General features: G+C 39.1%; 7 protein-coding genes across 9 annotated transcripts in view; 3 read left to right on the top strand and 4 right to left on the bottom strand.

Moving 5' to 3' along the window:
- Positions 1–7,120: 7,120 nt before the first annotated feature.
- On the top strand, positions 7,121–15,162 carry LOC103701370 (amino acid permease 3). Of its 2 annotated transcripts, XM_088720414.2 has the most exons (8): positions 7,121–7,194; positions 11,973–12,287; positions 12,434–13,180; positions 13,263–13,496; positions 13,605–13,698; positions 13,797–14,011; positions 14,128–14,267; positions 14,376–15,162. In XM_088720414.2, the coding sequence occupies exons 3-8, from the start codon at positions 13,042–13,044 to the stop codon at positions 15,030–15,032; spliced, it is 1,479 nt and encodes a 492-aa protein (XP_088576540.2). In that variant the 5' UTR covers positions 7,121–7,194; positions 11,973–12,287; positions 12,434–13,041; the 3' UTR covers positions 15,033–15,162. The 2 variants fall into 2 exon arrangements, with proteins under 2 accessions (XP_088576540.2, XP_008781630.4); XM_008783408.6 differs by lacking the exon at positions 7,121–7,194 and having other exon boundaries at positions 12,119–13,180.
- A 7,903-nt stretch (positions 15,163–23,065) lies between these two features.
- LOC103701418 (uncharacterized) lies at positions 23,066–23,751 on the bottom strand. Its single transcript, XM_088720836.2, has 2 exons — positions 23,368–23,751; positions 23,066–23,334 (listed from the first exon to the last, which is right to left on the bottom strand). Exons 1-2 carry the CDS (start codon positions 23,749–23,751, stop codon positions 23,215–23,217), a joined length of 504 nt encoding a protein of 167 aa, XP_088576962.1. The 3' UTR covers positions 23,066–23,214.
- A 1,129-nt stretch (positions 23,752–24,880) lies between these two features.
- LOC103701419 (WEB family protein) lies at positions 24,881–26,019 on the bottom strand. The gene has a single exon (XM_008783454.6). The coding sequence runs from the start codon at positions 25,832–25,834 to the stop codon at positions 25,094–25,096; it is 741 nt and encodes a 246-aa protein (XP_008781676.3). The 5' UTR covers positions 25,835–26,019; the 3' UTR covers positions 24,881–25,093.
- Positions 26,020–27,504: 1,485 nt separating this feature from the next.
- Positions 27,505–32,911, top strand: LOC103701371 (dihydrolipoyllysine-residue acetyltransferase component 5 of pyruvate dehydrogenase complex, chloroplastic-like). Its single transcript, XM_008783409.6, has 6 exons — positions 27,505–28,742; positions 28,835–29,026; positions 29,138–29,225; positions 32,079–32,149; positions 32,274–32,357; positions 32,466–32,911. Exons 1-6 carry the CDS (start codon positions 27,822–27,824, stop codon positions 32,568–32,570), a joined length of 1,461 nt encoding a protein of 486 aa, XP_008781631.4. The 5' UTR covers positions 27,505–27,821; the 3' UTR covers positions 32,571–32,911.
- Positions 32,912–33,892: 981 nt separating this feature from the next.
- On the bottom strand, positions 33,893–38,037 carry LOC103701420 (leucine-rich repeat transmembrane protein kinase family protein). The gene is made up of 2 exons (XM_008783455.6): positions 35,184–38,037; positions 33,893–34,555 (listed from the first exon to the last, which is right to left on the bottom strand). Exons 1-2 carry the CDS (start codon positions 37,705–37,707, stop codon positions 34,248–34,250), a joined length of 2,832 nt encoding a protein of 943 aa, XP_008781677.6. The 5' UTR covers positions 37,708–38,037; the 3' UTR covers positions 33,893–34,247.
- A 5,567-nt stretch (positions 38,038–43,604) lies between these two features.
- On the bottom strand, positions 43,605–54,569 carry LOC103707494 (putative magnesium transporter NIPA4). 2 transcript variants are annotated; one of them, XM_008792003.5, is made up of 9 exons: positions 53,985–54,569; positions 51,701–51,757; positions 50,919–51,009; positions 50,674–50,834; positions 50,371–50,498; positions 50,130–50,267; positions 47,736–47,828; positions 44,109–44,214; positions 43,605–44,026 (listed from the first exon to the last, which is right to left on the bottom strand). In XM_008792003.5, the coding sequence occupies exons 1-9, from the start codon at positions 54,157–54,159 to the stop codon at positions 43,917–43,919; spliced, it is 1,059 nt and encodes a 352-aa protein (XP_008790225.3). In that variant the 5' UTR covers positions 54,160–54,569; the 3' UTR covers positions 43,605–43,916. The 2 variants fall into 2 exon arrangements, with proteins under 2 accessions (XP_008790225.3, XP_008790226.3); XM_008792004.6 differs by having other exon boundaries at positions 43,605–44,023; positions 53,985–54,552.
- Positions 54,570–60,143: 5,574 nt separating this feature from the next.
- The window catches only part of LOC103707493 (uncharacterized), a 1,379-nt gene continuing 320 nt past the window's right edge, over positions 60,144–61,202 (top strand). The window contains exon 1 of the mRNA XM_008792002.6: positions 60,144–61,202. This exon is cut by the window's right edge and continues 320 nt beyond it. Within this exon, the coding sequence (XP_008790224.3) occupies positions 60,201–60,725 (525 nt within the window). The 5' untranslated portion in view covers positions 60,144–60,200 and the 3' untranslated portion in view covers positions 60,726–61,202.

Below are 61,202 nucleotides of genomic sequence, written 5' to 3'. Positions count from 1 at the left end.
TTTGATTGCTTCTCAGTTCTTTTCACCGATACATTCTTCTACCACACGTAGGGTTGGAGGCACCCCACGTGGCAGGCCAACCGCAAACACGTGCCGGACTAACGGCAAATAAAATATGCTGTCAGCTCCCGGAGTTGGGTCATGGACGGTACCCAAAAGACGAAAAGCGCCGGGAAAGGTTGGGAGAGGGGAGGAAAGAAAAATGTGTCCGCGGGAGGACGGCAATGATTTCAGTGGCGGGGCCGGCGTTGACTGCGGCCACCGGCGAAGTACCGACGCCCAATCCCTTCTCATAAAGTAACAGAGGGGTCCCCCTTTTGCCTCACTTTCGACGGTTCGCCGCCCAAGAGGACCTTCTGACGACTGATAAACATGACACGAAATCCTCCGAGTGGTTGTGGATGCTATAGATTCTTTTTAGGCTGGATTCTCCTCCTTTCCCACTCCTTTTGGCTGTCGCCATCCTTCCAAAAAAATTCATCTTTAGTCCAACATTATCAGCCTACCCACTTGTGTTTTGACTATTCAAAACTAGCCGTATCTTGGTAGATTATCCAAGATAAACTCTTTGGATGACGCTTCTTTCACACCCTTACATCTATCTTTAGTTTTGCTGTAGCCTATGCTTTTTGCTAGGACATGAATTTGTCTTACTTGCCGATTTTTCTCTTGCAAATTTGTCCTATCTGCTTCAGTTGGCATCAAGTTGCTTCCAAACCAACGTAAGATATTTATGTTAACAAAACTATATATGAGAGGTATGTATACATGTGCCTATGTATATATATAAATTTTTTAACAAAAAGTGGGATTTTTTTAGGGATTGTGCGGATATTGAGAATCTGCTTAGGTAATTTAGCAAGATTGAGCTGTTGAGCTGAATTTTCTGCTGAATTCATATATTGGAAATCACTTGTTTTTCTCTTCAATTTCAACAAATAGGTGGGCTCATAGTCAATATATATGGATTTATCCAATGCACTGATCTCTTGGGAGTCACCATTGAATATACCATGGTGGTCCAACAATGATGAGAGTGGAAAGGGAGAAAGAGTCTTTTATTTTCTTTTTCTCTGCAGAGATTGGAAACGATTTTCTGTTTTTATTTTCAAATAATATCCACGGTTTGAACATTAGATCTTTTCTAAGGGCAAGCCCACAACCACAAGAGAAAGATGCCGATAACAGAGCAAGAAGTTGTCGGTAGAACCACTCTTTTTTTTTTTTGAGTGCTTTGGCCACGGAGAATAGGGCAATCTGAAGGTTCCCACTGCTTCCATGTGCAAGGCTGCAGAGCCTTGCAGTATATACATGTATATACAAACTTATGTATGTGTATGTATATACATGTATGTATATATATAAGGACACAAATACATACCCTTGTGTGCACCATTAGCCACTTATCTTTTTTGAAATGAAGCAATAATATGGTCTAATATCAACAAGAATGTAAATCTAATAGCTGAAATAGTGAAAGGAAGCCCTCACTTCTGAGTTTCCTCAAGGTTAATTTCGATGGATTCGTCTTGGGTGGAGGTACGAGAAAAGGTGCGGATTTTGTTATTCGAGATCCGGACGCCCGAGTTATGGTCACTAAGGGCTGTCAGTTATTCGACACCTCGGTTCTCAGTGCGGAGCTGAGAGTTGCGTAGGCAGGCTTTCGTTACGCCCGATGCGTCTTACGAGTCAACTCTATTATTCTGGAGGGGGACTCGGCCACAGTCATCAGTTGGATCCAAAGGGCCCAAGGGGTGACGGCAGTGACCGTCCGCTGCTCCGTGACATTTGGGTTATGTTGAGGGAGGGGGGGCTTTTCAGGACAAACATATTTTCCGAGAAGCTAATGGGGCTGTGGATTGGATGGTTGTTTATGTGGCCAGTCACTTCGAGAGTGCCCTGTGGGTTGGAGATAAGGAAGTGCTCCGAGCACTTCGTGGTATTTTATTTTCTAACTTTATTGGGTGCATTCGAGTACTCTATCTGCTCTAGCAAAAAAAAAAAAAAAAAACCCCTAAAAACCCTATATCCTCTCCTGCTGAGGGAGTAATTCATCTCACACATGCATTTGTACATGTGTGCGTATTGCGCCACGGAACAACTTCGATGGGTAAATTACCAAAATATTCTTAAATGTTAGCTTGTTTTAGCAGTCAGTGGCCTGCAATAAACATTTTATAGGAATTTAATTACTTTCCATAAGCACTCGGTGCCATGCTGCTATCACTTCATTAATTCTAATATATTTATTGTTCTAATGCTTGTACATGGCAATATAGAGGTTTTGCCCTGATCATGGACTTTGTTTAATGGATTCTATTTTCACATGGAATTATATAAGAGATATCAAAGGTATTTGGGTCTTTGTTTAGGTAATGTGACGTATATCCTTTGAAATTGTACTGGTTATTTTAAAGGATCTTATTTGGTTTTTTGGCTCACAGATTTACTGTCGTTGGTCATGTTACTTTCTGAAACAAAGTGCAAAGCCTGCAATTATCAATATATTTTTTCTTCCTTTCTTTCTTTTCATGTTCTTATTCTCATTCTGTGTGAGCCACTTCAGAAGGTTCCCCATTCAAAGGACTTTTTGAAGAATGTCCTCCCCAAGGGCCCCCACCCCTCAATGCCAACCTCTACTCTGAGAAAACTCCTCCCATAAACTAATGTTCACAAACTATTAAATCGAAGTGTTTTCTGCTTGCTGACGCCTCTGTTAGGAAGGGTTTTTTGCAGCTTTCTTAGACCTCCCCTGGTTAATGTAGACCATAAGTTTGATTATCTTGTGAACGTCTTAATTATTATCTTCATGTCTTGGATAAGCTTGTGAGAAGACAAGTTGCACTCATGTATTGCGTGCAAATCATGCTAGTCCTTAATTAATAGTTCCTACATTGGTCGAAGATCGATGTTTGATCTTGCTATATATTTAATGCATAATGTGCTTTAGTAGATAGATTGTAACTTGATCCATGGTCTCCACATAGATAAGGCATCAAGGCACGCAATTGACAAAGATTGCTGTTTTAATGTAGGAAAATCACGTAGGATAACAGTAGCTAGTAGCAAGTTGTGGGTGGATCATTTGATCCATTTTAGCATTCACTTATTGAGAACCCTGCGATGGTCATCGATGAACATTGCCTTAATGGAAGGGAGAAAACATCACTGAGATGATGAACTGTGTGCTTTGTAACTGGGTAAGCTTAGCTTCAAGCCCTTTGTGAATTTGTATGTTGTTTGTTAAAAAAAAAAAAAATGTCATGCACTTCATGCAGTCTCTTCTGCCTTGCTTTTTCATGCTTTTCTTTTGTTTTTTTTTTGTTGAAAAGGTTGCTAAAGCCACAACATTTTTCATTAAAGAGGAATCAAATAAGCAAGGCAGAATGGATTAAAAAGGAGGACTTATAAACGTCAGTATATGTATTAAAATGTGTCAAAGAGATAAGTTTTTCTATAGCGCAGGGACCTCAAAACAAGAACAATAATGCATTCCATGTAGTTTTTCAAACATACATTATAATAGTGATAAAGGAATAGAACAGAACAAAAGCTATGACTACCGCATTGCTCTGTCTCAACGAGTCCAACATTTATATCATATTATTGACCCGCCTTATAAGGATTGATGGATTTGGTACCTACTGAATCATTTATAACCATACCAAGGTTTCACGCAATGGCTAATACCTTTGTCCACATGGAAGAGGTTTTGAATTTGACGAAGTGCCCCGAGATTTCAATTTATAGGTTATCTAATACCATGCTACGTTTTTTTTATGAACAAATTGTAGGCTATGTTGTTTCTTGGGACAAATGCAGCATAATGCATGACCAGAGACAGAGAGAGAGACAGAGAGCGAGAGGTTTCCGTTCACAGGCTTCGAAGTTCCAAGGCCATCATAAAACCATTAGGTCCCTTCTGTTAAAAAACTAATGGAAAAACTACTAGGCCTTGGAAACAATCTAGTCACATCTTGCACTCAATTATTTGAGGACAACTTCCACATCATTGAGTACCTCTCTGAGTTAGGCCTCGGATGGTGCTAGACTTTGACCTGTTATTTTAAAATCTAATTCCAATCAGAAGATTATGCCTTTCTCCAGATCCTACCAACCTTCTCACCACCACAGCTACCAGCAAAATGTGCAAGAAATAAGAAAATGTACCTCTCCAATATTAGAACTTCTTCATGTAATTATACAGATAATACAAAATGTTTCAGAGTTAGATAAAAAAATTACAACAATCTATACTTCATTTCATGTAAACTTTACGTGCCGTGCCGAGCATTAATTTTTATTAAACACAGATGAACTCTGTGCCACCTCGCAATTACTGGACTAATTCTAGCTGCAATCAACTAACGTCGGATCGATCCTTTTGCTTAGAAGTGCTGGCTTAACTCTGATAAATTTTGGACCTGATCATAAATTACTGGTGAAAATTATAAATATATATCACTAAGGATCCCCCTATAAGAAAAGAAGGAAAATGATAATTTTTCTTCTCTATCGTTTTGATATGTGGAGAGCGGTGTAAAGAAGACAAACCACCTCGTTGGCCAGCCGGTTAATGCACCGTTTCCAAGCAAGTTGCTAGACGCCTCCAGTATTGGCAACATCACCATTGCCAAACTGTTACACCAAAAAATCCAAAAACATTGCATGCAGATGATCTCTAATCTATATGGGCGTTTCATCCACCAACTTTGATCTCCTTGATGGCCAACTAGATGCAACCAAGTGGAAACAAACCAAGTTAACGTCTTATGTCATCTTGCACCCGAGGCCAGACTTGCAAAGAAAAATTTTATTTCCTCCTCCTCCTAAGAAAACCCTACGTCACGACCTGAAGGCCGTCACATTATCCGTGTCGCGGCGAGCAGCGCACCGCACGCGGACGATGTGACTTGGTTTGTCTTCTTAGCGGCACTTTTTTTTGACGCGGGACACTGCCTCCATTGTTGACTTCAACTACGACCGGAGTTTTGTCTACAGTACTTGTGGGGCCAAGGGTCGCCGTGTGGGTCCGCTAGCAGGTCAATCAGATACTGGACCACTCCTGTTGGGGTCAAACATCAAATCTATGAGGCGGATTTCACCGTGATGTCAGCTAAATTTCCCATGGAACTTGGCTTCCTCCGTGAGCCAGCCATGGTTGAAATTTTACACACGGAAAGGTTGATCGATATGAGAGCCATGAAAGTGGCGCTGGTGAAAACCTCAGTCGGTATCTTTCTACTACTTCCGTTTTGGTTGGGAACATCAGAGTTGAAAGATTGAGATACGTGACGGAGAAGCATGTTCTTCTTCGCAGGAAGCACAGTAAAAAGAAAAAGATAAATAAGGCTTTGAAAGTAGTTTGCATGCAGCTAAACTATTAAATTTTAGCCTTATAAATAGTATACTGTGAGTATAGTTTTAACAAAATGATAACCATAATTTGCCTATTCAAGCTTTTATTAGATTTTTGTAAATAATATAATTGCATTTATTGCAAACATTAGTAGTCGTTATAAAAAATAATAACAATAAAATAACATTGTCACTTGGCTTTGCTATCATAAAACACAATATTTATTTTAGACCGTTGTGAAAATTTGCATATGAATTTATTATATGAGGACCGTGAAAATGTTGATCAATAAGTTTTATTTAAATTTGCTGAGCCATATATAATGATATTGGTCTTTGAAAATGTAATTAGTCAAAGGATAATTCTTGACGGACCACTTCATGGAGACACTGTAATACCTCGAAACCTTTCCCGTTTCAAGAACGCACATTATTCTTATGTAATCAAAAAAACATGTTTCAATGCACGGGACTTCTGCTACGAAAAATTTTAAATAAATATTAACCTCTCGTATTTCAGAAATATAACAATGTTGTCATAATGGATCATTATATCAAATCCCACCTCTAACATTATATTATATAATACTAAAATATATTATATTATTATATAATAGTACAATATTGAGTAATATTATTCTAGAATGTTTGAAGGGTGTTAAACCAAGTTAAACCAGTTTTCAACTCGCACCATGGGACCTCAAGGATAAGTTATCCCGAGTGTAAGTGTAATAATGAGGTTTGACAGGCATTGTCGCGTCTAAATTTTTGTCCTCCTGAAGGTGTTTGACATTTGTCCAGGCACAAACAGGGATAAACGCCATTTGTAGTGGCTCCAAACAGGACAAATTCTAATACTAATCCCTCTCGAATTATCCTGCAGCTCAAACAAGTCCTGTGAGACCCACTAACCATGACTTCCTCCTCACGACTCCATGATCATGGCCGTCACCTCAGTAAGAAAAGGTTTTACAATTCAGGAGCAATGGGAGGTGGTGGTGGTGGACCTGGTGGTGGAAATTTCCCCTGCTCTTCATGCAAGGGTGGAGAAGAAATGCTTAACATTGAGCGTTCTCTACTCTTCCACGCGTCGACCATGCCACTGATTAACATCTATCCTCAAAACCACCATTGTTGGCCAAAAAAAAAGTTGTTCAAACCTCAAAAAAAAACATTTCTTAGAGTGATTGGGTTGCTTTGGTTGGCTTTCCCGAGTCTTTTGGGCAGAAAAGAGAGGAGAACCTCCAGTCCATTTGTTTGTGCAGATGCTTATGGTAATGATTTGTATCTAGTGATGGAAGCTAGGAAAGAAGTTCTGATGCCATTCCCTTCTTCTTTTAGAACGTTTGCTTTTACTTATTTCCCACTTACTTTTATCCTCCTTTATTTAAGCATCCATTAAATGACTAATAGCCAATAAGTAATGCTGAAATTTGTTGAGAACCTTTATATTAAAATGTTGTTTTCACCTTGACCACCCAATTCTAATCATGAATTCTCTTTGCTTTTCTTTGTTAAACTGGTAAATTATGTTAGCTTCTGACACAAGTTGTTAAACCTGAGGGCAAAAATTAAAGATATAATTTATTGAATTGCATTTTTAATGTAATGATACCTTTGTTGTTGGCAAGGAAACTGAAAATGAAATTGAATTGTTAATGGAGAAAGCACCTAAATATAATTTAAGGCAAGTGTCAAAAGTTGCACCCCCTCCAAAACAATTATAAGAACTGTAGACCTGGTTTCAGTTAAACTCTGAGAAGCTCCTAGATCCATAGAGGTCAAGATGGCATGTCCCAAGCTAGAATGGAGTCAATGAAATTCACATCAAATCAGGTAGGCCATTTATATTCCAAATGGTGAGCCACAGTAATCGTTACTATGTCATTATATTTTTTGAAAGCTATGTAACCGTTCTACTGGGAAAAAAAAAAAGAAGCTGTGTAATACTGAGGACCACGAAGTGGAACTGACAACTTTTTTTGGTTAACTTTGTCTTCAAGTGAACAAAATAATTCAAAAGAATAATATGTGCATAAGTCATTCAAGCTGGATTACATAATTTTTCTGGTCAAATTTGAAGTTTTAAATATTTCATGTATTTATAGTTATGGGTTATTAGGTTTTCAGAATGGAAGTGAGTCCAAAGTAATTCAAGCAGCTTGAAAAATTTATCAATGGTCATTTAATTTAATCATGTTTATCTTTTTCGGTTGCAAATTTTATCAGGTTTATTGACTTTTGAGGTTTTTTCTTGAGCACTAAACCTCCTAAGATGTTTAAATTTGTTCCTTTTCTAACAAAAAAAAAAAATCTGCATCTCTGAGTACACTTGTTGTTTATTCACCCTTGCTAACATATGCTTTAAACCCATCAACAATATGAACTAACCAAGTTGACCGCTGATACAAGCAGCCCAACTGATGTGGTCTAAATTTGACCTGTCTATTATAAGCTAACTTGTGGCTTAGTAGAAGGCCAATTTTAGTACGACTCTTTTGCCCATGTTGATTCAGATAAGAAAAATCAAAAGGTAATTTTTTACTCGGACTCAAACTCTAAAGAATTCAACTCCGATAGTGCAAGGATAATTCATCTATAAAAAGAGATACAGTTATTTTACACCATGCCCTCTTGTATTTTCTATTGTTTTCAATATACTGTCAGACTTAAACATCAGAGAGCTCGGTCGGAGCCAAATTCCGATGAGCTTTTCTTTTCTTTTTGTATATAGTGCAGCATCTTTCCATGACAAATCGACATTTCGTCTTCCACCGCAGCAGATCGATTAGCGCCATCCTCATCTCTAGATTATCAGACCTAGTTTTGGGCATCAAGACCGGGCACAGTTCACATGCTTATGTGTTGAGATGAAGAAAATCCCTAAAATAGTATTCCATACAAAACCTGATTGATATATAATAACCAGGCTAAGAAAATAATGAGCGATTTTAAATATTGTTCATAGTGGATGAAAAGATTTTGATTTCATATGTATTTTGAAATTGTTTAAGTTGAAGATGAAATGCACTCACATTGTAACCTTCCATTCTAGTAGAGTAAATAACGAAGGTCAAAGGATAATAATAACAGAATCTTTACTATTAGAATGCAGACTCTTGAGTCTTGATTTCACTTTCATTCAACTGCTACTCTTTATTTTAACAAATGCATATATTCTTGTGCAAGTCATGCTTTATCTTAATTTGATTTCATTTTTAAGGGCTTGCTCTTCAGAAAGTCCAGGATTCAAATTCTAGGTATCACTCATTTTTTTTTAAAAAAAAAAAAAATCTCACATTATATTTCTTGTGAGCAGATTGGAAAAATACATGATTAATCGTACATTCATCAATTAACATAATAATAAAAAAACTTTAAATAAATGGGATCGCTATTGTTTATCTTCAGCATACATGCTTAACTCTAGCTTAAAACACTATTATCTTTGTTTACCACATAATATATTTAAATATTATAAAATGTTACTATTGCTACTACTATCATGGGCATATAATTATATTACCATTGCAAAATTATTTGGCAACTTATCCTCCAAAAAAGAGGTAATTAACATTGACTGACAAATATGATATAACATTAACACATAAGGAAAAAGGATGGACCATGTCTTTCATTTCTATTCAAATACAAATTTAAATTAACATAGTAGGACAATATTTAAAATAGCTCTTTTCAACAAAATCAAGAAAACTCCTACGTCCTAACATATGGCGACCATATTTGATGGGGTTGGATCTCTAAAAACATGTAAATTAAATATCTTTCTAATATACTTCTTTCATCTATGTAATAATATTTTTATTAAAGATTTTACAACCAAGTATCTATATGATATAATATAAAAGTTGGTCTTTTCAGCATGGGCTACATATAACATTGTTAAGTGTCCATACTAAGGGCAGTTATTAATATTCTCTTAGAAAGTGCTACATGTCACTGTATTAAAAAATTAATCAAAACCTCCAACCTCTTCATCTTTCTCTGTTTTTATAATATTATAAATGATGATAAATCCCATGATTTTATATAAGATAGATAAATACTATATTTATATATTATAAATGATCATAAATCCTATTTGACTGGTTTTATATAAGACTAATAAGTGATTATAAACTGTTAAATTTATGAGATCCCAAACCTTGAATCCCATTTAAATTACGTAACTTCACATATGAACATCCCAAATCTCAATGTTCTGCTTCATTGGTCATGAGAACTTGACAACCAGAGACCTCTCTTAAGTTTTTTTTTTTTTTTTTTGGTGAAAACGACCTCTCTTAAGTTTTCATGATTAGAAAAGCTACCAATTATAAATCCTAAAGTTTTCTATTATAAATCCTTGTTTGGATGGGTTTTTTAATTTCTAATGTCAAGAGTAAGAAATATAAAACTTACCAATTAGTTAGGGTATAGAGAAAGAGTTTTAGCACAATCAGAAATTTATATTAATGCAACACATATATGTTCGAGATGCATCTTTACTAGATTGTATTTAAGTGTGACAAGTGTACATTCCAAGGCTTTTTTTTGTTCAACAAAAACTTCTTAAGGAAAGGCCATCTATCAATCTTCTCTTAGAAAAGTGCCATATATTATTATATTACAAAACTAATAAGAAGATCCAATTTCTTCATCTTCTTCAATATTTTATCTGCATCTACTATGTGCCTCTTCCTCTTCTTTAACTTTTCCTTAACTTTCATCTTCCATGCTACATTATATAGTTATTTATTACGAGTAATAAACAGGCCCTCATCCTACCTTAAATGAAGTTGACTAGGAATTTCGTCTCAAAGATGCCAGCTCTGCAAGAGTTTGTTTATATGTTAAAATGCACAATAAATGCCACTCTTCATCTTCTTCAATTTGTTATTTTTATCTTTTGTGCACCTTTTCGTCTTGTTTAGCTTTTCCTTTTTCATCTTCTATGCCACATAAAATATATAGCTATTTATTATGAGTAATAAACAGACCCTCATCACACCTTAAATGAATTTGATTAGGAATTTCATCTCTAAGATGCCAGCTTTGCATGCAAGAGTTTGTTTATATGCTAAATTGCATAATAAATGCCCCTGCAAATTTAGAGTTTTTCATACAAACATCTTCGCAATACATCCAATAGCATAGGATTATAAATAAATACAAGTAAATAAGAATCTAATCTGAATATTTATAGCAGCCATGTAACATTAATTAATCAATTGATGAAATATTCACCCTTATAAATATCTCTATATTAAAAGAAAATGTGGCTCTGGAAGCACAAAACTTGGTTTTCCAATGCATTATTCAAAACCATATCGTAAGCTAATATGGCTATAGCATTGATAGCTAACAGGTCCAAAACATGTTTATAATCACCCAGCACACACATTAAAACATTTGGTGTACTTATATAATATGTTCAAGACAAACATTATGTAAGACAAACAACATAAAAGAAGGAAACAATAAGAGAGAGAGAGAGAGAGAAGCAGCCAGCAAACTAAACAAAGTGAGTGTTAATGATTTGCTAGCTTCAAGAGACAAAGCATGACACGAATAACATTTTTTAAATTTCTCATACAGTGGTTTCTTAACCAAGAAGATAATGTTTGAAATTCTGAGAGAAGAAAAAGTTTTCTTCACATTTATAACCAGTGGAAACAAAGAGTATGTAAAACTATACAACATTTCTCATAATATCATTCTCCCTGCATACGCTAAAAAACATAGTGCACAAAACGATTTTCAGCAATATTCCAAAGGTAAGAATATTGTACAATATTTCAAAATCTAGTCCTATATATATGTATTATAATTATTCTATTAAACTACAATGAAATATACTAACAAACTTCAATTTTCTGCGGATCCATCATGAAAATTATCATCAATTATATATGATTCTTCACTTTGCTTCTTTAGAAGGTAACAAGTACATTTTGCTCACTTAACTTCATTCTCCTAATAATGTCTTGATGCTAATTTCATTTTTCCTATTTTTTCAGGTCTATAATTGTGCCACATCCATACTGAAAAGTTTATATTTGATACTATATTATGCATGTCCTTGACCATACAAGCATTGGTTAATAACACATGCAACATTTAATAAATCACAGAAATACTTTTACACTACTTATAATTTATAGTAAAAATTATTATTTTATAATCTCATATAATGCAACTTAATCAAAACTTACAAACATTTATAATTCCTGTCTGTGTGTATATATATATATACACACACACATACCTAATCCTGCGCAAGGCATGAATCTATAGCAGAGTTTTGTATAAAAATTTATTTTATTTTCAATTTTCAGAAAAATTGGTAATCTGACAAAGTTTGTTTATAACTTTATCTATGGCCCTATCCTCAAAAGCATGCCTACATTTACCTGGCAAGATGCATGTATATGCTCATAACAGAATATCAATTATTATATAAGTTACAGATGTTGTTACAAAGCTAGAGGCATTAGTTCAGTAACTTGGATATGAATGATTTTTAGGAAGACATGGCATTCATGCACTTTTTCTTCGTTGTCTAACAATAGTTGACCGAAGTACTAAACAGTCGAAAACGGTGTTTAATGCAGTTGCACCACTTCACTCAGAAGAGTAGATGGAACCTTATTCCCCTTCGACAAGAATGGACCAAAAGCCGCACACGTTCTGCAGCCGCTACGATTCCCCGACGTCATCTCGTCCTCTGTATAAACCAAGCGACCACCCCAGCTTCCGTGAGGAGAGAAGAGAGACTCCTGAGTCCTGTCACTGCCTCTTCTTCCCCGTACCAGAACTCCTCTCCCCACATTCTCCTTGCTCTTCTCCTCCCCTTCTTCTCCAATTCCTCTGCTTCGAAACAGATCAGCAGCAGCAGCAGGTAGCCTCAATAGAGGAGAATGCAAAAGGTAAGCAAGGAAAGTAGATATTTTCGGAACTTTCCCAGTTTCCTCCTCCTCCCTTTTGGTTTCTACCTTTCAGTTTGGTGATTTCATGCTTCCCTCATTGGCTTGGAAACGTATAAGTTTGATACGAAGAGATCCTGATTTGACAGAGAGCAAGCCAGAGCCCATGTTGGTGTAGCTATCACTGACTGCTCTGAGGCTCTTAGAGAGAGAGAGGACACTGGAGAAAGAGATGAGGTTTGAATTATAAAAAGGAAAACCATAGTGGAAGATTGGGCCATCCCTCTCGTTGACCCATATCTAGCGAGACAATGGGTACCGTGTCTGTCACCTTGTAGCTTTTAATAAATTCTTTTGGCTTCCCCTCGTCTTTATATAGCCTACGACCCCAAGTCCTCTTCCGCCCATTCCATTCCCCATCTTCTCTGTTTCCGCTCTCCGTTTCCTAGTTTAGTGGGTAGTTTTGTTGGGTCGATAGGCGTTTGGGCTGGATTTTATATTATAAACTGTGACCATCCCAATCCCAAGCTATCTCCTTTTCTGGGATTGTGGGAGCCTTGGGTACCGCGTTAAGTGGCCAAGAGTGCTGCCTAGCGAGGAGCAGAGGCTACGCTGTGACCTGGTGTCTTCAATTTTTTCCGTCTTTCTTTCACCCCGTCTCTGGCTCCGCTCTGCTCGTATTTTGAGTTTAAACAGTAGAGGGTCTCGCTTGTTCTCTCTAGCTTACCTGTGCGTCTCTTTGTGGCTGGGGAATAAGATGGGCGAGAACGGTGCAGAGAAGCACAACCAGCAAGCAAGTTTCCCTGCGATGGAGGTCTCCATAGAACTGGGCCACCACCAGCAGCCCCAGGGGGGCTCCAAGTTCTATGACGACGACCAGCGGCTCAAGAGGACTGGTAAAAATCCGAACTTTGGTCTTCAGTTACGCTCCGAATCAAGAATTCTTCATGTTTCTGAATGAAAGGTGGAACTTTTCAGGGACTTTGTGGACGGCGAGCGCGCATATTATCACGGCAGTCATCGGCTCCGGCGTGCTGTCGCTGGCCTGGGCTATCGCGCAGCTCGGATGGGTCGCCGGCCCTGCTGTCATGCTCCTCTTCTCCTTTGTTATCTACTACACCTCTTCTCTTCTCGCCGATTGCTATCGCTTCGGCGATCCCATCACCGGCAAGCGCAACTACACCTACATGGACGCCGTTCATGCCTACCTTGGTTTGTTCCCATCCCTTCCCTAACAAATGACATCATCAGGATGAATTATTTTTTTATTCTAATATTCACTTTTTGTGCTTTCTTCTCAATTTTTTTTTCAACAAGCAGGGGGCTTTAAGGTCAAGTTTTGTGGGGTTATCCAATATGCCAATCTCTTTGGAGTCGCCATTGGCTACACCATCGCCGCTTCCATTAGCATGATGTGAGTAGAGTGAAAACAATCTTTCTTGCTCTATCTCTGCTCTATAAAAAGTTGGAACCTCTGATTTTCTAAATGGATATGTCGATTCTGGGGAACAGGGCAATCCGGAGGTCCAACTGCTTCCATGAGAAAGGCGACAAGAGTCCCTGCCATATATCCAGCAATCCTTACATGATTATATTCGGTGTGTCCGAGATCATCTTCTCCCAGATTCCTGACTTCGATCAGATATGGTGGCTTTCCATTGTCGCTGCCGTCATGTCCTTCACCTACTCTTCCATTGGCCTTGTTCTCGGCATCGTCCAGACCATTGGTAAATCCTGCCGGGCCATCTAACAAAATACTTCAAATTATCGCATAAATTTTTGTCCATTTCCCGCATCCTGATCTCTCTGTTCTCCTCTGCTCTTTTTTTTCCTTTCCAAACAGAGAATGGAGGTTTCAAAGGCAGTCTCAGCGGGATCAGCATCGGCACCGTCACCGAAACACAGAAGATCTGGCGTAGCCTCCAAGCCTTGGGAGACATTGCCTTCGCCTACTCCTTCTCCATCATCCTCATTGAAATCCAGGTAAGCAACTCAAAAGCAATCGAACTGTAACTTTTACCATGCTTTGCATATACTCTGTTTCACTGATCATATTACTAAAGCAATGGTTTTTGTTTGGTTTTCCTTCAGGACACAATAAAGGCGCCGCCGCCGTCGGAGGCGAAGGTGATGAAGAAGGCCACGATGCTAAGCCTGGCGGTGACGACGTTCTTCTATATGGTCTGTGGCTGCATGGGCTACGCTGCATTCGGCGACGATGCCCCCGGCAACCTCCTCACTGGCTTTGGCTTCTACAACCCCTTCTGGCTCCTCGACATCGCGAACGCCGCCATCGTCATCCACCTCGTCGGTGCCTACCAGGTCTTCTGCCAGCCCCTCTTCGCCTTCGTCGAGAAATGGGCACGTCAAACCTGGCCCAAGTCCACCTTCATCACCAAGGAGACGAGAATTCCCCTCAGCTCCACCAGGTCCTACAATCTCAACCTCTTCCGCCTCGTGTGGCGCTCCGCCTTCGTCGTCCTCACCACCATCATCTCCATGCTCCTCCCCTTCTTCAACGATGTCGTCGGCCTCCTTGGCGCGCTCGGCTTCTGGCCCCTCACCGTCTACTTCCCCATAGAGATGTACATAGCCCAGAAGAAGGTCCCCAAGTGGAGTACCAGGTGGGTAAGCCTCCAGATGCTAAGCATCGCCTGCCTCATCGTTTCCATCTCCGCCGCCGCCGGCTCCATCGCCGGAGTTGTCACCGACCTCAAAGTCTACCGGCCATTCAAGACCAGCTATTGAGCTCAAGGCTGCCGCCTTTTGCTCTTGTTGCTGTTATGTACTGCTATTTCAGTTTCTTTCGCTGTTGTTGTTTGTAATGCTTATCAAAAGTTTAAGGGAATTAATGAATGGATGTTGATTCCCGACCAAATCTTCTTTGGCGTGAGGGTTGAATCTGCGAAAAACGTGGTTAGATTTCGTGCAGAAATTGACGATGGATGGAGTTTACAAGGGGTGGTGGCTCCCATCCTGGCCGCGAGATCGACGGAAGAGACAAGGAGATAGAGGAGTTTGGGGAGAAGGAAGACCATAGAAAAACAAGATACCCTCAACCTTGGTCGCCGGAGATGGGATCGCCGTCCCCCGTAGAGGAGACCGATTGTGGTTGGACATAGCAACTCCAGATCGAAACTCCCTTCCTTCGCATCTGGAGCTGACGCTATTCCTGTCGGAAATCGGTCTAGATCCTTTTAACAACAGTCGAAGTTTGAGGAATCGATGAGGTAGATCGGACGCATTTACTTACCTTAATGGTCCTTGGTCTGCCGTGCATTCTAAAGGTCTCTTCCTCTGTTCTTCTATCTGGAAGACGTAGAAAATTGCAACTATTCCTCCATTAACACGAACAGAGGTATTAGATCAAACACCTATTCAGCTGCTCGGTGCGCTCCAATCCCTCGACCTACCTCCAGATCTCTCCTCTTTAAGAGGGGAAGGTGCTTCCGGTGTAACGACAGAGGTCATTTCCGACAGGAATGCAGAAATCTCATTGGATGTTTCAACTGCAAGGGGATCAGCCGCACCTCCAAAACTTGGCACGAGTAACTTACCGGGCGTATTCCATGTTGAAAAAAAAAAGAAAAAAAAGAATGAGAGAGGAAAAATTATATTTCTATCCATCGATTATATTGTAGACGAGCAGTCTTTATATAGCATTAGGAGGCTGATGAAGTTCGATAAAACAGACTAAGTTTGACATAATTAATCATAAATTAATCAAAATGAAGTTCGGTAAAGCTAATTAAATTTGGCACAATCAAGCATAAATCAATCAATGGTCCTACAATAATTCAAACATTTTAAGCTTTCTTGCAAGAGGATGATATTACCGGTTTTCACCTTCAACAACAAGCAAGTATTAACCAGCTACTCTTAGGTTATCGGTGAAGACCTCCTCTCAGCTTAGTTTACAACTTGCTTTGGCTACTCTTCTTCCTTCCGGACTTCACCATATATCTTCTCTAAGAAGGTCCCATACTTCTTTCGCTTTCTTTTTGCCTTTATATGAATTCTCCAAGATCAACTCTTCTACCATTTGATAGACACAGGATAATCCCTTCTTGTCATTCATTCTTCTGATCTGCTATCAGCACCTTCTTTAGTGCTTGAGGTAGTATGTCAAAATTCTACTCATTGGCCACCTCAATGCAGCCGTGGTCGATCACTTTTATTAATCCTTTAGATGTGAAAAACACTGCATCGTGATCTTTCGCTGCTTGAATTCTCCTTCATTGAGCTTCGGCAATGGCAATAGAATCCACCAATCCATGTCATATTTGATCTCTGATTGTATGAAGGATTGCTTGCTAATACCTCGATCGTCTTGACGGTGCCCGTTCAATCTACAGCAACGGATACATCTTCAAACTTGTGGGTTCAATATACATGGAATATGCACACAATTATAATTTTTTATTAAAGGGACCCTCTATACCAAATATATGAGTAGGAATTTACATGACACGCACACAATATATAGCAATGAACATGGGAAGTGCATGCTAAAAAAATACATTAATGAAAAAGAATTTAAAATTGGAGGATAAGAGAGATAAAATTTGCAAGGATCAACATTTTTTTTTGGAGAGAGATGGGCACATTTGCACTATTGATCTACAACATTTCGCTAAAATACTCAACTATAAAGGATGCAACCCAATCGGCTGCTCTACTGAGTTTTTCCAATGAAAAAACATACTTCCATGAATTAGGACCAATTGAAGTGCGTCTCCTCCTACACTCTGATCCTTTTGCCCCTTCACTTCCTCGTTCGGTTGTAAGATATAAATTTTGTTTATAAGATGCACTTAATCTAGTTTCTAAGACAGACAAAAGGTTATAAAAAGGAATTTAGTTTATCGAGGACAGGACAACGGGGATTTAATGTGTTTTCCAAATACATCTATTCCGGAAAGGATAGAGCAATGCTAATGAAATTTATTTCCATACGCATAACATTAATCTTGTGGTGTCATATGTTCAGCATTATTGGTCTCTCCAAAGGAAATAAAAAGTGCCCATTAAAACTAGCCCGTACAATAAGGCCCTCTTCGGTTGTGCTTCGTCATAGAATAACGGGCGCTAATTTGATTTATTTTGGATTATTTTGCCTAACGACCCCCTGCAACTCTCCTTTTCCCAGGTTCATCGGGATAAACCTAGCTCAACGTACCCTAACGTCGGGTGGAATAATCTTATTCCGGCTATTCTCAGATTCATCATCGCTAATCGTTTGTCTGCATCTTGTGATAGATTTGTTGCTTGTGATAAATGACAAGGATTTTTTTTAAAAAAAACTTTTGCTTTGTTTGAGTGGAGTAGGGGGAGGGGCGGCTTCGGACGGGAGGGGAGAGAAGGGAGAAGGAGGGTGTTTCGCAGCGGGACTCGAAAACAACGGCGGAGAGGGGTCTCGACGGCGTTCGGCATCGGCGTTGTTTTCGATCGGGAGGAACTCGCATTGCTGGAGGAGACCCATCGTATGTCAGCCATCTGATCTTCATCGGGCGGCGCAAGCTGGTCCGATACGGGCCCGGCACTATTTCACCTAACGAGATGTCCGTATACGTGCAAAATGATTTCTATGCGGAAATAAGCCGCATAGAAATAACGGACAAAGCTATGCGGGAGCACGCGTAAACTTTCCATGCGGATGAAAGGCTGCATAGAAATTCATGTGAATAGATTGTGCGGGAGAACGCATATACTTGCTATGCGGCACGAAATGCGTATAGAAATCCGTGAGGAATTTGTTGGGAAGCATGCATATATTTTTCATGCGGAAGGATACCGCATAGAAACATCCTAAGAATTTATGCAGGAGTATGCATAACTATTCCATGCGGAAGGAAATCCGCATAGAAATACAGTGCTGAATTGGGTGGGAGTACGTAAAGAACGTCTATGCGACATTATGTCCGCATAGAAATATATATGCGGAAGCCTTGGAAATGCATAAAATTGCATGCGGAGAAAAAAATTGAATCGAAAAAAAGGCGGAAGTTATGCGGGAGCATACATAAATCGTCTATGTGGATGAACTTGCATAGAAATAGGAGTATGCGTAAATCTTCTAAGTTGGTGACCCGCATAGAACTTATAGTCGGTTTTGTGCGGTCTCGTGCATAATATTTTCATGCGGAAGGATTTCCGCACAGAAATATTTGTGCAGAAGCTGGGCAACAATTTGCATAAAATGTTTATACGGGATGAAGTCCGCATAAATATATGTGCCGAAATCAAGCGAGAAAGCGAATAAAATTTCCATGCGGAAGGAAATCCGCATGAAGTATGTGCACAGAATTGGTGCAGAAATGTGCATAAATTTTCCGTGCAGAACCAAATTCGCATACAAATATTCGTAACTTGCGGACACTTATATTTTATTAGGAAAAGTTGCAAAAACAACCTCCAAGTTTGGATCATTTACATTTAGATCCTAAAAGTTTAAAGTTTATCAATTAGGTACCAAAATTTTTCTTTTGTTGCAATATAGACCAACTATTTTATCTTAGTTTCTAAATGTTATCGAGAGAGTTATCTGAAAACTAATTTTTTTGTAAAATTTTAAAAATGCCCTTCCCACTAACTTAGCAAGAGACTTATGCAGTTGAATGTGTGATAGATAATGAAGCGCTTTGAGATCTGTACAGGCAGACAGACAATAGATGATGGAGCGCTTTAAGAGTTGTGGAGGCAAACAATGATAGAGGATGTAGTATTTTAAGATTTGGGTAAATGAAAGAATGACGAAGGATGAAGTAATTTGAGATCCATGCAAATAGATGAATTCTAGAGGACAGAGTGCTTTGAGATATTTGTAAGTAGATGGACGATAGCCAACAAAGTGCTTTGAACTCTATGCAAGTGAATGGATGATAGAGGATACTACCTTTTGAGATCTATGGAGGCTGATGAATGACAGGATGGAACGCTTTGAGATCGATGCAGACAGATGAAGGATAGAGGATGGAGTGCTTTGAGATCCATGCAAGCGAGTGAATGGTTGAGAATGGAGCAGTTTGAGATATATGCAGACAAATGGATGATAGAGAATGGATCGCTTTGAGATTTGTACGGTGGATGAATGATAGAGGATGGAGCGCTTTGAGATTTATTACGTAAGGGTCGCTTAATAATTAAACTTTTATAAAATTTTAGAAATACCCTTCCTACTAACTTAGTAAGAAATTCTTGTTTTGATGCGAATCGAAAGAGAGTGCTTTGAGATCTGTGCAATTGGATGAATATAGAAGATGGAGCACTTTGAGTCCGTGCAATTGGATGAATGATAGAGGATGGAGCGTCTTGAGAGTTGTGCAGGTAGATAAAAAAAGGATGGAATACTTTGAAATCTATGCAGTTGGATAGATGACCAAGGATATAGTGCTTTGAGATTTGTGCACGAATGAATGATAGAGAACAAAGGGTTTTGGGATCTGTGCAAGTGAATGGATGACAGAGGACTGAGCACTTTGAGGTATGTGCAGGTTGATGGATGATAGAGAATTAAATATTTTAATATCTATGCAAACGGATGGTGATAGAGGATAGAGTGCTTTGACATTTGGTAGGCAAATGGATGACAAACCTTTTGACATTTGGTAGGTAGAAGAATTATAGAGAATGTAGCGCTTTGAGATTTATGCAAGTGGATGGATGATTGAGAATGAAATGCTTTGAAATTTGTACTTGTGGATGAACGATAGAGGACGGAACACTTTATGTTTTATACAAGTAGATGAATCACAAAGGCAGAGTGCTTTCAGATTGCGTGAAAGCCATGATTTGATTATTTTGGCCTTTTTTCTCACTTCGTTAATGGCGTCAGGATAGATGGCTAGGTCTCGTTACAACGAAAACAAAGTTTTGGTAACCATTCAAAGCTTTTCAAACTTTTGGATCTCAGTGTAATTGTGCTAAATATGGAGGGTGTCTCTATAAATTTTTCTAGATTGTATGGGTGTGAAGCTGGAAAGTTGATGTAACGGAGATGTGTGCTTTATTATTTTATATGTTGCGAATCCCTATATAGGCAAATATGCGGATAGTACGATGTTTCGTCAATATCGAGGGGTGCATAAAATATTTAAGCGGAGGTAATTCGCACAAAGCGACCTCACAGGCGTTCTCCGAAGGAAAGCCATAGAGATACGCTTGAGCCCCGTGTGCATTCCATGATTCCATTGTCATCTTGTAAACCTTAGCCGCCAATCCGTTCCACGAACCCTATCCTCCTCCTCCGCCATCGACGGAGGAGGTGGTAGGCCAATGGGTGGTGGTCGAGGGGGCATGCCGGCTCCGGCGATCTCAACGACAGATCGCACGTTGCCAACATCTAGGTTATTGTAGAGAGAGAGAGAGAGAGAGGGAGAGAGCTCTAGCCTAAGGGATATGCAATCACCTGGCAAGCCAACTGCTGTTTTGAGTTGTCTTTTAGCTTCTCATAATGAGACATTGTTTTCTATAATATGGGAAGACTTTGCTGGAAAGAGGAGAAGGAAAGATGAAATTATTGTGCAATAATGGAGTTTTAGTATGAATTCTGCATTTTCTAGTCGTAGGCTTAGTCAAGCTTTGTTCTTTTCTTAGCACTATCGAGATCTTTAATATTGTGTTAAGAATAATTAGTGGTTGCATCTGTGAGAATCTTCAATTATCTTGGTCACTAAACCTCCAGAGCTAGTCTCTGTTAGAATACTTGTAGTTTTCTTATTTGATGAAATAGATTGTTTGTAGTTTGTAATGGAAGTATTAGTCTTCCTAGTCCCGTAATCTTAAAAACCCTTTAAAAAAAAATTTGAAAATGTTGTGAGTGTCCCCAAGAAATGATGCAAGAATTTCTTGTGTTAAATGCTTGGGGAATTCTTTCCCCGGGTTCTGAATAAAGAACATGTTCCATTGAAGATGGGGGATAATTGCTGGGATATAGCAACAAGCCTACAGTAGGCAAAGTTTGATTCTATGAAGCATCAAATCCTAGTCCTTAAATAACATAATCTAAAAAAAGATGCTGTCAACAAAGTCTTCAGTAGAATATGAAAGCCTTGAGTTTCAAGCAGGCCTTGACTTTTCCCAGCTTCTCCTTTGGTTTATTGTCAGTGTCGTGCTTCGTTCTTTACTAGTTTACATAACATCTAGCTCACAACAGAAAATTTTTCTCTCTCCCTCAGTTTCTTTTGCATAAAATTCACCATTATTGCTTTAGAATCTGGATGTTGTCCATGAACATAGACTGATGGAGAAGAATGCTGGACAAATATGTTCTTAGGCAAGGAATTACCTATGGAGCTTATGCCCTCCAACTTAGTAGTGATTCTGAAACATGAAAAGGATGGAAGGAAAAGGACATGACAGAGTAGTTTAAGGCTCTCAGTTGACTAGGAGCAAAGAGAAGATCAACTAACAAGACTTTGAAGATACCTTAATTTTGACATCAAAAGATAAGTTGAAGGTTGATTTGAATTTTTGTTTATGACCCTACTATACGCCCATCAAGAACTGGAGAGTCTTCAGAAACCACACACGTGAAATGTTTAGATGTTTTCGGAACTAATAGTATATAAGTCATGACTTAGTTGGGCAATTTTTTGTTTGATATATTTTTTAGCAACAATGATGGCAAAGTGGCAATCAAAGGAGAGCTTAGAATGCTATTGAATGGAACTTTTGATGAAACAAATAATTGAAAGTCTCTTCTCTATCAATTCTAGTGGCAGCTCTACAATCTGTGACATAAGGAAGCTACTAATGATTTAGCAGAATGAAGTTGCCAAGCAGGGCTTAGCAACATATGTCTCCTATGTATGTTATAGACCACATCTATGTAATTCAACAAGTATTAGTCTATGCTACAATTTTTAACAAGGGATATAATATACTTTTCTGTGTTGAGATTGAAAATGCGAGCAACCTGTAATTCCTTAAAACTTCTTTAATCAACAAGCATAAGAGGGAGAATTTTTGATGAGGATGGCATAATCAATAACATAATGATATTCACTCGGAAAGCCAATCTCTACAGTCTACTCTGTTCATCGTCCGATTCCTAATCAAGCATTCACAGGTACACTTCCATGCCAAGGAAAAGGAGGGCTTAATGGATGGCATTGAGCAGTCAGAACAGAGGTCTTGAATAAAATGATTTACATGAAACATCAGGGTTGGTGTTCTCTCTCCATGTACAACTCCTTGTACAAGGAATCCTAAATGCCTATACAAATGAAGTTTTTGGACATCGTTTTAAGTTTTGGTAATTCTTGCTTCCTGTAGCCTTATTAGGATAATCTTCTTTACTGAAAGGGCTAAAAATTTGCCCACCATATTATAGATGGAAAAAGAATTATGAAATTTTGCAAATGTCAAAAAAACTATGAAGGACCTCTATATTTTCATTTTGGATGATTACAACTATCACACATATATACAGGGACTGCATACAGAGGGAAAACTAAGATAGCACTAGTAAGAAATGGCCTTTCAAGATTAGATGATACTCAGTACAGTTTCCAATATATGTTTGTCCCTTGGATGTGAAGCTGATGAGGGTTAGTACCTTGGATTTGTAGAACATTATGTTGAAGTCAAAACATTCAATCAGACAGGATCTCATACTGCAAAGAAGGTAGGTCAGGCTGCAGCTCTTTGGATAATGTGTCAGAATCCTATGATCAGAATAAATTCTGGCTTCAAATTAATATGATCAGAAGAAACAAGGGAAGAGGCACAAAGTGGAAGCTATGATCATTTTTCGCCTATTGCGTAATTGTCAGGAAAGGTCAGATAGGATCATATGCATCACTTGAAGAAACATCATCACCAGCAATAACATCAAGACTAAGAGACGCAAATGGTGAAAAAAGGAACTGAATTCTTAGTTGCAAAAAAAAAGGGAAAAGAAAAAAAGAGATCCTGCCGAGTTTGAGATTCAAGACATTGAAAGAGCTAGAGGCACTTCACTCTCATGGGAGTGTTGGGATGAACCATCATCACGGGAGATGCTCGACCCGGTTCTACCATTAGGAGTGTGGTCTCCATCTGCTTCGTGCTCCTGCGGCATCTCACTCATACCACCTGCAACGTCAGAGCCTATTACTGTGGCATGGCCGAACCGCACCTTCCTTGCACCACCAGGCGAATCAACAGGGGTATCTGTGGCTGGAGAATTGGTGGTGGCGGCGGCGCCGCCTCCGGCTGGAGCGACCGCTGCAGCCCTGATCGGCGGCCGCTCTACATCATCCTTCCTTACCGCAATCGATCGGTAGACGCATGTCATGATCCAGAACAGCCAAGGAATGGCCACCAAGATCATCCCGGCAATGGGGAACCAGAAGGGGATCTCATTCGCCGGATGGGTGATGTAGAGCACAAGGAACGTTCCGCCAATGAGGAGGACAATGAACAAGAGGCAGGAGACGAGCCAGAAGCGTTTTCTATCGGGCCTTGCCTCAAGAGGGGGCGGCATTGGTCTCAAGTGGAGGCCGCCTCCGAGCTGGTGATCTTTTTGATGAATTCACCTTCTTACATCAAATATGTTATGCCGCTGCTGCTTATTCTTCTTTGTTCTCTTTGGATATCGATCTTTTGGACTTCTTTGTTTTCGGGTGGTCAGGGTGGTGGAAGAAGGGAATTCATGCGGGGGAAGTTGGGCTTCCCTGGGGGAGGAGGCAAACCAAGGTTGGGTGTGGTTTCAGAGGGTGGACATATTCAAATGAGGCTTACGTAAAACAACGGTCACAAGAGAAGAGTCCCGGGTTTTAAGGTTGGGAGCAGAGGGAGCGAGAGAAGGGCGGAGAGGCCTTGGGGTCTTAACAGCATGTCCCCTATATTGAGGTTGACATGGTTTTGCGGGGGTGCAAATTTCATCGCTTCGATACCGATTTTTATATCAGTACCATATTGGTATGGTATTAGTATGATATAATATAAAATTTTTTTTGATATACCGAGTGTCGGTACGCCATTCGTATCAATATTGAACCAGTACAGTATGGTATACTTAGAACCGTCCGGTTCGGTACAGTATACTCGATACTGTTCAGTTCGATACAGTTTGACATACCATGGTGAGATGTTCTGATGGAAAGCTGCAAGCAGCTGAAATTTAGTGCATAATTATCGGACTATTAAGTATAGTTAGGAGTAACTGGTAAACAAAAAATGGCTAAATCATATATATGGTTGAACCTAGAGGCCTTCGAGCTCGTAGAATTTCTCACATCTTATTTGATTCAAATAACAAAAATATGAATACGGAGCAGTTTGCCAAATGAGTTCCTAATAAAATATTATGTCCCTATGCTGCATTAGAAATATAATATTTGACGACAAAAGTATGGATAAATTCTGTTTGTCTAGGAGATGCTCTACATGTGTGCAATGTAAGGTTAGAGACTGCCTCAGAATTCAGAAAGTGGTGACGAATACATAATCATGTAAGCACCATAACCACATCAAGAGTGCTGCGTACCAAAGTCATAATGTGGGAGCCTAACACATTCACGTCAGCAGTGTTGTGCATATCTAATGCATCAAATGGATATTGTGAAATAGGATGGCGAAATGTACTCAAGTTGAAGTTCTACTAATTTGATCAAGTACTTTCGAACATCACCACAAAATACAAGGTTTCCTTTTTTTTTTAAACTCAGAAGATACAAGATTTTTTTTTTTCGATTGATCAAAAATAAGGGTGAAATGTAAACAACTTATTGGTTCCACAATTTGACAAGGTCCCCCTCGCCAATTTTACAGCACACGAAAAAAGTAGGCAAACGCAAAACAAGCATCCAACTTCTTGCAATACTTCAACTTAGCACACCATGGTAGGACCCTGAATATAGGGAATTGTTGAGATCCAAGGAGCCCTTCTTCCTGGAAAACATATCTCCAATGAGAGGAATGATGGGCTTCTTCTTTGGCACCTTCCGTTTCGTTCTTCCGCCAAAGTCATCTTCAATCCCCCCAAGGCTAAGTGCTTGAGCCAGAGTGGGCAAGTAATCAAACTTTGCTTCAAGATCCCTGGTCCTCTCCTCTGCCCATCGATCGCTCTGAACTTTTGTGGGCTGTCCTTCTATATCCATACTGCCCTCTGCTGCTTTTGCTGCCTCCATCTCTGCCAACTTAGACATGCTTTTCTGGAGCTGCGCATTAAGAGTAGCGACCGCAATCTCCAACTCGGACTCCCTCTCCTTCAGCAGCATCAACTCTCGCTTTGTTTCCTCCAGTTCTGCCTCCAACTTCTTCAAAGAGCCGAAAATTAAGAGCTCATCTTCTCTGTCTTGATTGAACTGTGATGCAGAAGAAGTGTAAGAGGGCGGCGAAGAAGATGCTGAGTAGATAGGCTTTGGAGCTGGCAGTGCATAGATTGGCTCTGGAGTCATGTCGAGCTTGCCGTTCGAGTTGGTCTTCTGAGAATAAGCATCGCCTGCAAGAAAACGTTCGCCGAAGACTGCGATGGCCTCTTTCACGGAGCGGAAGGGACGGGTGGTGTCCACTTCCGCCCTCTCGGCGACCACAGCAAGAGCAGAGGATTCATGGTCTTCCATTGTTTCTCGGTGCTGGCCGATGTTGGGAGCTAGAAGGAAAGGAGGTGGTGCATATATGTCGTGATGATGATTCAGTTTGGTTTCTTTGCTTCTACTTCAAAAGCATACCGGTAAGATACTACCATTGTTTCAAGGAAAAGTAAGTTTCCAATGGAAAGAAGGGGACTCTTCACCTAAGCCTCCCAAACTGACCTAATGTTGAAGAGTAGAAAAGAGGACAGCAGGAACACAAGTAATTATACCAGCTCTTTATATAATAAAAAAAGAGAAAGTTATACTAGCTCAAACCTTAGTAGATTAATTTACTGCAAACCAGAAATTCTAGGTAAACACTCCTTGTAATGGCTTCAATGTTCATATGATTCTAGGAAAGACCATTAAATTGCGATTTTGCTACCTCTCATGCCCATTGATTTCCTAGAACAAGAGGAGGTAAGGTTGTGAAGTGCAACTAAGAGAAGTATGATGCATGGAACTTCCTGCAACAATGAAAGCTGCAGTGATCGGGGTTACATATAATCATTGTTTATTCAAATGGCAGTGAAAGCTCTAGTCTGTTTGGTAGAGTCCTGGATGCGACATGGAAAGTAGACCAGCTTTCTTATTCCTAGGAGTAGGTACCAAATCATTAACAAATTTATGTTCTTTGGAGAAAATTATGTAACTGATATCACTATCAAGAAGGTGATGGACACTAGAATTCTAACTTCTAAGATAACTTCTAATTATGCCGTACTTCTCCCAGAAAGAAGCAGCATGGATTTGCAACCTGCTCAAATGGCTTTTTATGTTTAGGGAGGCAGTATTCTCTCAAACAATGCCATGAATCAATGCAGTCACTGTCTTCGGGTAGCTTAAGTAATAAGAAATGCTTGGGTAACTGAAAAATCTCCCTCAAAAAAATTAGTCAGCTCGCAAGGAATATAATGTCGGATCCTTACTGAAGCAACTCAAACTGATGATCCACCTATGATCTTTCAGTACTTAATATGGTCGGGAAAATAATTTGATGGACGGAATTTAGTGAAGAACTTCAGAAACTAAACCAGATAAGCTATAAACAAGTCAACACTAAAAATGGCTTCAAACAGCAGACGAAAAGTAGTAATAAACCAAAACAGTCCCTAAAATTTCTTTCGTCGGCTCATTGCGAGTGCCCATGAATGCAATGCTTAAGTCATCACAGCTAACCTCTCAATTCAGTGTGCCATAGGATCAGTTGTTCTCAACGGTCAGCAGCAGTCTTGGTGGGCATCTTTTAAAGTTTTATGCGTAAGCAAAGCACATGTATCCTCTTTTGGACACCATGAAAACTTTACGACAGAAGTTACAAGGGCACCGTTTTCATTTTGGCCCATTCGGAGCTTGGTTGTATATCGTTAGTGACATCATTTAAGCAGCGTCAACCTATCTAGGCTTGATCGTTGCTTAACTCGACCCGCTCCAATCCAATCTAAGCTAACCCAATCGAATCATACATAACAAAGTAGACTCACCCAACTTGATCAAACCCTACCTAGCCCAACCAAATTAGATTTGAACCGAACCTGATCCAATTAAACCCAACCTAATCCAACCAAACTTGACTTCAACATCTAATTACTTTAAGTCCACGATATCACACTTCTTGTGTTTGTTTGATAATTACATAACTTTCTTTTGGTAAAACTAAATCCCACATTTTCATACCAAATTCGGACTAATCGGCAGTTCATGAGAACAAAGCGGTGCTCACCGTGCTTCACAATGAGAACAAACAAGAAAGCCACGTGAAATGGTCGCGAAGGTGCGCTTGGGCTTCTATTTTCTTTAATTCCCACCCCCTGGCCCGTGTTGCCAAAGCCGTTGAGTCCTCCGCCCTGCCTTCGATGCAACCGAGGCGAGCCCGAGAGCAAAAAAACTCCCATAAAACCCTGTCACAACTCTCTCAAAGATTCATACTTTTTCTCTACCATTCGCCCTCCCAATCCCTCGAGCCCAAGAATCCATGGCAAGCCTCGCCAACGTCCATCTCGGCACCCCTTTCCTCCCCTCCCCCGCCTCCCTCCGCGGCCGCTCCGCCGCCTGTGGCGGTGGCGGCGTAGCCCCGAGGCGGGCCCCGCGGATCCAGGCCAAGATCCGCGAGATCTTCATGCCGGCGCTGAGCTCGACGATGACCGAGGGAAAGATCGTATCTTGGGCCAAGGCCGAGGGCGACATGCTCGCCAAGGGAGAGAGCGTCGTCGTCGTCGAGTCCGACAAGGCCGACATGGACGTCGAGACTTTCTATGATGGATATCTCGCCGCCATCATGGTCGAGGAGGGCGCCGTCGCCGCCGTCGGCTCCGCCATCGCCCTTCTCGCCGAGACCGAGGACGAGATCCCCCTCGCCAAATCCCAAGCCGCCTCCTCCTCCGCCACCGTGGCCTCCGACGGCCCCGCCGCCTCTCGTCCGGTTGCCGATACCGCAGCACCACCATCTCCTCTGGAGACCGCCCCAGAAGCCTTATCCTCTTCTCCTCCTTCTTCGAATTTCTCTCCCGTGGCTGCTTCTTCGGCCCATCCGGCCTCTGAGGGCGGGCAAAGGATCATCTCCACGCCCTATGCCAAGAAGCTTGCCAAGGATCTGAAGGTGGAGCTGGGATCGTTTGCCGGAAGCGGGCCTATGGGAAGAATTGTGGCCAAGGACGTGGAAGTTGCTGCGGCGGCAGCGGCCGCAGCTCCAGTAACAACTGCTCCACCCAAATCCGTCTCAAATTCTTCTGCAGTGAAGGCTCCGGCTTCTCCAGCCATTCAATTGGGTACTGTTGTTCCATTCACCACAATGCAGGGTGCTGTAAGCAAGAACATGGTGGAGAGCCTCTCGGTGCCGACATTCCGGGTTGGTTATACCATCACCACCAATGCACTTGATGACCTCTACAAGAAAGTGAGGATTTTACCCTTATCTTTGATCAAGGAGCAGTTTTTCTGTTGAAATTTGCAGTCATATAAGCTTGTCTGGTGTATTGTTGAGATTAGATAAAGTCGAAAGGGGTGACGATGACTGCATTGCTGGCAAAGGCAACTGCTATGGCATTGATGAAGCACCCAATTGTTAATTCAAGTTGTAGAGATGGTAAGAGCTTTACGTACAACAGCAGCATCAACATTGCTGTTGCTGTGGCTATAGATGGAGGGTTGATCACTCCAGTTCTGCAGGATGCTGACAAGGTTACAATGCTTCTGCTGCTACTAGGGTTTATTTGTTCTGTTATCCTTATTGGGGAAATCTCAGAGTTATACTTTACCATGTTAAGTGGATTTCGTGGTTTGTATTTGCAGGTTGACATTTATTCCTTGTCAAGGAAATGGAAGGAGTTGGTTGATAAGGCCCGAGCTAAGCAGCTGCAATCTCATGAGTACAACACAGGTACTCTTTACATTTCGAGATAATGCATCTAGCAAGCAATCATTTTGTAATTGTAAATTCATACTTTTCCATCACAAAAAGGTCTGTAGTCACTTATTTTCTAGTAGTAGTGCTTTAGATGGTATTTCGATGTTACTTGGGTAGAGTGAATAAAATCCTTAAATGCATAACTTATCTTCTCCAACATTTATTCTTGGCAGAGGCTTAAAATACCACTATCATGCTTGTGTGTGTTAGTGGTTGGAACAGTGCATGTTCCATGCTGTACTGTTTTGACAATATGCATGAATTGCTATAGAGGGTCTTAAAAATAAGAAATATCTTTGTTTTTAATAGACGTTATTTTTTGATATAAATTTTTGATAATGGATGGTCTAAAGTTGATAGATGATAAGAGGATTAGATTAAATGTTAGATTGGATTAATAGGGGAAATCCTAGAGGATAAGGTCCTAAAAATCAGTAAAATAAAAATGGAATATCTGGAACATAGTTTTAGCAAAAATAGAAATGAAGATAAAACCTTAATCATGATTGATGGGCAAGATAGTATAGAGTTTTCGATATCTAAACTTTATTGTAAAAAATAATTGACAGACAAATGAAAATATATGTAATAGAAGTAGAGTGGGTTTGGATGAAATGGAGAGGTGCATTTTGGGGTATTATTGATTGATGCATAACTGGGCAATATAAAGAAAAATTTATAGAATGATGATAAGGCTTGCTATATGTTATAGCTGGCAAAAAGTGGGTTCAAGAAACAATTTGAATGTAATAAAGATGAGAATATGGAGATGATTGTTTAGTAAAATCAAAAAGGATGGACGGGGGACTAAATATTCTTTTAGGAGCTGTAGTAGTTTTGCCCATAAGAAAATAATGGAGAACTAATTGAGATGGCATACAACATAGATGTAAAAGGGCTCCAACAAAAAGGGGATATTTTTAATGTTTGCCAAAGGATTTAGGAGGAGAAGGCGTAGGCCTAAGATTATATGGATGGAAGTTGTTAACAAGGATGAAAAGCTTGAGATAACATCAAAGATAGCCCTAAATAAGAATGCTTGGTGAATGAGAATTCACAAAGCTGGCCCCAAGTGGTTGAGAGAACCTTTACAGTTATGGTTATAGGCATGTGAAAATATGCTTGATTCTTGTAAATATCTTGAGCACTGTATATCCTCTTAAATATTTTCTGATTTTTCTGGTAAGCATCATTAAGTATACATGTGCTATGTCATATTAGAAACTTCAAGTCACATGTTTAAATTGAATAGACATATGTATCCATAATACAAACACAAACATACATTTTACATGTATTTGAAACACATTTATATGTATAATTATGTAAATAATACATGCACGTATACATACAAATAATAGGAACCATGTCCATACATAGTTCTCTATCTTTGTACATAATGTTTCAGGCGATGCATTATGATATGCAACAATAGAAAACTTCATTAAGTCTATTCTTACTCCTTGAGATGCACATGGTCTGTCTTGTGTTAGTAAGGCTCCATTGCATGAATTGTTAATGTTTTCAGAATTAAGAAATTAAAAATAACTAATTCGTGCATATAACTGTGAGATGTTAATCTATTGAGAGATAAAATATACTTAAATTTGGCAATCATGCATCCCTGATAGTTATATACTATAGCTTTAGTTGTATGCTTTTAGGGTGATTAAGAAAACTAGAATGGTTGCTAGTTCGAAGAGACAACAATGTATTTTTTGGGTAAGGGTTGAAGAAAACTAGAATAGTGGTCATGTTTTAATGTTCAAAACTGCTGGTGATTGATCATATGCCCATTCACTACTGATCTTGTTCTATAATGTTGTGATCCGCCTTTTTGATCCTCCAAGATTGTGAGAGAAGTGGTAAAAGAAGGTAGACAGAGGAGTTCGATTAAGGAGATGACATATGAAATGATGGAAGGACAGCGACCACGTTGGGGATGGGGGAGGTGTTCGCTCAAGGTGGGGAGAGGGGAGTGACAGGGAATAACTATAACTATTATAATAACAGATAGAAATGAATCTGATGGTAGCTGTATACCAGAGCAAGGAAAAGTAAAAGAAAAGAACAAAAAATGAAAGGGGAAAGAGAAGTGATGAATCAAAAGAAAATGCTGTTCATAGAGGTAAAAATGGAGAGAAATAGAGGATGAAGGAGAAATGAAAAGAAGGGAAGAAAAAAAAGGCAATGGAGGGTCCGGGTATAATGGCAAATATTGGAGACTGCTGAGTGTGGCTTGAATGAAGCCTGGTTTAGAGAAAGGGCCTTGTTATACCTCCCCAAATTGCACTTTGGTTGCCTAGTAGGGCAAGAGACAATTCTATCACTTGTTACAATACTTACACGATAGTAAAAGTTATATCCTGGGGGTATTTAGTGATTTTGATTGAATTGGTGCTCTGCTTGCTGGACAGAGGTCAGTCCTTGAAGTGCATGTTGGATTCCTTAATTTCTTTGCGGAAGTAATTCATTCATAGAGCGCATATAATTACTCCTAGAACTCTTCCTCTTTTAAGTTCATCTTTCTTGAGTAATGAACATCCTTATTCCTCTTCTTGAAAGATATCTAATTTATTTTTCTATACAAGCTGTTTCTTGACTAATTTCTACTTTCTTTAACCCTTTATTTTCTTTGAGTAGATATATTATTTGACCTATAATTTTAATCTAAACAGCTTGAATATATGGTTTCATATTCTGTGCTGGATACTCTTAGTTACTTTTGGCAAATATGCTTTATGAATTTGCTAGATTTATGATCGGCAACACTTACCAGATCTCGTTTTTATGACACTATATCAACTTCTTATGTTTAATCTGCAGGTACATTTACTCTGTCAAACCTTGGAATGTTTGGTGTCGACCGTTTTGATGCAATTTTGCCTCCTGGAACTGTGAGTGCTAATGCTGAGACAATTCCATTTGCAATACTTTTAACTTACAGCACCTAAAAATCGACAATAATTCCATATTTTTCGTTATAAATTCTGGGCTGATCTGTGCTGAAATATGCTGCAGGGGGCAATTATGGCTGTTGGTGCATCCCAGTCAACTGTTGTTGCTACTAAGGATGGTAGAATTGGTGTGAAGAGCCAGATGCAGGTAATAATATCTTAGAACTGCACTAACCTTTTCCTCAGTGGATCCTGCAACTTAACTTTAAAGTGCCCTAAGGTTAATTCTTACACATGGAAATGCAAATTTTTGCAGGTAAATGTTACTGCAGATCACCGGGTCATTTATGGAGCTGATCTTGCTGCTTTCCTGCAAACTTTGGCCAAAATTATCGAGGATCCCAAAGAACTCACACTGTAGTTGCTGCTTCAACGACTAGTTATTACTTGGTAATCAGATTTCTTCTGTCAACTGAATTCAGTAAATCATGCTCATAGAACTAGTTTTTTGAGTAAGACTTTCAGAATTGGCGCTTCTTGTATTATGAGCTAGCTAGTATATTCAACCCGGCTCACAGCACCTTGTAGGTTTCAGGGAAACTGGCATCTTTTATTTATGTGTTGACCCCTTATTCTCTCTTCAATTTATCAGTCTGTTGACCATATTGTTCTCTCTTCAATTTATCTGTCGCCTTGATATTTCTTTTTTGGAAAGGACTGTCACCTTTGATATTTGAAATAAAGTTTTGGCATTTTGAGTCAGATTTTTGAAGCTGTGACTGCTATTCCGATAGAAGCTGAGACTGTTGATCAGTCACTGAACTTTTTGATGTGATAATACTTTCCCTGTTGCAGTGCCACTTCTGTTTATAGTTGATCATGTTTTGTGCTGATAAAACAGAGATCCAACACCAGGATATTACCAAAGGATGCGCATCAGCTGTATTTTATTGAGTTTTGAGGCTGAAGTAGCATTTGGTGTGGTCTTTGATTATACCAGGTAGACTTATCTGCCTTAAATTTGTAGATTTGTGACTTCAGCCTGTTCAAAAGCCAAGAGGAATTGGACATACCTATTAAGTTATCTACCTGCAATTACCATAGTGAAAGAAACAGTACGGTGCATCGAAAGGTCTGATGGCCTTGGTTCAAATTAGAACTTATGCAATTAAAAGAGTACTCTTGGCTTAAAAAGTGCCATCAGGCTTCTAAGTAGATGCATTGCTTAGAAATCAGGTTGCATTTTACTTCTTATACAGCTCAATGATGCCAAGGATCCTATGCTCGACTAACCAAAAATATTGTGAGCATATTCACCTCGAAACCAGCCATGCACAAAGTGTTATGGTATGCCAAGAACATGTTAGATATTTACTGTCATGTAACTAATCACATATACCAGTAGCATTTTCAGCTCTTGGAAGATTATCTTTCGATATAGTTCACGGAAAAATCGGCAAGCAACTTTGCTCAATTTAAGCGTGAATAATTCAGAAAAGGTTGGGCACTTGTTCTGTGGATATTTTGTAGTAATAGCACCAATCTCTTCGATAAAGTAAAATTTATTAGCTTTAAGCACAAAGAACTGTTCCCCATGCTTTTTTTTTTTTTGATAAACTGGATGGCTCATACTCATCTAGCATGAATACATCCTACTACTGTTCCCCATGCTTCGAAAGCTTTATAATTTCATCTTTTGCCTTTTCTCTTGCTTGCTTAACCTGCATGCTAGCTGCATTACTATGCTAAAAATTGGACCTTGTATGATACATTAATTGATATACGTAGCAGATACATACATTTGATGGGAAATACATCACCAGGCAAAGCCCCTACCATATTGACTATATAAAAAGCAAGAAACTTATGATCTCTTCTTTCCCATTACTTTGTACGACTGCTGAAACAAGAAGCACCCCTCCAATTCATTCTTCAAAAATTGGAAAAAGGGAATATGATCACACTATAATACATAGATGGGTGTGTATCGACAACGTAACAAAGAGAACACAACTGCCTATTCTATAACAAGTTTAGGTGTAATAAGGCAGAACAATTTTTCTTCAGTTGCACTTCTTTCATGAGTCATTAGCCATGATTACCTTGCATTAAACAGCATTCTCAACACGTTCCTCATCTTGGGCCTTGCCTCCGCTGAGTTACTAACACATGCCAGGGCAACCTTCAAAACTGACAGCATCTGATTACGGACAGCAAGCGATGCTTTGCAAACCCTAGAATCAAGAATCATCTCTCTTTCTTCAAGCCTAGAAGAGTAGCTCAGTGCCCACTTGGCCAACTCAATTCTCCCATTCACTGGTGGCTTTCCAGTCAGCAGTTCCAGCAAGATGACCCCGAAACTATAAACATTGCCGGCCATAGTTATCCGCATAGTGTATGCATACTCTGCAACCATAGAGACTATAATTTAGATTAAATATATCCGAGCCACTTTTGCTTATTGCTCCATTAGCTTATAAACCACCAGTTTCATGCTATGGCCTCTTTTTTCTGGATGAAAGAGGATGATGACGTTACCAGGCACCTACAGTTTATATTGTGCTTCCATTTTATCTTCATGAAAGTTTCTTTTAAATCCTTTAAAGCATAATCAACATACTGAGAAAGGTGTTTTCAAAGTTAACTCTGAATGGGCAATTAACTACTAAAGGAGTCATCGAAATACATAATTGGATAGTTTTACAGGTGGATCACTCTGGGATTAGCACCTAGATAGCATGCATAAAAATAATTATCTTCTATGGTAACTTCGAAACTCAAAATGGTGTGACCGTGGTTGTGTTAACAAGCTAAACTAAATTCTTCTCAAAGAAAATATAACCTTGATATAGCCTGTGAAGTAGAAGTTGAATTGAATCTAAGAAAACATGGCGCTTCCTAATGGACATATTGACTCAACTGCTAATGCTATACCTTATTCGCTCAACTGCTAGGATGAGGACAAACTCCACAGAATTTATGACAATATTTAGTATCATCACGGTTTAAAGAGACAAGAAGAAGTAAAGCTCACCTGGAGGAATGTACCCAACTGAGCCAGCAACCATAGAAAGGCTCCCAGTGCTTTTGGAAAGATCGATGACTTTGCCAAGCTCGATATCTCCTATCTGAGGCTCCTTGACCGACTTCAAGCGAACACTCTTTGTTGAAAGATCGAGAAGGAGAACTGGTGGATCGCACCCATGGAGAAAAGTCAGCCCTTGAGCTACCCCCACTGCTATGCTGTAACGAGATGGCCAATCCAATGCATTTTCTGGGTCCTTGTGAAGGAAATCAAACACAGTTCCCTTGTGTACATGTTCATAGAACAGGTAAGCGCTATCTTCCGTGAAGACATATGCCAGTGGAACCATAACATTGGAATTGCTCAGCCTTCCCAGGACCTCCAGTTCCTGGCCGAACCTTTCATGGTTGCCCGTCTGGAAAATCTTGTCAGTCCAGTTGAGTTTCTTCACAGAATACCCGACTCCATTGGGCATCGCAGCTTTGTAGTAGGTGGAGAACCTAGTCTTCATTATTATGTTGGCCGGATTACTAACCACTTCCATTGCTTTGGTGAAGTCGATACCGGACCTATGAATGCTGCTTCCAGTTATGAAACATCTACTTACAACTTGAGGAAGGTTCTCTGCTGGCTGTAGACCTTCATCTTCCACCCGATAAAAGCGCTTAAAAATGATCAACAGAATAACCGCTGCGATCAGCCCCATGCCAATGACAACACTAATGATAACCATAACAATGAGTAAAGTATTTTGTTTTCCTTTCATCGAGGTAGTGTTAGAGGTTGTATTAGTGTTAGAGCTTGTATTTCGGATGATGAGATCCTTATTTCCAGTGGTTATGACTTGGACAAATGAACGAAATTTTGGAAGCACTCCAGAAAGCTGGTTATAAGAGAGATTCAATTCTGTCAAGCTTTGAATTTCGGTAAGAGAACTTGGAACTTCACCACTAAAACTATTCTTCGAGAGATCGAGAATCTCCAACAGAGATAAGTCACCGAGATAGGAAGGTATGGGTCCGCTGAAGAGATTGCTGTTGAGATTCAGAGCTATCTTCAGGTTCTTTGGCATTCTTGGAACCGTTCCGCTCAGACGGTTGTTTCCTAACTGCAGTTCTATCAGAAAATCCAAGCTACTGATGCTACCAGGTATTAAACCATTGAATCCGTTGCTCTGTAAATTCAGAACTGAAAGCATCTTTAAGTTGGAAATTGTTTGAGGTATCTCACCAGTGAGGAAGTTTCGGCTGAGATCGAGAGTGCTCAGATTCTGAAACTTCAAGAGTTCATCAGGTATTTCTCCAATAAGCTTGTTGTTTTGAAGCTTCAAGACCACCAGTTGTTTGAGGTAACCCAGTTCCTTTGTCAAAGTCCCCCGCAACTGATTGGAAGCCAGATTCAACAGCATCAGATTCTTACAGTTCCCCAGCATAGATGAAATCTCTCCGTCCAATACATTGTCATTCAGCTCTAGATATGTCAAATTGGGCAGCTTCCCAATTGTTGATGGAATGCTTCCGTTGAGTGTGTTATTGCCAAGTCGCAAACGATAGAGCCTTTGTGACAAATTCCAAGGTATGGGTCCTTGAAGGTGATTACCGGTCAGATCCACATACTCTAAACTCGGCGGCGAGAGGAGTTCCGGCGGGATCTCCCCGGTGAGACCATTGTAGCTGAGGTCCAAAGCACTCACATGAGTAGTAATTTCACGAGGAATCGGGCCAGAGAAATTGTTTTGGTTGGCAGCGAATCGATACAGGTTTTTGATCGTTGCCAAACCACTCGGGATTGTCCCACCGAGAAGATTGGAAGAAAGGAGGAGTTCTTTCAACTTAGAGAGCTTCTCGATCCCCTTTGGAACAGACCCAGTTAGATTATTTTGACTGAGATCCAGCAATGTGAGGTTCTCATAACCAAAAATCAGAGTGGGGATTTCGCCGGTGAAGTGATTGCCGGAAAGATCCAAACTTTTCAGTCTGGTGAGATTTTCCAGCCCGTTATCCACGGCTCCGTATAAGGTATTAAAAGATAGATTCAAGGACCGCAAAGCCCCAAAGCCCGAGAAACGAGGCAGAGGACCGTTCAAGCCATTGTAGCTGAGGTTGAGGGACTCCAATCCGGAGAGCCCGCTGCAGTTGGAGAAGAAGGAGGCAGGGATGCTGGTGAGGAAGTTCTGAGAGAGGTCGAGGGACTTGAGGGAGTCTAGGCGGCAGAGGATGTCAAAGAAGCGGGCGACCAAGGAGGAGCTGGTGGCGGAGAGGCCGCGGCCGGACAAGGAGAGAGAGGTCACAACGGAGGAGGGCGCAGGGCGGGAACAGGTCACCCCAACCCAATGGCAAGGGTCCGTGGTGGTGTTCCACAACCCATTAGTTTGAGACGTTGGGAGGCTCTTATAGAGATTGGTCATGATATCTCTCTGTCTTTGGACTAGTTGGAACGAACTGGCAGCCAAACCATAAACAAAGAAGGAGGAGAAACAGCACAAGAAGAGGAGGAATAAAGGAACGAAGAAGACATGAGCGTACCTCCCCATTTCTCCTGGCTTCGTTGCGACGGAAGAGCTTAAGCTAGCTAGCTATCTTGGTCTCATCTTGAGCGCAGAGGTTTTTGTACTCGAAGTGAAAGAGTTACCAAAGACTTGAACACACGGAATGAACGAAAGAAGACGTAAAAGCAGGTCTTTTAGACTAACAGGAAAAGAAGGAACGAGGAAAGAGGTGGGTTGGGGGGGGATTGAATGGAACGGAAAAGGTGAGCCCACAGTTGACTGACCTGACTGACTGACTGAGTCTACAAGCTTGAAAACATTATATGCTTCTTAGGGGTTTAGGTTTAGAATAAGCTGAAAAGTTAAGTGGGGACTGGAGGGAGAAAAGAGAAGCTTGACTCGCAGGTTTATAATGGATGGAAACGTCTCTCTCTTAAAAGTTTCTTTCGGTTGGCCCACGTTTGACTGGAACTTTGAATGGACTTTTTGGCGACGCTTGGAGTTTTGAGTACCATAGAAGAGGATAGCTTTCTCTGTTCCCATTGCTGTGCGTCATGCCGTGCCTTGCGGAGATGGGTCAGGACTCAGGAGGAGTTCCATCTGCAGTGTTCTAACCACAGACCTTGGAGTGCGGTTTGGATCTTGATTCCGTATCTATTATATTGTTACTGTGATTAGTGGTATATTTATGTAACAATAGATGTCGTCTTGATATCTGGGGAGGAGTGGCAGTCGATGCCGACAATAAACGCATGATGGAGGTATACTATTTGTTTTCTAATTGATGGAAGGTTTGGGAGATTTGTTTATTTGAGAGTAGAGGCTTTGGGAGGTTAACCAGTTAAAAATTTATTGAAAGGAGGACAGGCATGGTCAGGGGAGGAGATTCGAACATTCTCTGAACTTGGAGCCAGCACTCTCTTTGTTGCTCGAGATTTAGTTTCGGGATAGTTTGAGCAATTTGATTCATGAGTGCAGGTGGAGGAGTGAGATCGATATGAATTACTTCCTTCCTGCTTCTGGTTGATGAAGTTTGAAACGGAGGACAAATGTCGCACATAAGATCGTGTCCCACTGGACATCCACCCAGATGGGATGATGTGGTTCGATAGATTTGAAAAGAATCTAGTGAGGGGGGACAAATTCAAAGCAGTGTGGGGACGCATGGCGAAATTTCAGCAATATAATTAAGGACTGAATTCGACTCTAACACGGTCTAGCCAAGAAGTCGTTTTATCTAAATCAGAAACTTGGGGCCACATAGTGTTTGGAAAAAAATCTACCATGACTTTTTGCATGGAAGAGTCTAAATGTAAAGGCGAGACAGCTCGCAGATCGAAAGCAACTTTTTCTCACAATGTATGACAGAAGAGGTGGGGTGTAGGGTCAGGAAAAAATGGATTCCTACTTCTAATTTGGAGAATGAGAAGGGTGGTGATAGTAAAAGACTAAAGCACAACAAAGTCACCTTGATACCTTTATATAAGGATGAGATTTTATCACCCAATCAAAGTCACATAACTTGTCTCCTTAAAATTTGGGTGGGCCTTTCTTTCCTTGCCTTCCTCAAAGAAAAGGAGGGGAAAAAAATGAAAATGTTGCATAGCTTGTAAAGAAAATGTTGGGCACTAATTCAAGAAGTTTTGGTTCAGCATGTTGATTTTTTTTTTTTTTTGGAAACAAGTAAAGAGCTGGGAAAAGTTCGACCGTAATTCATTAAGGTAAAGGAAAAAGGAATCAGCTGCAAAATCAGAAAATGAACGAGAAGAATAGAGTAGTGAAGGGAATTATCTACTACATGTATGTTCAAATTTTGGAAAGCCAATCAAAGTTTCTTCTTTAAGTGATTATCTCCTGCACATTTTACATCTGACTACCCAAGAAGACTAGAGAATTTTAGAAGTCAAGGAATCCAAAGTATTTCCAACAAGCCCTACAATTGAGTAATTCACAGTTTCATCATATAAACCACAGAAAACATAGTGAGCTGGTGCTGCCTAATTCCACCTAGTTGAATCTTCCAATCAGGGGAATCTGTCGAAGTCCAAAAGCTTAAACTTGTAAGTATATATAAGCACCACTAAGATCCCTTCCCTATTCTATATGTGATCCCTTCACAACCACTCTCTCAAGAGAATCCTATCATCGATGCTCAGTTAGGAGAAAACTGAAATCCTCGTAGATAGATTTTTTGTGGCATTTAGTTCATGCGTGTGTACCTGATGCATGAATAACTACCTTTACGATGTAAAGTGAAGCTTCTTCTCGAATAATGTAATTGAAGCTGGGTGGGGTTTAAACTCAAAGGTTTGCACACTTCAAATATTTATGTCTTGGTATAAATGAGCCATCGCGTTGTATGTCTTTGCGGAAAATAATCTTTCTAGTGCAATACTTGTCAATGAGAAGTTGAGAAAGAAGATGTAACCCAGGAGTGTAGTTGCAATCCGTTGTATGTCTTGAGTTTAAAGGCAAAAAATAACAAAATGTTTCAAAATGTTAAAACTATGTATGTATATATGTACTTCCAAAGCCTCTAACTATCAAATAAACAAACTTCCAAAACTTCCAAGCTCTAGATTTGAATTAGAAAACAAATAATATACTTCCACCATGCGTTTGCTGAGGGCATTGACTGCCACTCCTTCCCAAATTTCAACATGACATCTATTATCGCATGACTTTACTACTAACTACAATAATAATATGATGGATGACATAATCAAGATCAAAACCGCTCTCCAGGGTCTGTGGTCAGAACACTGTACATGGAACTCTTCCTGACCCATCTTCGCAGGGCACGGCCTGGGCCTGCCTACTACTTATCATTTAAAAGGACAGCAATGGGAACAGAGAAAGCAATCCTCTTCCATGGTACTCAAAACTCCAAGCATCTAAAGGGGTGGTGTACTGGTTCCAGAATATCTGTGGTAAACCAACATCCAAAACTCCAGGCCCAAAAAGTCCATTCAAATGTGGGCCAAGTGAAGGACACTTCAGGGACAAAGACCTCTCGAGCATCCCTATTTTCCCTACTTTTCCATCTTCTGTAAGCCTCCCAGTCAAGCTTCTCTGTTGGCCTCTCAAATCCCCACGTAACTTTCAACCCATTCTGAACGTCTAGGAACCCGAAACTGTTTTAAAGTTTGTAGACCTCAAGTCAATCAAGTCGGTCAACTCTGGCCCCAAGGGAAAAATCCACGCAATTTCCGCTTCTCTTTCCATTCCTTTCGGTCCTCCAATTCTACCTGTTTTGAGATTGCCGGTGGAAGCAGGGTTCTTAACCAAAATAATAATAATAATAATAATTGTTCAGTAACTATATTTTTAAAATATTGTAGGACATTATTATATATTTAATAACTAAACTAAAAAAATATTTTTAATATAAATAATAATAATAAATTATATATAATATAATTATTATAGTAGCGAGATATTATATTAGTAAAGTATAATATAGTATAATACATTATATATAATATAATATAATATTGTATAGTATAATATAATAATATAATATAATACAATATATCTATCAGTTAATAATTATAATATAATATTTCCAAAAAATATTACAATTATTTTTATAGATTAATGTATTATTACATAGTATAATTTTATTAAATATATGAATATGATATTATTACTTTAGTATATTGCATAATATATTATATTATTTTGTAGGCTCAAAACGTTTTTGAAAGTGCTTTTAGAGTGCGGCTAGGAGAATTTCTTTCATGCAAAACAAAGATTCATCTTTTTTTGGATAACTTCATTATTGAATAATCCACTAGTCAATTTACAATCCGTAGATGATGAAGTTTGGAGTGCTATAAAAATTGTGTGGTGGATGATTCAATGGTGAATTTGTGTGAATGAAGATGAATCCTTCTTTGGTGCATGAAAGATACAAGCCCGATGGACACTCTAAATCAGAGCTTTTGTAAGAAAAAAAATTTGAGGTTCAAAGAAGACCAGAAAAGAAGATCTAACACTATTTCAACTAGCACTAAAACTAAGATAAAAATTTCTCATGTCCTTGTTATGATTCTGGCTTTTGTTGGAGGCTTCATTGTTTCAGTCTCAACGTCTACAGTTATCCAAAAGTGCTTGAATCAGGGAAAAAGTAACCGCCAAAATGCAAGGAGACAAGCTTTCCACTCCAACAGTCCTTTTCCTGGAAACTCCATTGGGAGATTGAGCTGGTTCTAGCACTGGGATTGCGACAAAAACCTCAGGTAAGAAATGAAAAATATGATATATTCACATGTAAAGGTAGTAACAATCCAAGAAAAGCAATTTTGCTCTTTTGCATGGGATATTTAGTATATCGAAAGCTCCAGCTGCATTGCTTCCTGTACCACATCTCCAAATCATTAACTGTGGGTGAATGTTTACAGCTAAAGAGAATAAATTTGGCATGATAGCAGAAAATGACTACATACATCCTGTAAAAACCTATCATTGGCATGTGGCTTGATGAAAGGAAGACGAAATACTTTACTCATTATTACAGTTATCATCAGTGTTGTCATTGGCATGTGGCTGATCACAGCGGTTGCTCTGTTAATCATTTCCAAACGCTCTTATCGGGTGGAAGATGGAGGTCTAGTCTACATCCAGCAGAGAACCTTCCTCAAGTTGTAAGTGGATGTTTCATAACTGCAAGCAGTATTCATAGGTCCGGTATCGACTCCACCAAAGCAATGGAAGTAGTTAGTAATCCGGCCAACATAATAATGAAGACTAGGTTCTCTGACAGAATTGGTGCTTTCTGACAATCAGCTCTCTAAAGTACCTCCTAAATTTCCTCCATTCATCAAAGTTATTACGACTGGAAATAAGAAGCTTATGATCTCACTTGCATGCCCAAAGACATTGTTTAAGAAGAAAAAAATTCTAATACTACTTATACAGTTATAATTGCTATTTTTTTGGGGGTGGCTTCGTTGTTTTAAATCTCGGTTGTTGCAGTGATTCAAAGATGCCAGAATCAAGTGAAAGAATAAAGAAAATGCTAGATACTAGATCTCTATCTCTCTGGATACGTTGAAAAGATTTTGCTACTAGGATTATATTAGAAAATATTGGATTAGTATTAAAAAACGACGATAATTCACTGCTACTAGGCATTATCAAGCCAAATAAGCAATCTTGCTTCCTTATGTGCACGTCGGAGTGTTTTCTATGCATTTTTTCAGCAGTTTATGAATGCTAGGTGCAATAGAATGATCAAACATGAAAAATGCTGCACACTTATTAACCGGCTCAAGAATTATATTGAAGTGGTTTTCTTTTGAACTGCTCTCCAAAAATCTTGGAAACTATATTTGATCCACCCCGTAATGCATGCTTTAAAGAAAAAGTAGTTAGTTTGAACCTCAACGCTGCCTTTCAAATCTCAAAATATGGACAAATACAAGGAATTCAAAAATGGCAAGCTTCTAACGCACCGAGCTAGCCAACTATTTTCGCTCTCAGTCTCCTTACTGCCTTCAAGTTTACCAGGTTCAAGTAGTCCCTCGTTACATATATGATAGAAGAGGAGATACAGTATGACTATAGGAGATACATCAACCATCACGTCAAAGTGGAACTTCATTTACGGTGTAACTAGACTAACCTACAAACAGCATTAGATAGTTTGCTCTAAAAGATAAGCCTCGTGTTGTGGTGAACATTCTCATGAGTTGATATGATTGTGAGGAATTCTGACAGAAAACATCTTGCCAAAAAAGAATGGGTATTGCTTTCGATTTTTTGTGGAACAAAAAAAAAAGAAATTGAATAATGATTTTTTTCCAAAAAAAACCTATTTTTCAACGGTCCCCTGAACCATGCAAGGTTTACCCTCTAATCTAATGTTTTCAAGACAATTGGTCAGTTTAAGCTTAGGCCAGCACAAACTTTGGGTCCCAGAATGAGGACAATGCTAAAAATTGAGGCACCACCGTTAAAGCATAGATTGTTTTGGTATCTAAGAGTGTTGCCAAACCAAAGATTAAGTCAGTGAGCTTCCTGGCAAATGAAGCTAAAAACATTCAAGACTATAACTGCTGTTATCCGCATTGATATGCACCAATTTCTCTCCCAGAAGGGGTGAATGCCTAATGCTTCAGTAGGGTATGCAAATATACCACTTTCTTCCAACTGCAAAAAGAGTATAGGACTTCTCCTACATGCAGGGTGACAGATGAGCAGCCCCAAGTGTGGAAATTTGGTGGAGATCAGAGATCACAACAATAAATACATCATGGTGATCGCAATGATTCCTGCCGCTTCAGCGGGATGCCCTCAGGTGTAAGGCCATCCTCATCGGCATGCTTTGGGAGTCGCATAGAAAGAGATGCCGTTCCACCTGCTAGAGAACAGAAAATAATGATCTTGAATCAGTTTGAAACAAGTGGTCTGCTGTGATGCCCAGATATATACAAAAGACATACCATCAACCATGTCCTTCGTCCTGTGAAGGAGAAATGTCCCAGAGAGGATTGTCACAAAGCCACACATCTCTGTAACAATTTGTGTTGGATTTTGCCGATCCCAGTCCTGTAAATTTAAAAGATAAAACGATGCAATTTAATCTAGTCATATTTTAAGAGAATCACTGAAGGAATACCGTCGCATCTAACATTCTGGCATGACAAATAAGTATAGAACAAGAAACTCAATTGCCTGTCTGCTAAACCCCTCAAGTTCAGCTACATGATACGCATGAACTGGGATACAAAGTGTATCTTAAAGTTATTCTCAGAGTTCTGCCCACTCAACTTGATCTTAGAACCCATTAATTTGGACTTGTCTAAGGTTATGGTTCCGTAGAGCATTTAGCCATGGGATAGTATCCGTCCTACTAAGCCCAACGCCACATAACTCACTCCTCCAGAGCCTAAGAATAACTTCTCCAAAAATCTATTGTGACATTTTCTTTCCTTTTTTAATGATTAATTCTCGATGCTAGATTTTCACCCCTAAACTTAGCTAGCTAGCAAGTATATGTATATGCATATGGCTGAACCACACACTCCTTGTTAAATCTCTAAGAGTCAAAGAAGTCAATGATGAGCAGTCCCCATTGGAGAATTAAACTGTGGATCATGATCTAAAACATTGAAATGCTAGAAATCAAAAATCAAGTGTTGCACAAAAAAAGAGGGTTCTCATGGATGCGATGTGATGCAGTGTTTTGCTAGGATCTACCATTTAGAAGCATCCAAACTAATTGAATCCTGATTCATACATGTTCTCAGATGCATCAATCAAAAATGTGATTCTTTCCAATATATATGCCCCATAGTAACATTTTTGCGTATTAGCAATATTGGTACAATAAATCCCTGTAAATACATAGGGAGGAGAGTTTCAACACATACAATTAATATCTTCTAGGCATTTTCAGTCTGGTAGATCCTAAGCAGAAATGTTCTATCTAGGGTAACAAACTCCCTTGGGGAAACTCTCCTGAAACTCAAACCGACACCCACTTCCTAAGCCTATAAGTTTTTAAAATATCTGCTTCCCTGAACACCCATCTACACCTGGAAAACTAAGATGAAGTCTGAGGACAAATTTCTCCGAAGGGAGAGTGCAGTATAGAGGGCATTGATAGCTGATCAACAGGATAAAAGATGAGAACAAATAAATCCAAAATGATTGTCCCATTTTGGAATTACTAGAAAACAATGAGAATACTTTACCAGAGTATCTCAGATTATAGATGACTCAAAACAAATAACAAAAACTCAACAATGATGAAGAAACTGTCTGTTGTCTATGATTAACAGATTCTCCAATGACTACCTAATGATGGTGGAAAAAATAATTATAAATTACCAGAGAATATCAGAAAATAGAATCCCCTTATTCGGAGATGCTAGTGGAAATTGACATGTAATAACAACATATACATCTTGACAAATAGTAAGAATTTCCATAACTAGCATTGAAAAATATCAGCAGAACTATCTGATTAATCGAGTTGCTTCCAACAGTAATGATGCCCAAGCTGTCGAGTCTTTTTAATTAACACTTTGTATCCCTTGCCAAAAAGAATCAAACCTCTTGAATAACCTCATCCTTTCTTCCCTTATTCTTTTGAGGATTTTGAGAAAATAATGAGTGGGCTGAGAGCCCATGTTTTGCATGAAACTAGAAAACATGCCATTTAACAAAGAGACATACAAGCCTGATAGAATAATCAATAATGTTTTTACATATAGACTGCTGTCAAAAGGAAACCAATAAAAAAATTCACTTGAGAAACAGCATATACCAAACAAATTTTAACACTCAAAAAGTTAAAAGGGCTGCAAATTCCACTTCAAATATATGGCATGCGTTTCGACAGCAGGTTACAGGTGAGGGTCAGAAAGGAGCTAGTGGTGCCAATTGCCAAATAAATATCACATGCTAGCACTTAATTGAAAAAGAGTTATGAGAATAAACTAGAATGGTAGAATAAGAAAAATTGAGTTGGACAAATTAAACAACAGCTAGATGAACAAGGTGAAGTTACACTGGAAGTGTTCAATAGAAGAATATGCTAGGAAGAGAAGCCAGAGAGGCATAGAGAGAATTTCAAGGAGATATAATTCCCAAGTAGGATGTTTCTACCAACTATGTAATAATAAGACCAAAAGCATGAATCACTAAAATGCAAAGGAAACTAATATTGGAACATGAGCAAATACATGTAGAGAAGACAGTCAAAGTTAATTAGCCATTAGAACTATAAGAAAAGGATTTAGCCTACAAAATCCATAGTTTTTAGGCGCATCAACTAATCAGTTTCATTACTTATGACCAAAAATATTAATGAGACTAGAATTAATTAGTATGCAAGTTCACGCTCCACTAAGTTCAGAACCTCATAGAAGGACCCGAAAGTCTGACTTGACAAGGCCCTTATAGCCAAAAGAGTACCTTTATGCACTAATATGTAAATATAAACCTCAGTTATCCCAAGACTACAAATATCAATATGGATCCTAGCAGCCCCTTCTTTCAAGTATGTCCAGAGAAAATTAAGGACAACAATTCAAGAACTGATAACGGCACCCATCACAGTCTAGTCTCAGGTCAGTAAGGTACCGGGATGCACCAGCCACAACACTCAGGATGTGCTGGCATCCCAGTACTTTCCTGAGACAACTCCAATCCCCTTTTTTTTGTTTAGGGTTTTATTGTTTTAAATTAACTTTTAATGAACTTTTACAAGTTTTAAGGTCCTTAAATAGGCTTTTCGACCCAATTGTTGGATTAATGGTGCCAGTACTGGTTCCAGCACCTGTGATTTGAATAAAATTTCAAAATTACTGAGAAATATAGATGGAACATCACTTATCATTATTAATCATATTATGATCAAGAAAATCATGAGCGAGAGGAGATCAAATCTACGTACCTCCTCTCCCTTACTCTCCTTCCTCTCCTTCTCTTTCTCTTTTCCTCTGCAAGCTCCCTCATATGGACCAACAAGACAAAAGAAAGCCAACATTGGTTCTCTTTTTTTTTTCCATGAGAGAAAACTAGCTGTCCTGGCTGGTACTAGGTGACCCCACTAGCTAATGCCTGCTCCCTGTCAGTACCCACTGGAGCAGTCGGTACATCCTAGTGCACCATCCTGGGTACCATTTTCTCATTGGAACACAAATAACAGCAGGAAAGGGGTACTTGATTGAGGACCAGTATAACAATAATAACAATGTCCATGTCTATAACATGTCACCAAAGTCCAACCAATTGGCAATAATCTTTTTTATAGCAAGAGTGTAGATTATGGTATTCTATTTGTGCTTTACACTCAAAGAATAGCATATAAGTTTTTGCCAAATATGCCAAAACCAACCAAATGACAAAAAGCCAATATGAATAAATTTGTTAAACAGTAAGCAAAGAACAAAGGTCCATCAACTGGGTGAAAAATTCAAAAAGCCCATTGGACAAGTGAACATTTCAATTAACAGATGCAAGAAACTGAATGAACCTGAAGCATAAATACATATATAACACCATTTCATTAATAATGCATTCAAAGCAAATAATCCATTGCGTTAGAGGCCAGTTATTACCTTGAACATGATCACACTAGCCAAAATAGTTAATGATGTAAACATCACATAATATATTGGAGACACAACTGCTGTATTAAACGTATCAAGTGCCTGCAAACAATGCACAAATTCTTTATCTTACTGATTGAGAAGCTCCCAACAGTCAGAGACATGAAACAAGCATAAAAACCTTTGCATGATATCAATTAGCCATAGCCATCTGTCTCTGTGTGATTATTTTTCACTTGAAAATGACTTTCTTCAAGATAACCTTAAATCTTTATGATTAGCAACAAACCTCATCATGACCTCTAAACATACAAGTGGAATGTTTCTAAATAAGAAGCTGAAATTGACTTTAGCCATAGAATTTCAGTAGAAAAGGATAAAGCAATACTGAACTTAAAAGATAATGCATACCCAAAAAAATTTCTCCAAGATAGCTAGTATGTTATCCACACAAATATGATATTGCTAGATGCAGATTAAGTCTTAAGAATAAACCATCATTATAGCCGTTACAGTGGCTTTGAAACTCTTCCATTATTCATACATATGATATGATGGCATGTATACAAATTCGCGTAGATATACATTAAGATTATTATATCAAGCATGATCACACCATGCATTGTGAAGTATTCACTATTTCTTTAGAATTTACATATTATTATTATAATTTAACCAGAACAGAAATTGATTACGAGAAAGTACATAAAAGAAGATATCCGAAATTGATTTAGATGATGTAATTTTTAAAAGCATAGTACTGTTTGAGTTGAATATAAGAATTCTGTGATTATATTTACAGGACACAGGTTTGAATGAACTGTTGTACAGAGAGAATCACTTAACCTGTATCCGAAATTGATTTAGATGATGTAATTTTTAAAAGCATAGTACTGTTTGAGTTGAATATAAGAATTCTGTGATTATATTTACAGGACACAGGTTTGAATGAACTGTTGTACAGAGAGAATCACTTAACATGCCATATCTCTTTTGGGTAATTCTTATGGGAACTTGAATGAAGAGGTAGGCACAAGGTGAATGCAACGCTTTATGCCACAGTTCTTCCCAAATCTTTGCAAATGGAGAACAGTACATAACTCCAATGGAAATAGTTTCCAACTCATTCTGTCTACTTAATAGGTTATGCTAAAAATGCTCGTCCTAGCTAGCTAAAGTTGTGGACTTTACAAATAGTTTTATTTAATTGAGTTAGTTTATTTCGTCAGAGGGCAAACTCATCCATGGGATTTCTTTCTCTTACTATATGTACTGATCAAACATTTTAAAAGCAATAATATAATCATCTATACCAAAAGCTGACCTATCCTTCTTTGCTGTGTGGCATTAACCGAGTCCATGTTGGAAATAAAAGCTAAATTTCAATAATAAAGCTCATGACCTATTTCTTTTAAACTTGAATGAGTTTTAGTATCATTTTCTGAAAATACAAATGTGCGCACATGCACTCTTTTCCCACAACAGATTATAGAAAATGTAGTCTCATCTCCTTATGGTGTCCTGAATGGTCATTTATTTACAGTTCAACAGGAATGACATTTTTTAGTCAATGACCTTACCAGTTATCTAAGACTAATTATAATAATGAATGTTGACACTCAAGATCTGATCCTGTTTCCAGCAGTCTTGAGATCAGACCTAAGACAAAGGCCATAAATTTAAACTTCAAATAGCTCTAAACATTTAATAGACGAAATAAATATGAAAAGGAGAATTTTTTAATAAAACATATACACTCTGAAGAAAATAAGGCAAAAAAAAAGAAGGTGGGACAGAAAGAAGGAAGTGATTGTACAACCAGGACCCTTCATCTTGCTAACTAATTAGGGAATCCACCTTGAGTGCGCAAAAATTTAATACACCACTAAAGAGGGGGCCACTTGAATGGTTCTTACAACAAAGTTGGCCTACAAAATGGGTATTAAATGATAAGCTAAAGCCTGAAACAACTATATATGAGCTTAGTAACCCGATAGTACACAGAATAAGATAAAAATTCCCGTTAGTGCTTCAAGAAAATTCTAAGCTTTTAATTATTTCAAGTTGCTCTTCCCTTACATTTTTTTCATATATTACCTCTTTTCTAGTTGTGTGTATTATGGACTTTATAAGCCTTCTCTTGTAAAGATTTAAAGAAGAGTTTGAGTCTTATATATGTTTGTTATCTAATGTGTTTGATTGTTGCTAATGTAAGAGGTAATGCGGCCATTCGTTTGTAAGATAACAAATATCAACTCCACAGCAATATTGCAAACTAATATAAACTAGAAAACTGTTTATATCTTGAGAATCAATTTTGTGGTGTTTCAAAATTTGTGAACGCAAAAGATATCAGTTTTTAAAGAAATCAAATTTACAAAAGAAATAAAAGAGAGGCATTACCTTATTTAAATAGTTCATCTGGGTAACCACACAAATAGCTACCATTATAGTGAAGGCCCATGTTTGGGGATATATTAATTGGTTCATTCCTGAAAATGTCAACTTCAGAGCAATTCCAAGAGCTTTGACAGCCATGACCTGTTAGAGCATAGACTACTGTATGACCATTACTACTGTCAACTCCCCAAGACAAACATAAAAGTGAACTAAAGGTGAATGCCTTACGTAGACCATTACATACCGATAAGGAACCTACGAGAGAGCAAACACCAAGGTATGCCAGTACATGTGTCTGCCCATACTCAGGGATGAAATGAAATATAATTATGAATGCTGCTGCAATAACTATAGTTGCATAGCATAGAAAAGCTGCAAACAATTTTTTTAAAAAAATGGTTAGCTTGTTTTTCAAGTATCTAATAGAGAAAAGAATCTTAAAACAATGAAATGTGATTATTTGGTAAATGCACAAAAAAGTTCAGCTAACTTCAATACATGTCAAGCTTGATGGCTCTCCATCAAATAATCTGAAAAACAGCCTTACCTGGTTCAGTAGCAAGATCCCAAACTTCCTTCACAGAATCAATCTCACGCTCCTGTGGAGCATGGAGAACAATTGTGATTGATCCAACAACACAAAGTATGCAGCCAAGAATGCCAAAAATATGTAGCCTCTCCCGTAATATAATATGTGCAAGAGCAGCACTGCAAGAAAGAAGACTATTGTATCAAAAAGTAAATATGTAAGAAAAATGCAGATGAAATGTGATTCTAGACTCTGGATCAGACCTTATGATTATGCTAAGTGCACCAAGAGGAGTGACTAGAATAGCTGGAGCAAACGCATAAGCTGCAAAATTAGCAATTTCTCCAACAATCACTGTTCATCAGCACACACATGTTAGCATCTACTTATCAACAACAACAAAGAGGAAGTTCCCCAAACATGGGAGTTACATGCAACCTATATAACACAGTTATCTACTAGGCAAAAGCTCGAGTAATATGTTGATAAAAAGTGAAGCAACCAGAAAATATAGCATTTAGTGTTCCCATTTATGGACTACTATGGTACAAATGCATCTTATTGGACTCATCAAGTATTTGAATGATACTCACAGCTAGGCCTCAGAAGAAGGTATATAGGACCACAAAAGACTATTCTTCTACTTAGACCACCTAACTCATATCTTTCTGTGTGCTTTCACCATCTAGAAAAATTGTTTACAAAGTCTTGGCAAGGCGGAAGGTGAAAAGGGAAAGGAAAAGAGAAGCTCGTGCACATGAATCCAATACACCTTTGTAAGTTCTCACTAAGAAAATTATAAGCACAAATAATAGTAACACAAAGCACATGGTTTTCCACTATCCAGGGCAGTGATGAGCCCATGTAATTGTTAAACAATAAAGTTAAACTATAATTAATGTGTTAATCAAAAACTTCATCGAAAACAAGAACAACAAGGTACATCTAAATAACATGACACAAATAGCTCGTGCCAAATGACCTTTGAAATCTACTTGAAAAATATAGTATGGTACAATCTGCACCAAAAATAAAGTCATCTTACTTGCAATCATGCCTGTCCACCAAAGTGGCTCGTATAAGTATGAATAGCCTCCAGCTCCTGTTGTGAAATCAAAACAGTAAGATATTTCCAGTGAGGATAGGTATGAAAGCATGTTTCGCAAGAACTACGAAGTCACATTACCTTGAGAAAAGCAATCAATAAAATATGGTCAAAGTAAACGCTGGAACATCAATCTCATGATGATTAAAGTCCCAATGGAAAAGCAATAAAATATGGTCAAAGTAAATGCTGGAAGGTCAATCTTGCAATGATTGAAGTGCCAATAGAAAAGCATATATGCATAGACCCAATATTCTCTTCATTAAGTGTTTTCATTCTAATGCTATAGATTGATTGCCATTTGTTCATATGCCCCATTTTGACCAGTAGACTACTGATGGTGCAGACCAGGCGATATTGATATCTGGAAAATGCATTAAACAGAAGATGAAAATTTTCCAGTGTTCTCTGTTGCATAGGAACCTTAGTATCTGAAGAATGGACACTTTATACTTAATGGATGAATTGTGATTGTTTGATTCTATATGAGTAGCATTTTCTTCATTTGAAGCATTATGGATGTGGCTCCAATCGTCACTAATAACATTCATTTGTCATCTCACTCCCTAGATTTCTGACAGTTGTTACATTCCTCATCTATCAATATCACAAAAATCTGTGATTTGAGGTGTACCAGCTGTCACACATTAAACCAGCAAATATCAGACTGACTTGAGCAACCTGAACTGCAAACTCATGTCTGCTTTCATTTTTTTGGGTAGAAATGCCTGCTTTAATTTAACATATAAGGTATTGATGAGTTCAGACAAGATCATCCACTGTTCTCTTTCTTTCACATCTTTCTACTTCATCACATTCAATGTTCTAACTATTATGTAAACTAATGATCCTAAAGCACAAGATTAGTTTCTCCTATTCCTTTTGAATTCTTTTTTTGATTTCTCTGCTTGCTGAAATTTCACAAATAAAGGACACTAGGGTACATTGCAGTGTGCAATATTATTATGGTTTGATTATATTGATTGCACACATGCTTGACATATAAAGATGTATTCATGCACACTCATATGCTATGTCAATGGAAGAGAATTTGATAAAAGATTTGCAATCTTGGTACTGGATCCCATACTAGTACCATGTTGGTATAGTGTCAACATGTTCGGTACATGCATCTTTTCGGCATGCTGAGACTCAACATATCTCCCATACCGAGTCTCCGTTTAGTACTAATGTGGTATGGTATGCTTGGTATGGAGTAGTACGTACTGATTTTGATTCATGGCCTGAGATCAAAGCACATATCGGTCCGAAGTAAGCTGCTTGCAGCTTAAAGTCAAATTCTTATTCACAGGCTCGCCCCAGCATATAGCAAACCCTGATCTGAGATAATGGTGGGGTGCCTAACATGTTTATTGTTTGCTATGACAAATTTTCTGAAAACGTGTAGAGCACCCATTAACAGAATTAAGTTTTTGCTGCATAAGCTTTATTTTACTATATACAGTTACATCATTTGGATTTCAGATCTTTCTTCTAGTCCGTATATGAAAAGATCCAACACCTGATTTCAACCAATAGCTGCCGCGGTTAAAAAGTTACTTTCTTAGATTATATTATAAAATTAATTACTTTCCTTTTTTGAAGCTATACAAATCAAATTATTTTTTGATAGTACATGAATAATGGGGATTCATTAGAAGATGCCTATATATGGAAACGAAGAGTCACATGTCTGTTCTACTGTATTTTAGTGCCGAGAAAGGATATTTCTTAGGAAGTAACGACAAGCATATTTCTTGATCCACCCCGCACCGTCTATACAATTTAGCAAGGACAATAATAATTCTTGGCAAGTACCATATCACCCTACGGCATTCCTGTGTAAGCTTGTATTAAGCCCTAAATACATATGATCAAATTCAGCAAAACTATTATGCAAAGACTGCAAAATTTTGATCCACATATCTCCCTGGAATTCCACGCGAACCTTTTCCCCCAAAATTTTCCTAGTCGCTTCAAATAATCTTATTAAATAAATTTTGCAATGATACTAAACCATCTTAGGCAAAACAAAGCAGACTAGGAAATTTGATTGCCATCCATCATCCAAAGATTAGATCTTTCGCACAACCAGCGCCGTAGAAACCATAAAATACTCCAAAATTTCGAAAAAGCTAATTTTTTTTTTTACAAAAATCATCATGTAATCCCTTTTATGATCCAAGAAACGAAGAATAGCAACGAAAGAGAGATCCATCCGCACCTGCCCTAACCCCGGAAGACCCGGCCTTCTTCAAACCCTTCTTCTTGACGATGAAGCTAGCACCTATGAAGAAACTGGACGACAAAGCAAGCACCAAACCCTTGATGTTATCCGCTGACATGCCCCTGTATGCATCCACCCAACTTCTCCCAGGCGGCACCCCCGGCGGCGCCATCTCGCGTTACCTTCCGATCCTCCTCCGCCGCCGCCCCTCACGCCTTCCATTCCCTACGATCAGCCATAGGGTCGACTCATCGCCCGCTCGATACCTCGCCGCTCTACTCCTCCTCCTGGAAATCAAAGCAGCTAGAATCCCCTCTCTCTCGCTCCCAAATCTCTCTCGCGCTCTCTCGGATTGGTTTGTTTACTTAGATCGGAAACACAGAGGAAGCGAGCGATGGAGTTGGCATTAAGAAAGAGAAAGGCGAATAATAGCCGTGATCTATCGAATTAGTTCCTAGATTAAGCGGATCTTAAAACCGAATAGAACAAGATTAAGCGAGAAGATAAAAGCGAAGCGCGCTGCCGCTCGGTGCCTCGCAGATCCCAACCGCCAGCCTTGGGATGGTTCCCGTCACTCCCCGGTACCTGCACCCCTATCTTTCCAAACCTACGCATAAAAATATGAGACCTTTGATTGCCGTCCGCTTGATAACCATGTTCAATCTAGCGGTAAATAGAGTCCCGCATAGAAAGAGAACCGTGGGAACCATGTTTATGTAGTATTGAAAGACCAGTACGGACCCGCTGTGGCCTCCACCGCGTGGCAGGTAAAGTACCACGTGGACTGTGCGATTGGGATTTTATCGCCCAAGACAACAACTGGTCGGGTACACAGGTGGCGATCAATGGAGGTGGATGCACGACACGGGAAACGGCTGTGTATATCTCTTGCATAGCTTTTCTAAGGCTGCAACCATGTCAAAGTGGACCTTGGTCTCGTATAATTCAAATTAAATGCTTCAACTAGCTCGAAATTTGAGTCCAATTAATTTCCATTCAAGTTGGATCTTGGCCGGGTTTCATATTGATCAAGTTGATTTCATTAAGAAGATGATCAAGTTGAGAAGTGGAGCTTGCATGGAGAATGCATTCGCCTTATTTTAAATTAATGTTTTTCTGATCTAAGATTGATCCTAATCACTTTGGTTCAGATTGACTTGGATATTTTCCGGTCTCGGTATGCATCATAACTAGTTCTAACATTGCATAGGATGGATATTTTTTCGATGGTAGTGGTTTGGCCCACGAGCTTGTTGGACTACACTATGCAAAGTGGGAATGGATCAACCACACTTATAGGGTTAGAATATATCTTAGCTCCAAGGTAGCAGCGGATTATCTACATTATAGACTAGTTAATTGACTTATGCTTGGCTACATTGTTGACAATTATGTACCAGAATTATGAAATTACTATATCACTTCTTTCCCTTTCCGAATTACTATTATGTACCAAATTGATGAAAATATTATAATTCAGAATAAATATGGATATAAATTTTAACATTAGATTAATATCAGTAGTATCTATATTTCTATTCATCACATAGATATAAATATGTATATAGATATACTGATATCCAATTCATGTCTATCTTCAATCTTATGCAGTCGCCACTTCAAGTGTGAAAAGATTCTAATGGAAGGTACTGCATCATTCTGCACGGTGCATTTGCGGATGAAGCATATAGTTATGAAAGGGTGCAAAACAATCCATGTTAAAGAGAAAAATAGTACCCATTTTAGAAGTATTAGCATTATAATCTCATACAACTTGCACTTTGATCCAGCCATCACATTAAGATTTGCCTTGTCATTATCCAATTGCTGTTGCCGCAACTGCTGGGAACATGATTTAATAGTCGCCAAGGAAATCAACAGTATTGGATTCTAATTGCAATGCAAATCTCAGACTTGCTCCCTTGCTTCTGTGACTGATGAATCTTGGACATCAGATTTGCCAGCTCCACTGATCACTTTCATACAATAATAATAATAATAATAATAATTTCATTGATTATAAAATTAGTATCTCAGAGAGAAATCTGGTCCAAGTTTTGCAGTCATTGTTAAAAGGCCATTCTCCCCTCCTTCTGAATCTGAACCCTGTACCGGCTGTGCCTTGATTCCTCTCTGTCGCTCTTGCAGTCTTGCTCTGTCTTTTTTGTGCTTTTAATGCGCTGATGAGCTAAATTTATGCCATTGAATTTTTGTACATAGTCTTTATAATAAAAACTGGGGGAAGCTCTTGTTTCCTCCATTTCCCTTCAATACATATATATATATATATTGTTTTCCTCCAATAGTCTACCTCTTGAGGAGTGAGAGGTTCTGAAGTTCCAACTCATCTTCATTGGCCTGAATCCTTTGGCAGAAAGAATGAAGAAATTAATCAAACTTGACAGTGTATCGGGCTATGCCACTGCACAACCAGTACAGCTGAAAACGGCTTTTAGATAATTAGATGGACTAGGTTAGCTAGCCTTGGCCTTTCTGGTGGTTGCGAGGAGCCCCCACAACCAGTGCATAAAACCAACCATTGCTAGAGCTGTTTTTGTCATCAAAGACCATCTTCATGAGGATGCATATGAGTCGTGTGTTTAATCCCATAATAGTTATACAATAGATAGATTTTGGATAAGTCAAAAAATCTAAATAATATCTTTTGGTAAGCCTTTTTGGGCGAGGTCCTGGGTAGTTGTAATCTTCAACTTATAATTGTGATCGATCAGTCCTTCTTACCCTGTAATATGTTCCTGTTGTAAAATTATCTGGTCTCTGGGTTGGGTAAGTGTGTTGTTAGACAACCTTGGGGCATCCAATGTGGGTGGAAGGGGACTCAGTAAGTGTAATTAGTTGGCTGAATAGTACCTCCTTCTGTTATTCTAAGGTAGCAGAGGCCTTATGTCATGCCCTAAACTAGTTGGGCCGGTTAAGTGGACCATGCCTAGTTCGCTTAAAAGGGCGGGTATCACACCTTAGCCATCAAGGAAATTGACCTTCACCAAGGTATAAATACTTTGTAGATTCTTCGGTAGGGAGGGCATGTCCTACATCAAAGATTTTGGATGTCTGACTCTCCTGATGGACATTGTATCGAAGGCCCACGCCAAATCTTACAGGATTTCTTCGAGTGCTTGTGATGGAGATCTTGTTCTCATCTTTTAAATAAAAAGGGTAGAGATTTGATCTTTGGTAAGAATTTGACCTTCCACCTTGACTACAGGTGCAAGAGAGAAAGAATGGTGTGATGTGGATTCAGTACTAATGCAACAACACTTTTTGATCGGGTTAGTATAAACTTGAAACCTATCAAAAGGCAAGAAGGTTGTTCAAATTAGAGTTTTAATGGAAGTTACTAGAACTAAAAAGCTATTACATCATGAATTAGATGGGGAGCTCTATTCAAGAGAACCTCACCAACGCAAGAAAACTGTTGATAGAACTACGTTTTTCATAAGGTAAATGGACAGGATACCAACAACTCAGTGATCACCTCACAGAAAGAGCAAACATCACAGTTTTCTTTCAACAAGCTTTAGAAGAAACATATCTGGGATCATATCCAAAATAAATTTACCCACCCGCCGCTGTACCATCCTGGCTCTTGCTTACAATTTACTTTAATTTGGTTAGTATGGAGATTTGAGCTACATTTGTTGTGTCTAATAGGTTTGGACGAAAATTAGAAGGTTTGTTCAAAGTTTCAAATTCCATCAAGTGAACTACATATTCACATTTTTGGTTTGATTTGGTCATTTCTGTTTGGCTTCCCTTACCATGAAATGTATGCTACCACTGCTCAAAACTGACAAGTAGTATGTAACAGGGAACAAATGGCAACTAGTATTACTTCTAAACAAGGTGAAATGAAAGCATCTATAATGAGATTTATGAAGAGAGAGGGAGATCCATGATGACATCTGTAAAGGTTGGAGAAAGGAGGAATTTGCACTTTTTTTCTTCTTCTTTTTTTTGGTATATCGGCGACTCACACACAACGGGTGTAAGCATAGCCCATAAAGCTGAAAGAAACAGAAAATGCAAAAGAGACGGTACAAAATCGTGTCTCTCTCAGATAACACCTTCGGAGTAATGGGCTCCATAAGAAGCCACCCAATCCGCACCTCTTCAATGTAATACTCCACCAAAGCAGCACTGTTTAGTCACTAATCCAAATGAATGTTGACATCCACCACAACAATCAAGCATTCTAGGCGTCCCAAACACGACCGAATATTCGTGCTCTACGTCGTCTGTTCCTTCTCGAAGTCCAATTTTTTGACAGCAATGCACATCCAGTCTTGGATACAGACGTTCTTCCAGCAAATTGGAATGTAACCTGAAAGAGACTTCAGACTTTATGATCCAATCTGACTAGATAGAACAGCTGTTAATCATTTTAACTTGGAAAAAATTTATATTCCTTGCGTTACGGCGGGACTTGTAACCTTGCTTTGTTGTTGAATATACCATCAAGATCTTGTGACTCTTGTCTCTTAATGATCAGAAACAAATGATTTGTCTTCAGAAAGGAATTGGGGAGAAAGAGAGGCAAGAAGATGACAAATGAAGGAAGACCAAGGGAGCGCATCAAGAATTATGTTGGCCAAAGGAATTTAATGTACAGCTCATGTCCGGCATAGGTGCAGAGAAAACTTTTCTTCTGTTTCAACTTTTCTCCTTGGTTTCGTGCATTTGGAAAAGAAATTTTCAAAGGCAAACACAGAAAATGCCCATGGAAGCTTTGCCTTAAAGGAAAAGGAAAAGTCATTCTGGTTAGATTTTCAACTAGTATTGGACATGTGCCATGCATGCAAATAAAGTTTGAATGGTTTTTTTCAATTTAAAAAATGAATTTTATTAATTGTATAACCTAATTAATATACTTCAATTATTTAAATAAGTAGTATCAGGAACATACAAATGCATAATCACTGTATGGATGGCTGATTCAGGTTCAACTTCCCATTCTTTTTTATGTGTCTTTCTCTACCAAAAAGAGAGCCAAAGAGAGAGAAATGCATTTTTAAATAGGGTTGAATTGCATCTGCCAGCTCCTATAGTGAAAAACCCTGGAGTGGTGGGAGATAGTTGCCCAAACATTGCTGCCACGACCTAGTCTCGGAAAGCTAGTATAAAGATATACTGCTCGATTCATTTGTGACACAAAGCACAATAAAGCTTGGAATAGGACTCATATTTGATAACTTATTAATTGAACCAGATCCACCACCGTGGATATAAGGTGAAATCATCCTAATGCTTATTTCTATTACGCATAACAAAGAAGAAAGAAAAAAGAATTTATTTCATCCTAAATCTATAATGCACCTGATCCTTGTAATAATTTCTCCTCATATTTACCAAACATTTTCTATCAAATTTGCTCGTGCAAAGACATAACTGTTTCGAAAAGAAAGCCATCATTGGGTATTTTCAACATAAAGTTCTCATTTATGTCTGCCTCATTTTTCCTTCATATATAGATAAAAATACTGCCAAGTTAGAGTTAGAAAAGGAATAATTTTCAGAATTAATATGCCAACAGGTACATCCATTCCTATTCCACTTTTCTTCTTCTTGAATCAAATGCATACATCCCAATTCGACCTCCCACCCCTTAATTGCCCAATCTTTTAGCCACTCTATTCATTTCCCATCCTTCTTTACATCACTTTCGAGTGCAGCCTAAATGATTCAACATTGTGTTTAATACACTACCTACCTTTCTTCCCTGAAACCAGACACCAATGTTCGCGCACCAAATACAGGTTGTTTGATCAAAAGTACATGTAGTTAATATGGGCCGCCGGAAGGTGGACCATTAGTCGTAATTCCACCGAACATTTAATAAATCAAAGCTACATTAGTCCAAGTTTGCAGTGCTGCCTGACCTTTGCTTTCAATTGGAAGTCACAAGCAGTAAGACCAAACCATTTAAGCACCCTCTTCCTCTCACTACCAGCCGCTCCCTTTGGGGTTGGGTGGAGTCACTGGCCAACGGCTACTTCCAGCGCCCACTCGTATCAATCCCTTGCCCCGCTCAATCCGGCGGTGGATGAGATGTCTCAACCCCCACGAAAGGGATCACATTGACAACAAACAGACGTCTTATGGCCCACTCCTTTTCACCCTTAAATTAGAGCTAATGACACTTCTCCTCGACAGAGTCTTCCTTTGGAGAACAAAGGCTTGGCAGGGGAGGAGAACATGGATGACTTCAGCTTCCCTACCGCTCCAGTAGCACAAGAGCCCCTCTGCCAGGTCCCCTTTCCCTTGTGGTTTGTGTCCTCCATCGCCGACCAAAAGGCCGTCCATCATCGCCGGAGAAGCTTCTCTTCAGCCGAAGAAGCTGCCAACATCGCCGCCGCACTGGAGATAGCCTCGCCGGCGCTCAGTGAGGGTGGCAGATACCAGTTTCTCAATGATGAAGAGAGGATGGACATGCTCTGGGAGGACTTCAATGAAGAGCTAAGCCGCCTGTCTTGTGATCAGAAGAGGAGGCCAATGAACGGGGAGGCGAGCTCTGACCTGACATCGACGTCCGGAAGCAAAACGGATCCGAGCAGGCATGGAATGACGGCGGACCGGCGCAGCGTTCGGTCATCAGCCGCATCGAAGACTGGCAGCATAATTCACCATAGAAGGCCAAGCTTGCTTCTGATGCTCAAGGTACTCAAGAAGCTGTTCTTGATTCAGAAGACCAGTTCTTCCAAGAGGAAACCACTTCATTGAAGACAAGATCTCATCCTCGAAGAATTCCACCATGGTTTGTAGCTACCTGATCTTTATTAGATATTGAGCAAACCATAGGATCTGGTTGCAGAGCTTACAAGAGGTATGAGCCACCACCGCCACCACCACCAGGTCCACCACCACAGAGTTAAAAAAGGTAGCTAGTAAACAGAGGCAGCCATCCTGTCTATATATATAGCTATATATCGACAGAAATAACAAATTTGTAAGATGATATACGTTTTTTTATTTCACTTCTCCCTGCTTTGGGTTTGCTATATTAGAAATTCAGTTGATGTGATTTCCAGCTGATTATTCCTGCCTTCGCTAATGTAATGTCTTCTATCTGAATAAGACGGGCCATGCATGCTTGCATATTAATTCTAGTTGTTGCAAGCCTTGGCCTTTCCCCTTGCAACAAAGGATGACGAGCACAATGCTCTCTAGTGGAGAGAACAGCCTTGGGTGCCCATGCTG

The sequence above is a fragment of the Phoenix dactylifera genome, chromosome 4 (assembly GCF_051530095.1).
Source record: "Phoenix dactylifera cultivar Ajwa chromosome 4, Ajwa_hap1_PhDact_Kaust_v1.1, whole genome shotgun sequence".
NCBI classification, from domain to species: domain Eukaryota; kingdom Viridiplantae; phylum Streptophyta; class Magnoliopsida; order Arecales; family Arecaceae; genus Phoenix; species Phoenix dactylifera.
This window is presented reverse-complemented; position numbering and strand designations above follow the sequence as displayed.

What these genes read in the sequence shown, in the direction of transcription:
- LOC103701418 (XM_088720836.2), bottom strand. Translation starts at nt 23,751, where the DNA reads ATGCCGCCCCCTCTTGAGGCAAGGCCCGATAGAAAACGCTTCTGGCTC. An exon ending in CCACAGTAATAGGCTCTGAC is followed by an intron (nt 23,335 to 23,367) that starts GTTGCAGGTGGT and finishes ATGCCGCAGGAG; the next exon opens with CACGAAGCAGATGGAGACCA.
- LOC103701371 (XM_008783409.6), top strand. Translation starts at nt 27,822, where the DNA reads ATGGCAAGCCTCGCCAACGTCCATCTCGGCACCCCTTTCCTCCCCTCC. An exon ending in CAATTTTGCCTCCTGGAACT is followed by an intron (nt 32,150 to 32,273) that starts GTGAGTGCTAAT and finishes AATATGCTGCAG; the next exon opens with GGGGCAATTATGGCTGTTGG. An exon ending in GTGTGAAGAGCCAGATGCAG is followed by an intron (nt 32,358 to 32,465) that starts GTAATAATATCT and finishes AAATTTTTGCAG; the next exon opens with GTAAATGTTACTGCAGATCA.
- LOC103701420 (XM_008783455.6), bottom strand. Translation starts at nt 37,707, where the DNA reads ATGGGGAGGTACGCTCATGTCTTCTTCGTTCCTTTATTCCTCCTCTTC. An exon ending in AGTTGGGTACATTCCTCCAG is followed by an intron (nt 34,556 to 35,183) that starts GTGAGCTTTACT and finishes CTATGGTTGCAG; the next exon opens with AGTATGCATACACTATGCGG.
- LOC103701419 (XM_008783454.6), bottom strand. Translation starts at nt 25,834, where the DNA reads ATGGAAGACCATGAATCCTCTGCTCTTGCTGTGGTCGCCGAGAGGGCG.
- LOC103701370 (XM_088720414.2), top strand. Translation starts at nt 13,042, where the DNA reads ATGGGCGAGAACGGTGCAGAGAAGCACAACCAGCAAGCAAGTTTCCCT. An exon ending in GCCGCTTCCATTAGCATGAT is followed by an intron (nt 13,699 to 13,796) that starts GTGAGTAGAGTG and finishes TCTGGGGAACAG; the next exon opens with GGCAATCCGGAGGTCCAACT. An exon ending in CGGCATCGTCCAGACCATTG is followed by an intron (nt 14,012 to 14,127) that starts GTAAATCCTGCC and finishes CTTTCCAAACAG; the next exon opens with AGAATGGAGGTTTCAAAGGC.
- LOC103707494 (XM_008792003.5), bottom strand. Translation starts at nt 54,159, where the DNA reads ATGGCGCCGCCGGGGGTGCCGCCTGGGAGAAGTTGGGTGGATGCATAC. An exon ending in GTGGACAGGCATGATTGCAA is followed by an intron (nt 51,010 to 51,700) that starts GTAAGATGACTT and finishes GCTGATGAACAG; the next exon opens with TGATTGTTGGAGAAATTGCT. An exon ending in GACGAAGGACATGGTTGATG is followed by an intron (nt 44,027 to 44,108) that starts GTATGTCTTTTG and finishes TCTGTTCTCTAG; the next exon opens with CAGGTGGAACGGCATCTCTT.